This window comes from Saccopteryx leptura, chromosome 1 (assembly GCF_036850995.1).
Source record: "Saccopteryx leptura isolate mSacLep1 chromosome 1, mSacLep1_pri_phased_curated, whole genome shotgun sequence".
Lineage (NCBI taxonomy): Eukaryota > Metazoa > Chordata > Mammalia > Chiroptera > Emballonuridae > Saccopteryx > Saccopteryx leptura.
Genome location: NC_089503.1, coordinates 337107278 through 337179366, shown reverse-complemented (window position 1 = coordinate 337179366; position 72089 = coordinate 337107278). Strand labels below are relative to the sequence as shown.

Below are 72089 nucleotides of genomic sequence, written 5' to 3'. Positions count from 1 at the left end.
TTTACAGAGACAGAGAGAGAGTCAGAGAGAGGGATAGACAGGGACAGACAGGAACAGAGAGAGATGAGAAGCATCAATCATCAGTTTTTTGTTGCGACACCTTAGTTGTTCATTGATTGCTTTCTCATATGTGCCTTGACCACGGGCCTTCAGCAGACTGAGTAACCCCTTGCTCGAGCCAGTGACCTTGGGTCTAAGCTGATGAGCTTTGCTCAAACCAGATGAGCCCGCGCTCAAGCTGGTGACCTAGGGGTCTCGAACCTGGGTCCTCTGCATCCCAGTCCAATGCTCTATCCATTGCACCACCGCCTGGTCAGGCTTTTGGAACTTTTTGAGAAAAATAGGTACCATATCTTCTTTGATTGTTTTTTAGAATTCACTAGTGTAGCCACCTGGTCTTGGAATTTTGTTTTTTGGGGAGGTTTTTGATAGTTTTTTCTATTTCCTCCCTGCTTATATGTCTATTTAGGTTTTCTACTTCTTTGTGACTCAGTCTAGGAATATTGTATAGTTAAAGAAATTTAACCATTCTTTTCTAGTTTGTTGAATTTGGTGGCATATTGTCTTTCATAATATTCTACTATGGTCCTATCTATATCTATGATGTCTGTGGCAATTTCTATTCTTTCATTTCAAATTATATTTATATGAGTCTTTTCTCTTTTTTCCTCAGAGAGTTTAGCCAGTGGTTTGTCAATTTTATTGATCTTTTTAAAGAACCAGCTTTTTGTTGTATTAATTTTTTCTACAGTGTTTCAGTTCTATATTTCACTTAGACCAGCTCTAAATTTTACTATTTCCTTTCTTCTGCTGACTCTGGATTGTCTTTGTTCTTCTTTTTCTACTTCCTTAAGATGTGATGTTAGGTTATTTACTTGGGATCTCTCTTGTTTTTTGAAATATGCCTGTAATGATATAAACATCTTTCTTATTACGGCTTTTGCTGCATCCCAGAAATTTTGATATGTTGTGTTGTCATTTTCATTTGTTTGTACATATCTTTTGACCTCTGCTTTTATTTCTTCTTTGACCCAGTCATTTTTTAGAAACATGTTTAATTTCCTCATTTTTGTGAGTTTCTTCCCTTTTTTTTACAGTTGAATTCTAATTTCAAAGCCTTATGGTCAGAAAATATGCTTGGTACAATTTCAATCTTCCTGAATTTGTTGGTGCTAGTTTTGTGGCCCAACATATGGTCTATCTTTGAGAATGTTCTATACACACTGGAAAAGAATGTATAATCTGATGTTTTGGGATGAAATGTCCTATAAATGTCTATTTTATTCATTTGGTCCTTTTGTCATTTAAGGCTGATATTTCTTTATTGATTTTCTGTTTAGATGATCTATCTAAAGCCATCTATTGTGTGTTGAAATCTCCAAGTATGATTGTGTTTTTGTCTGCTACTATTTTTAGATCAATTAGTAGATGTCTTATATATTTTGGTGCTCCCTGGTTTGATGCATATATTTATATATAAATTTTATATTAAGAAGTGTTATATCTTCTTGCTACAATGTCCCCTTTATCATTATGAAATGTCCATCTTTGTCACTGATTATCTTTGTTTTTTGAAGTCCGCATTGTCAGATATGAGTATGGCTACACCTCCTTTTCTTTGTATATTTACTTGGAGAATCATTTTCCAACCTTTCACTTTGAGTCTACTTTTGTCCTTGCAGCTTAGATGTGTCTCTTGAAGGCAGCATATAATTGGGTTTCACTTTTTGAACCAATCTGCCACTCTGTGCCTCTTTATTAGTGAGTTCAGTCCATTTATATTTAGGATAATTATTGACACTTAAGAATTTTCTATAATATAAATAATTTTATGTTGTGTTTTCTGGTAGCTCTGTGTCTTGTTTGGTTTCTCTCTTTTTTCTTTCTGTCAGTTGTTTTTGTTTGGTGGTGTTCCACATTTCTTTCCCTTGTTTCTTCTTTTTTCATGCTGTGTATTTCAGTAGTGGCTTTCTTGCCACTAAGTTACCATTAAGTTATTAAGAGAAAAATGTACATACGTATAAGAGTCCTTTGTCTTATGAGTACTTCTACAGTCTATCCTCCTTTGCTACTGCAGATCTTTATCCTCTCCCCTTTTATGTTACTGTTGTCACAGATTATCCTTTTTTTTTTTTTTGATAGAGAAAGAGCGAGTCGGAGAGAGGGACATATAGGGACAGACAGGAAGGGAGAGAGATGAGAAGCAAAAGTTTTCGTTGCAGCTCCTTAGTTATTCATTGATTGCTTTCACATATGTGCCTTGACCAGGGGTCTACAGCAGAGCAAATGACACCTTGCTCAAGTCAGCTACCTTAGGCTCAAGCCAGCAACGTTTGGGCTCAAGCCAGCAGGCAAGGGGTCAAGTCTATGATCTCATGCTCAATCCAGCAACCCCACACTTAAGCTGGTGAGCCCTCACTCAAGCTGGTTATCTTGGGATTTTGAACCTGGGTCATTCGCATCCCAGTCCAACTTTCTATCTACTGTGTCACAGCCTGGTCAGGCTATCCTTGTTTTCATTGTGACCTTGTTAGAGATTTTACTTTTAGTTTTGATTTGTTTTGTTCTTTGTGTCTGGCCAAATAAGCCCCTTGAGTATTTCCTGCAGTGGGGGTTTTCTGGTGATAAATTCCCTTAGCTTCTATATGTCTGTAAAAGTTTTTTACTTCTCCTTCATAGTTAAAAGATAGCTTTGATGGATATAGTACTTTGGGCTGGTAATTCTGCTCTTTTAGTACTTTGAATGTTTGGGTCCACTCTCTTCTGGCTTGTAGAGTTTCTGCTGAGAAGTCCGATGATAACTTAGTGGGCTTTCCTCTATAAGCTATGTTCTTCTTTTCCTTAACTGCCTTGAGGATTTTTTCTCTGTCATTGATTTTTGACAATTTTATTATGATGTGGAGTAGCTCTGTTTTTGTTGAGGTAACTCGGTGTTCTATTTGCTTTTTGGATTTGAGGTTCTAACTCTTTTTATAGACATGGAAAGTTCTCATCAATTATTTTTTTGAACAGGCTTCCCATTCCCTTCTTCATCTTTTCTTCTTCTGATGTACCCATTATTCTTATATTGCTCTTTCTGATGGAGCCAGACAATTCTTGTAGAGCTCTCCCAGTTTTTTTGAATTTGTGAGTCTCTCTCCTCTTCTCTCTGTAGCATCTCTTATTGCCTGTCTTCAATGTCACTGATCTTTCCCCTCTATGGCTTGTTCCATTAGACAGACTTGCTATCTCAGTTTTCAATTCATTCATTGAGTTCTTCATCTCTGTTTTTAAAGTTTCAATCTCCTTGGTAAGGTGTTCGTTTTGTTTTCTGAGCTCATTATGTTTCCTATTGGTGTTTATTCACATCTCGTTGAGTATTTTCAGAACTTAAATTTTGAATTCTCTATCATTTAACTCCAAGGTCTCCATGTGATTGAGGTTTTTTATGGAGATCTTTTCTTTTTATTCTGAACTACATCTCTGTCTTGTGTAACCATGTTATTCAATTTTTTCTTCCTTGATGGCTTTTGAAAGTTGTGTTAAGAATCCTAACAAAAAAACAAGTAAAAATTAAAAATTAAAAATAAATATAATAAAAAATATAAAAATTTAAAAAGTATGCCAAGTAAAGAAGAACCACAGAAAAAAGACTGAAAACAAACCATCATAATATCAAAAACAAAACACTGAGAAAAAAATTAAAATGAAATATATAAATATTAAAGAAAATAAAATTCAAAAGAGAGAAATGGGAAAAAAAGAATAAGAAGGAAAAACAAAGGAAAAAATAAAGGAAAAAAATTATGGTTTTGAAATGTTTCTTCCCGTAGGTGTCACTATATTAGAAGTTTTAGCTCTGTGAAGTATCTGGGCTGTCCTCCCCTGGGACATTGCTGTCACAGTTATGTAGGTTGGACCATGGTCATGTTCGTGGTTGAAACATGTTTTAAGGGCTTTATGGCTTCGGCTTTACAGCTTTGGCTTTCTGCTCTAGGGCTCTAGCAATATTGACCTCAGCCTTCCAGGAGTGCCTGCCCAGTCTGTACAGATCTGTGGACCAGATGCAGAACACCTGTTTTTCAGGAGAGAGTGTGGCTCTGGAGAGCCAGCTGGGGGGGTTGTCTCTGTTACTCTTATATTGCCAAGTGAGGGAGGTAGGATCTGGGAGGCTGGAGGATGGCATGTTAGTGTTCTCTATCTCTGCTGAGTGCAGGCTACAGGCAGACCATGAGAACACTGGCTGTGACCCCACACTCTGGCTTCTTTGGTTTAGTTTCTTTCCTTCTACTCCTCTATCTCACCGCTTCTCCCAGCATGAGACCCAGTCACTCTAGGTTTCCCTTTCCACCCCCCTCAGACAAAACCCAAACAGCCTGAACTTTGCTCCTCCTCATAGTCCAGAAGAGAAAAAGAAAATCCAATCATTCCACGTTTGTCTCCTCTCCAAAGCCAATGGCGAATGCGTTTTATCTTCTGCTCTCCTTTTCATCCTGTCCCACCTTTAGTCTATTTGGTGCATGAATCTTTCAAGCATACCTGCAACCCAGTTGGGGTTCCTTCACTGTGTTATTATCATTGTTCAATTTATTGAAATTTCAAGGGAGAGATCAGGAGTTTCTTTCATACCACCATTACTCTGATGTCATCCCCCCCCTTTAAAAAGCCACAAAATTTCTTTGTGTAGATTTTGTGAATATATGTATGATGAGATCTTTACAAAAACTGAATATGCAATTAATTTGGAAAAGAATTAATGCCAGAATATTTAAAAACTTTACTCCCCTACCCACAGCATGGATAGATAAGATGCTCTGAGTTTTTTCCTTCCCTCTAAAAACTCAAACTCCTAATTGAAAATCAGTTTGTGTTTTTCAATATAAATGAAATAATTATACTTGGGTCAGATGTAGAGTTGGGTTTCTTTGGACAGTTTTAAAAAATCTCTTCCTTAGCCTTTATCTCTAGTTCCTTGAAGAATTTTGTATCTCTTCAGGCAAACCAGGCAGTAGTAGCAGCAATAATCTTATTTACAAAGAGGGCAGTTGAAGCCCCAAGGACTGGTGTTCAATACTGTCCCTGTCATCCTGAGATCAAAGGTTTTGTCCCAGCCTGGGTGAATAATGACCAGGAACACTTTGTGACTGATGGCTGCTCTGTTTAAGAAGCTAATTGAAATCCCTCAATTCCTAGTAAATAATTCTTTTTTTTAAACAGTGGCAGTAATGTCATCAGGAGGGAAAATATGTGGTCAGCTAATGAGGAAACAATAACCCCCACCCCTGGGTTCTCTCCTGGGCCAAGCAGGAAGTAATACTTTTACATATGTCTACAATGCTTTGTAAAAAATCTCTTTGAATTATCAAAACTCAGGAAAAGACTTTCTAAACTTTGACCTTTTTGGCTAATATTATGAATCTGCTGAGGCACCTGCAAATCATAGTGAAGTGGCCCAAGAACAATCTCCTTAGCATTTATGGCCCTTAGTGGTCTGGGTCCTTGCCTTCATCCTCATTACTCTCTTATAGGTACCACGTCCTAGCCACATGAGAGTTTGTGTCATTCTCTGGACACATCGTGCTGTCTTCAATCTATCCCCTATATCTCCATCCACCAAGTATTTCTCCCCCTATAAAACATTGTTTATCTCCATTCTTCCTCTTTTCTCTTTTTCTGGGTGGCTCCTACTTGGTCTTCAACACTCAGTTTAAAATCCCCTCTTCTTCCTAAGCTGTTTATTTGTGCCACTATTGGTTTCATCTATTTTAGCATTGATTGCATTGCATTGAGATGATCAGTTTAACTATTCACGTTGTTTCATTATCTTCAGTTGATGACTATGGTGGATGCTCAATAAATGTTGCTGGAATTGAATTTAAAAAAATGCATAGTACAGTTTGCTAATTGGGAGTTGGCTTGTGGCTGTCAACTCAGTAATGTAGTAGCTAACAGCAAATCCAAACCCTACCACTTACTAATTGTGTGACCTTGGGCAGGTTGCTGTCTATCAAATGACAATAATAATATTTCACCTGCTGGTTGAGAGGTTTAAGCGAGATGAAGAATCTCATAATATATGAAAGAGATTTTAACCATTATTATCACTGCCAAGTACAAGGTGGGTTCTCAGTAAATACTTGCTAAATTGTATTTTATGATTTTATGTATTTTTATGATTTATGTATTTTCTCATTGACTAGTATTGTTTCCTAGATGCTCTGTTCTACAGACAAGTTAAAAATAAAAAGCATTTTTAAGTTAAAAGAGTGGAAATAAAACCTTTGCTCTAGAAAGTGGCCAAAAAGCTGGAAAAACAGCTACTGTAGGTGGGATCAGGAATATATTTGTAACATCCAGCTCTAGGGAGAAAATAAACTTTTCCTCAGCCACTGTTTCAGCTATCCAAGGTGAGTGATGAGTCATACTCAGCAAGTAATAAAGAACATAAATTTAATTTATTTTGACATCCAGAATGGATTTGATAAAGTTTTCAAATTGCTGTCCTCTGGAGAATGAAGGAAGTAAAATGCAAGTATCTGGCCAGAGCCATGCACCTCATCATACCCTATGCTCCCTGGCCATGTGGGGTGATAAAAAGATCCAGAGTTCAGAGCCAAAGCACCTGTGTTTGAGCTCTAGAGATTCAATATACTACTAACTTTGTGTGTGAACTTGAGCTGGGTACTTGACTTCTTGGACCTACATATGTGGAAATGTACTGCAAAACACTAGAACTTTGGGCATTTTTACTAAGCATTCTGGTAAGTAAAGTTCTTCACTTTTGCATTTCTTAATACACAGGAGGCTTTCAATAAACATGTGGAATATATGACTTTAAATGAATAATGAGTGGATAACTAGAGGCACTGTGGTATAATAAAAATAATATGGGCTTTGGAACCAAGAAGGCCTGAATTCTAACCTTAGCTATGTGGTCCTTACCTCTCTGAGCTTTTGTCTCACCAATAATATCAAGTTAATAATATATATATACATCATAGGGCTGCACCAGGATTAAATAGAAAGTGCCAATTTAAAGTGCTATGTACCGGCCCTGGCCGGTTGGCTCAGTGGTAGAGCGTCAGCCTGGCGTGCAGGAGTCCTGGGTTCGATTCCCAGCCAGGGCACATAGGAGAGGCGCCCATCTGCTTCTCCACCTCTCCCCCTCTCCTTCCTCTCTGTCTCTCTCTTCCCCTCCCGCAGCCGAGGCTCCATAGGAGCAAAAGATGGCCTGGGCACTGGGGATGGCCCCTTGGCCTCTGCCCCAGGCGCTAGAGTGGCTCTGGTCGCAACAGAGCGGCACCCCGGATGGCAGAGCATCGCCCCCTGGTGGGCGTGCCGGGTGGATCCCGGTCGGGCGCATGCGGGAGTCTGTCTGACTGCCTCCCGGTTTCCAGCTTCAGAAAAATACAATAATAATAATAATAATAATAATAATAATAATAATAATAAAGTGCTATGTACCATGCCTGCCACTCAGCAGGCACAACAAAATGTGTCTTCTTTGTTCCTTATTATCAGCTAAAAAGGTGGTATAGACACTAACTGAATACTAAGATAAAAGGAATTATTTGAACATGAATTAATTCTAACTTACATTGGTATAGTCCTTAATAGTTTTCAGAGCTCTTCAAAACACTTTATTTCATCTGATGCTACTGATATTTTCACAGTTGGCATTTTTGCCAATGAGAAACCAAACCAGAGGTTGTATCTCGCCCAAAATCAAAGAGCCAGGAAGTGACTGATCCAGAACTCTATTCTGAACCCAGTCATTTCTTATCCAGTGTTTCTTCCAGCACAATAGCTGCATGTCCAGTCAAAGCTGGTGGGTATTTTTGACATTCATCATGATTCTGATGTTAGTCAAAAAGATTGTTTTCTAGATGGTTTGTTCTACAGACAAATTAAAAATGAAAAGCATTTTTATTTGGATAAAGAGCATTGCAACACTTTTAAATGGATCACACAAATCCAAAAATATTAGGAATTCTAGTATATTATTATTATTATTATAAATAACTGAAGTGCTGTATTAGACATCTATTTCTTAGCATAAGACAAAAATTAAGTTGCTCCTCAAATATTTTAGCGCCCATGTTCAAAGCAATAGACAACATGCTGTAATGAATACTGGGAGTCCCACAATCTTGTTTTTCTCTTTATCCAAGATTGCAACTGTATTTTTCTTTTTCTTTTTCTTTTTTTTTTTTTGCATTTTTCTGAAGCTGGAAACAGGGAGAGACAGACAGACTCCCGCATGTGCCCGACCGGGATCCACCCGGCACGCCCACCAGGGGGCGACGCTCTGTCCACCAGGGGGAGATGCTCTGCCCATCCTGGGCATCGCCATGTTGCGACCAGAGCCACTCTAGCGCCTGGGGCAGAGGCCAAGGAGCCATCCCCAGCGCCCAGGCCATCTTTGCTCCAATGGAGCCTTGGCTGCGGGAGGGGAAGAGAGAGACAGAGAGGAAGGAACCGCGGAGGGGTGGAGAAGCAAATGGGCGCTTCTCCTGTGTGCCCTGGCGGGGAATCGAACCCGGGTCCTCCGCACGCTAGGCCGACGCTCTACCGCTGAGCCAACCGGCCAGGGCCGCAACTGTATTTTTCAAATTGTTCATCCCATTTGCCATTCTTTCCTATTATTTTCTTTTCCTTTAGGTATGTCATATAATCCTATCTATTCACTACTTAACCTTACCTAGAAACTTCTGAAGTGGTTAACACAGTAGTAGCCCAATGACCTGTACTTCTGAGATGTTTAGAGATACGCCCATTTCATGTTTTATTACTCTTAAGCTAATCAGATACTTCAGGATTCCAGGGACAAGGAAGTTAGAACAATTTTGATGCGCATTTTTTTACATTCCATTATGGAGCCATGAATTTAACGTTATCACTTCCAATCCAGAAGAAACTTTGATCGTAGAATAGTCTAGAGATAGGGGTAAAATTTTTCTAGTTTGAACCATCCATAAGAAGACTGTGGAGTTCCTCACATACCTTAATGCTTTTCTTATTCTGCATCATTCTAAATGTATATTTCATTATAGATGAGAACACACATTATTGATTGGGGATCTGGTTTTGAGTTTTAAGATGTTATGTAAAGATACTGAAATAAGCATCTTATTCCCAGATAGTCTCAGTATAAAATTTAAGAACTAGGGACATGTCATCTGTTTTCTGTTAGACATATTCAACTTATTTGTTAACTATAGTGTTTACCTTAAAAGAGGGAAAATTATAAATTTAAATTATAGTTATTAAAAAATAAAAATAATCTATTTTTCAATATTTGCCAATTCATTACTTGAAAATTTAAAGCAGTCTTTCAAAACTGACTGCAAACATACTTTATTTCAAACAGTAATAATGTGTAAATCTAATTGTAGTGCTTTTGCACTTCGTTATAAAATTTTTAAACTATTTTCTCTTAAAAAAACAATTTTCTCTTATTGTTCAAATAAAAATTGTGTGAGTTTTTACAAGCTACATTGAAAAATCATCTCTTTCACATAGTTCAGAATATATGATGTTTGTAAATTCTTTTGATGAAATAATGCTTTAAAAAGCAAAGCAGGGGTTTTTTCCCCCCTTGTCATATAAATGATGCCTTTTGTATTGCTTTCCTATGGTAAAAATAAATACATTAATCCAATCTTTCCCATTACTCAAATAAAATTTACTTTTTGAGACCTGAAAATCAGTTATTTAACAATCTTTTAGAACTTAAATCCCAAATATTTTAACATCAGACTCTGAAATAAGGCAGAATTCCGAGATATTTTATGTTCTTCATGATAATCTAAAATTTTTATTTGATTCCAGGTAACTTTGGACAATCAACATGATGGGATGTTTTCTCTTTTGTAATTAACAATTTATAATGATTAATTTTGGAAGTAACAATTTAATTACATCATTGAAATCAAATATAGTTTGGGCTTAATACATTGTAAATACTACAGAAGTACTACTCTGCTATAGTAATTTAATGACTGAAGCTACAGTGAATAGCAATCTTACCTGTACTTGTGTACAAAATATTATACAGATCACTAACAAAGGAACTGCACGAGTTGCAAGGATGGTACCAGCTCAACAAACATCTAACAATACAATATTCTTCTAAATGGAAAAGTAATAATGTCAGATTTACAGACAATAAAGAATTGTTTTCCACTTGAAACATTGGAAATAAGAATTCAAATGATTTAGTATCTTCATTTATATTATCACAAGAAAAAGCTCCCTTTCTCGGGGCCTCCCATCCCCGGCAGGCCTAGTGCACTAAATGTGCGTGAAGAAGCTTTTAGGATACCACGACAATGTAAAGAAACTTTTTCTCTCTGAAAATTACTGATCTGTAGGCCACTGCGGAAACACCTGACTTGTTTAAAACCTATTTACATACATTCAGCCCAAATCAGTAGATAAAATGTTTTGTCTGTATTATAATAGGCATTGTTAACATTTCACCAGAAGGCCAGTGCAAGACAATTGTTACTAGCCATTGCCCAGCATTTAGAAGATTTAAAAATATACAAATATACACTTAGATTGTGAGAAATCTAATTTTGCACGTAATATTGGTAGTCTCTTTCACGGAAATGAAATGCAGAAATGAATCGTTAGGACAGTAACTAGAATGCTACTCATCCAGGGCCTAATTTTCATCTGGTGGTTAGGCCTATTTCCTTCAAGGTGAGTTTAAGCAGCCAAAATGCCTTGACTCTTAATGCCAGATTGACTTGACTCAGAGCAGTGGGGGAGGCTTGGGAATCAGCTCAAGTGGAAGCAGGTCTGCAGCTTCTCCCAGATCTGTGTTTCTTTCACATATGTTTTATGTGTAATGAAAAATTAGAAGAGAACCTCCTCTCTTGGAGAATCTCCTTGCCTTTAGCCTTCCTTGTCAAAATAAAACTGTTGCTGTAGGGCTGAAAGATCATCATTACTCTGAAGAAACTGAGCAGGTTGGAAATTTGGCCCTTTCTGATGGGATGATGTGATGGTGGCTACGTGGTCAGGACAAATATATTAACCTCAGAGGAAAATAGATAATTCTGAAGTTGGACCTTTTAAAACTTGTTGAAATCTAAATTATATTAAATTAATAGGTCTAATTTAGGAACTAATTAATGCATGATACTAATAAATGATAATTCTAATGGGTATACTCATGAGGAAAACATTTGAGTAATCCGAGTTAGGAAATGATATTAAAAGTGTCAAAGTGAATCAAACTAATTTAAATGTTGAATCAAACTAATTTAAGTGTTTTAAAATGAAGGTGGTATAACACGTACATGATGATATTTCACAGATATTTTTTAGAATATCAATAAGCACCAGTTTAGTGCCGTCAGCCCCATGGTCCCTTAATTTGATTATATATAATTTAGATCTTGAAAATCTTGAAAGCACAACACACTATAAAATCTACATTGCATACACACAAATACAGTTTCAAAAATCAATCCCAGAGGTTTTTCTTTAACCAGTAACTAGAATTTCATTTTCACCAGGTTTTCATAGCTGTGAGAAGAAAGTTGGAACTGCCTGCTGAGCTCTGAGATGTGGATTAGCTCAGGCTAATGCAGGACAAAGGGGTGACATTTCTTAAATGAAAACTAGACCCTGGTAAGTTTTTCCATAAAGATTGTTTTCTCCTTCTCCTAAAGAGTTTGTGTTAATCCTCTAGCAACCGGAGCCCTCATCGGCATATCCCAGAGAAGTAAAGTAAGGGAAACAGCAGGTAGATTTGAGCTATGTAGACAGATGATTAAAAGTATCTCAGCTTGGTCCACAGGCCACATTCAGCCTCAGACCAGACACTGCAAAGAAGACTCCACCTGGTTGCACAGGTCTCTAAATTCCTAAAAAGTCACCAAAAATATTAGCTCCCCACTTCACCTCATGCTTTGCAGGCCTCTGGATCCTGCAGGGGTCATGCTTTTCTTGTATAAGGAGATTGTAAGTAATGTTTGTCAGAGTCAAGTGGTTTCTTAAGCAATATCAATGCTTACTGGGAAAGGACCTAATTCTGAGCAGCCATGGCACCATTAGGAAAAACAGAAGAGGGCCTAAGAAGACAGAAAGCTGTGCTCATCTTTATGCTTTCAGATCCTGGCATTCAGGACCAGAGAAGAAGTCTATTCCTTAGCCTCAAACTATACAGACAAAGCTGGAGGCTGGCTTGTCCCCAAGGGCACCTGGGTGAAGCACAGAAGCAGCCATATGTCATCCAGGCCTCAACCACAAGGGTGTCAGCTCCTCACTGTCCTTTTCTATCTCAATTATTCACTGTATAATAGATAGGCCTCCTTATCCATGTGAGCTGGGCCTGGTCATCTAACTTTCATCAAACTGTGTATAGTGTAACTTAAATTGGGATCACACTGCTTACAAATACAAATGAAAATGTTCCCATTGAAGGTTTTCTAGAAACACTTCCCTTATAATGATTGACATCTCCATGGACTTGATCCATATTAGGTGCTCGGAAACCAAAACACTCTTATTTCCTGATATTAACATCGTAATATACAGACCTTCACTTGAATGCTTATTACTGATTATTCTTTTATTCTTTGCTAAACACTGGTCTTGTGGAATACTTAAAGGTCAGTTTAGTAATACCTGGCCCAACCTCTTAAAGGCAAAGGTGAGATGGGTTGGGGAGGGTTCTGAATGTTCTTTCTTTTTTCTTTTTTTTTTTTTTTTTTATCAACATGACTTCTGAATGAACTCAGTTTTAGAAATGAATTCATGTACAAGAGTTCAGCAAGTGGTGCAGTTTACACTTGGTCACAGTCTTCTCACTTTATGACATTACTAGAACAGTTAGAAGATAAAAACATACACATACACACATTTATATTCATACTCACACACAGTATAATTTCACTGACCCAGACAATACTTCTTTACAATTAAGAAAAAAATGAAGACTGTTGTTTGGCCAACCAGGCAAAAATCTACTTAAACCTGGAATATAAGAATACAATATTCTTCAAGTAAACAGCAATTGCACAGTGATAACAATATACATTAAGATTGACACATGCTGTCTTAATAAGTCCAATAATAGCTAAAGACTAAAGAAAGTCAGAGATGTCAGCCAAAAAAGTCAATATGCCTTCTCTCTCTTCCATTCTAATTGTAATCCATCACCCAAGAGACTAGCTTTACTTGAGAAGATAATAAATGTCTTCGTATGAAAATGCAGAGCTAATAAATTTTTAAGTGTCAGTGAATTCTGCTCAATGCTTTGGAGAGTCTTCAAATTCTTTTTGTTGGATTAACAGAATAAATAAATCTTTATGATGATTTTCAATGTCAAATTTAAATAGAGATGTTTGAAAAAATATTAAGGTTTCAAAGTTATATCATGGGCAATACTCTTTTTTAAAAAAGTGATCTCATTGGCATATATCCACAGCTTATATTCCATTGTTCTCAAAATTCTACTTTTCAGTTTTGTTGAACTAGACAAATATAAATAACACATAGTAAACACTGACACACACCTCACAGGACACAATACATTTCACAAAATAGCTCTACTTTAGTACTATAACTGTTGTAAAAATGGACAGCTCTGATACTAATAGACAAATACTTTTCACATTATAATGAAAATTGTGGTTACAAAGGCATTACTCGTTTGAGGGCATTTTTCTATTCGTACTCAGACTTCAAATTGTGTAGCAAAAGCTTTCCCTCCTATTTCATTGAGATTTTGAAGAAGTGTCCAGTCACTAAATCAACAGTCTTTCTTCATCGTATATCCCTGGAGAAATGAGTTTGAAAAACTACACTACCCAAACATTAGAGAACAGACAACTGATCATGGGTGAAAATCACTTTTTCAGTAAGCGATAAACTTAAAAAATATAACCGATGAGACATCTGACTCTTCTAGATTTTGAGCTGAAAGAAAAAGGAAAGAAAAAAGAAAATTTCTTTTCCTGTGCTGCCTGGGTGGTGTCAGGCTCACACAGCCTCAGCGGAAGTGTCTGTAGACACAGACATGGTCACCTTGGCAATCTTGACCGTGCTCTTGATGCAGCTCTCCGTGGCCCTGTGAACACTGGCCGTGTTGTTGGCGTGTCTATGCAGGCAGTCCGAGTCTCCCATGCTGTTATCAAGAGGCTGTGCGGTGCCTTCACATGAGGGGAACATACTCCGGAAAGCATGTCTCAGGTCCTTGCTCCTCAGAGCATAGATGATGGGGTTCACGGTGGAATTCAGCAGGCAGAGCATACTGCAGAAGGCAAACACCGTCTTAATGAGCTTGTTCATCTTCCCAAAGACATCATACACCATGATTGCTAGCAGAGGGCCCCAGCAGATGATTAAAACCACAAGGATCAGGACCAAGGTCTTGGCCAACCTAATGTCCATGCGGGCTTGGTCCGGCCGAGTCACCTGTACTTTGCCATCCTCTGACGTGTGGATGATGATGCTCTTCTGGGTGCCACGCTGAATCATGCGGACCGCGTGGCTATGAGCCTTCCAGAGAATGTACATGTATGCATACACGATAAACAGCAGCAGCACACTGGTGACCCCGATCCAGAACATCAGGTAGGTCTCGTCAATGAGCGGGAAAATGTCTGAGCAAACAGATTGCAGCTTCTTGCAGTTCCAGCCCAGAAGAGGCAGCACAGCGATCACGATGGCTATGGTCCACATCAGACAAAATGCCACCACAGCCTTGGGCCTGGTGACGATCCTCTTATAGGCCAGGGGCCTGTGAATAGATATATATCTGTCGATGGCTGTGAGGAACAGGCTGCCCACCGAGGCAGTGAAGGAGGCCGTCACGCCGCCCAGTTTGAACAGAAACACATTGGGGCTATCTTTGCGGTGGAACACGTGGAAATCAACGAAGCTGTAGACAAAAATGACACTCCCCAGAAGGTCTGCCACCGCCAGGCTGCCGATGAAGTGGTACGAGGGCCTGCAGCGGAGGCTGCGGGAGTGGAGGATGACGCAGAGCACCAGCAGGTTCTCCAGGACCGTGAAGGTGCCCAGCGTCAGGGACAGCACGGCGATGGCCAGCTGCTGGCTGGGGTTCAGGATCATGAAGCACTCCATGTCCATGAAGTTCTCCCCACACTGAATGTTCTCATTTTCCTTGTAAGACGAAAGAGACTTGTTGTAAAATTCAGTCATGTTCACCTGGTCTGCGGGGACCAACTGGGGGTTGTCTCCCGCAGTCATCTTTTCTTGGAAAGGACTTCCCCTAAAAGAAGTTAAGGGAAATTTCTGTGGGAAGTACCCTAATTTGGATGCCATGTCGCCTTTGATATCTTCGTACTGAATGTCATTCGAGCCCACGTAGAGGAGGTCTGTGGTGATGGTGCGGAAGGTGGTGTCTGCAAGGCCATCCAGGATGGACTTCATAACCCCTGTCTTCAGTTAGGCCACACTCACAGCGACTGAGGGAGATGCTCGCAGCAGAGAATCCTGACAGAGGGAGAACAGAGAAGCTGAATGGTGAGAAAACCAGGAGAATTAGAACAAAAAGCTTCAATAAAACCATTGTGCTATTTCATTCCTGTCTCCAAACACAGGTAAAATCCTTGCTAGATTCAGTCCACAAAATGAGTTAACAAAAAGCTTTCATTATTTAAGCTCTCAGGGTATAAGTCACTGTGTGAGTCCTGAATGGACTGCCAGGGTCTGACAGTCCAGTGAAGAAAATTGTGTCCTGGGCATGGTGTGCATCTCCCAGTCCTGTCAGAAAGAGTTTGCACCTGGCTTCACCGGTCACACGCAGCCTCCTACTGCCAGTGGGGGAAGCAACATGGCACACAATCTCTGCTCTTGGAGCCTTGAATCACCTCGTCACCCAGGTTAGACTGAATGTGCAAGACAACCCTGAACAAACAGTGTGGAATCAGAGATTGAGCGGTGTGGCCTGTGTGCTGAGCGTATAGGGGGAGGAAGAAACGGCTGAGACCCAAAGGAAACAGGTGGCCATGGCAAGAAAACCTGGGCTCCAGTCCTGTTTCTTCAGGCAAGTGTTTTCCCCAGAGGTCACATTTGGACTGAGCCATGACTGAGAATAACTTCCCAAATGTCGACACCAACTAAGAAAAAATGTCATGAAGGGAAAACTTGCACTGAGGCTCGTGAGAAGACCAAGATCTTTATTACTGAGGAGGAGTGATGATAGACAGTACTCCCTGGCAGTGTCCCCTTGATAGTGTGGTGACACAAGCATGCTGGCAAGAGAGGACAGGCCTCAACATTCCGGCTTCCCATGTGGCCAGAGCTGGAAATAAGGACGCCTGCGAGGACAGGCCAAATGGTAAGGGCTCTTGAATTCTAAGCTAAGCAATCTGGTTTTGTTTCAAAATAAACAACCAGAGAATTGCTTTTACCATTTATAAATGCTTTTTGAAAATGTGGCTATTAAGTTTGTTAGGTTATAAAAAAATTAGAAGTACTGAGTGATATTTATAATAATTAAAATAATCATAAAAATCAATATTTATTTACTGCTGTTGCTTCTGACAATATTACACAGTTACCGGAGAAAAAACAGATAGTTGTTATCTTGGAAAAAATTTAAAATTCTGAGTCTTGCTAAAATGCAGAAATCCTACCTGTTTGAATTAATAATTCATTTATTCACCCATTCCACAAATAAATATCCACTGTGTGTCAAGCACTGTGCTCACCACTAAGGACTCAAGAAAGAGTCCCTGATCACGTGGATTACTGTGTAACAGAGAAGACAGGCAACTGACCCCATAAGTATGAGAAGGTGTAGTGACAGGGACAACTGGGTATACACAGGACAGTGGGAGCAGCCAGTACATGAGCTTGAAGGAGGCTTCCCCAAGAAAAGGATGTTTACGACAATAGTACATAGGATTAGTGTGGGTGGAGACAAGACATCGTATCATTTAATCCTGAGTTATATAATTATTTTCATAACTAGAATGTGGAATGTTATCTTTTTTTCTTCTATAGTTCACCAGTCTGAATATGATAATAGATGAGAAAGAAAGGGCTAGGCACCCTTAGAAATGTTCAGACGAACCTAGCAGGTGACAGGTGAATTTTATTATCTGGTACATTAAAGCAGCAATTTAAAAATATTTACCTGCCTTTTCTTAAAATTAGAGGAGGAACATGAATGAATTTGATGTCTATCTGACCCAAACACCAAAGCTTGAGCCCATTTTAAAGCAGCTATGGGAGTCAGTCCATCCCAGAGATCACCTTCTCTCAAGTTAACTCTCTCTTCACACTTACTAATAAAGGATTTACTTATTTGAAATTCTATAGTATTACATTCAAAATTCAAAGACATGAAAGGATATAGCAGAGTCAGTCTCTTGTCACATGTCTCAGCCAACCAGCTTTCCTTCTCAGAGGCAAGAAGTTTCCTGTTACTCCTTCCAGAGATAGTCCATGCATATTCAAGCAATTGTGTATATTCATTTCTCTTTTACTTTCTTTGTAAAAAACTTTAATATACTATACATAGTATTGTGTTCTTTGCTTTTCTACTTACAAGAAGATAATTAGTGCACAAAACCTCCCTCTATTTAGCAGCTACCTTAAGTTATCCATGAGATAAATGTGACCAGCCTCCTATGAATGGAAGTTTAGGTTGACTATCATTTCTTGATAGTACAAATAGTACTGCAGTAAATTACCTTCACTCATGTCATTTTTCACATTTTTTGCAGTGTTGTGAATAATCTTTGTAGTGTCCAAGCTCACACCTCAGACTTACCCTGGATTCGTCCTCCTTCTTGGCCTCTCTAATCAGGTAAATCACTAAGTCTTGCTGATTTTCCCTTTCGAAACACTTACAGAAAGCTTATTATGTGCAGGTGGCATTCTAAGCCTCTTATGTGTAGGAAATTATTTATTTTCACAACGGTCCTGTGAGGTAAGTGCTGTTATTATCCCCATTTTATAAGTGAAAGGCACAGAGAGGGTAAGTAACTTGTGGTTTGCACAGCTAGTAGGTGGCAGAACCAGAAAGAACCCAGATGCTCTAGTTCTAGAGCAGTGCCATACAATAAAAACATAGTGCAAGCCACATGTACAGTGTTAGTTTCCAGTGTCTAGGTAAAAACACACATGTAAAGGGAAAATTCATTTTAGTAATGTATTTTACTTAATACAATATATCCAAAAATATTATCATTTTAACATGTGGAACTAGCCACATTTCAAGTGCTTAGTAGCCACATGTGTCTAGTGGCTACCATGTTGGACTAAGTACAGGTCTAAAGCTGCTTATAGCCTTTATGGACACCACCTCTCTAACCTAAGACAGGGGTGCTACTATCTCCCTTGTTTTCCCCACTGATTGCAAACCAGTCAAGGCACTACTAAAAGAACAATGAGTTAAGAGTTAGCAGACAAAAATAAAAAAAGAGTTAGCAGACCAAGATTAGTGTCAAACCCATGTCAGTTTTTCAAAACTTCAGTATTTCATCTATAAAATAGGAAGGAGGAGGTGGAACAGGAGGAGCAGGAGGAGGACAAGGAGGCCTAAATTGTAGAACTGTGCTGAAAATGAAATATTTAAAAAAGCACTTAACATAATGTGTGGCCCAAAATTTAACTCTTCAATATTAATTATAATTATTACTTAGAATGCTCTCAGCCATATATTATTAATTATATATCAATGTAATTCATTGCCTTAATTAGATCATAGGCTGCTTATTTAATTTTTATTATTGTCTCAGCACTTAAAGCACAAAGAAAATAGAAGATATGCACATGGGTAAAGGAAGAGGACTGTCTATTCATATATTCTAGGCATTTGCTAGACTGCATATATTCTTATCATTAAATGGTAATGACAACTCTATCAGATGCTTATTTATAATTCCCATTTTACAGACAAGAAGATGGAGGCCACTAGATGTTAAGTAAATTGTCTATATGAAAAGTTTGCAACTGAACCTATGTCTCTCAAATTCCAGAGTTTCTGCTTTTGTAGTTTTAACGATTAACAGTAACTAGGATAAAGCTATTTTGCATCTTAGATTCAAGTCTTCCAGCTTCTTAAGACAAAAATTGAGGCATTTTGTCAATGTGTAGTAATTAAGACTACCTCCTACTAAATCACTACTTCCTATGCCAGCCCATCTTGGTGGGTCAGCCTACTGGTATGGCCTCAAGGACTGAAGTTAGTATCTGGAAGCTATAAAGTGAAGAAAAAGGATCACAAACCTTATTTCCATAATGCAAAATGTGTGCGCCTATGATTTACTGTAGATTAAGATCACCACATATGTGATCACAATTTCCCATTTTAATGCAACCAAGCATTTCATCAATACAAACTAGCATGCTAAAATATGAGCTAGAGCATGGTGTGGTTATGAAATACAAGGTAATTTCTGTCCAATATAAGCCAACTTTAATTAAAGAATACAGTTGAAAAATACACATGAATTTTGTACAGTTCAAGGATTTCAGTAATGTCCAAACACCACTGTGCACAGGCTATTTTAATTTAATGGGATCATGGCAAGAAGACTGTTCTTTGCATTTCAGTAATTCTTACTTTTATTTCTACATTTGGATTATTACAGTAATTTCCACCTGCTTATTTTTTGCACTGAGAGTTTTCTTTGAGAGTTCATTAGTATTGTAATATAGCTCAGGCTTGGTGGGACACAGCTGCCATTAATTTTGTTTTTGTTTGCTACTGGGAAAATCATAATTGGAAATTTCTAGCAAGATGCATAGATGTACCTGTTAAAGAAGCAGTTGGTTTTTTATTATAGTTATAGTAAAAGAATGATTGAATGACATTTAAGGGGATTTTCCTTGAAAAAAATCAACATAGTCTAATAATTTATGGTATAAATCATGCCTTTATAACAATAATAAAAATATTTTAATGCATTGTCTTGCACCTATTATTTTTCTAAAACTTCAGTTTTTTAGACTACCATCACCTGTTCTTTTTATCTATCTCTGTATATACACACCTGCCTCTCCACCCCCTCCACACAAAATCATACATCAACTAGCAAGCTATAGTATTATCAAAAAAACTTCACAGGAATGGCAGCATTATGGAGTTTTTATAAAAAAAACTCTACCCAGGATCTATATATTTGTTTCTATACCCATTAAGAGTATAAGACATCCATGTTCTGATAGGGTGAGCATCATAAAAGTCCTCAAACCAGGACTTCAAATAGCATCTTTTGTGTATCAGTATAATTTAATACCAGGTTATTTTATTCTTCATTGCCCAGCTGGAGACTTCCTTTGTTTCAGAGAGACATCTCAATAATTTAGATATTTATCACTGTTGTATCTGGAGTCAAAATCCTGGCAGTTCTGGCCTGAGCAGCATCTCTGGGGGGACAGACACTACACAGTATTCACTTCCTGCAACTGTTCTGTCAAGGAAGGCAGAAAGCCCACTGGAAACATCAGGACTGGTGCTCCCAATATAGTTATAGTCTGTATCAGCCCACCAGACTCCTTCTCTAAAATCTAAGTTTATAGTTGCTTTCAGGAGACAATGCCAAGTTCACAGTATCTAAATTGACAGCAGTCCATGGTATCAAATGCAGGAGTCCCAGGCCCTGGCTTAACCCTGTTTATTCCCTGCATTTTTTGTTTGTTTGTTTGTTTATTCTGGCTGTTCTGCTTGGCTAGCCTCAGAGGAGAGCCTTGTGAAAAGAACCAAGAGAACGATGGTGCCAGTGGATATATTTGTTTGTTATTTTCCATTCACTCTGGAAACAAGTCTGTTTTCTACTAATTTGATCAAGAAAAATAACTTGCTAATGTATTCCTATAAAGTTAGTATGAAAAATTTTAGTTGACTCATAATTGCATTATGTCTAAGTCCTCAATATACATGGCAGATCTCACAGGCTAACATTGTAACTCAATATCTTCTGCAATTAAATGGGCAACTGAGTCTTTCCTAACTCTTACCTAACCATTAGCATTTTGGAATTATTAAAGTAGTTTGGTGATTTTTTTTGTATCATCTTCCATATAACAAAGAGAAATAAAAGATTGAATTAATTATCCTGATAATTCAGGCAAAAATATATAATCCTTCTTCTATTAATATCAGCTCCTTTCCCCATATATAAAAGAAAATTCCATTATACTTGTAATGCTCTGTTGGGTCTCAAAGCTTTAGCTTTTCTTTTCTTTTTTTTTGTAATTCAAGTTACTAATAAGCGTTATTTTCTTGTCTATTCTTACTAACAGATTTTTTCATAAAAATATATGAATTAATATAAGCTAAACAGACATTAAGACTCTTCTAAGGCTATATTTCTTTTTAAATTTAACCTAAGTATGCTTAATTATTTAACATTTAAAGATTTGTTAAAAGAATTTCAAGGTTCAAGAAATTAAACCACACTGAATCAGCACTTACTAGTCATTGATGATGCTCAAGAAGAGCCTATCACTCAGGCAAATTCATAATATAAATGAAATGATTTGATGACTTTTAATTTTTTTATTTATTCATTTTTAGAGAGGAGAGAGAGAGGGAGAGAGAGAAACAGAGAGAGAGAAGGGGGGAGGAGCTGGAAGCATCAACTCCCATATGTGCCTTGAACAGGCAAGCCCAGGGTTTCGAACTGGCGACCTCAGCATTTCCAGGTCGACGCTTTATCCACTGCGCCACCACAGGTCAGGCCTAATGACTTTTATAACATTCCATTTACCATTTACTTTTGCTCTGCTATTTTGATTTTCCCACTAATAAGTACCTTTTTTTTTTCAGAGAGATAACTTTTCTACATAATCTGTAAAGAAAGTAATCAAGCATAATGGAAGCAGCCTTTCCTTGGTATAGAGCAGTTTTTAATACAGAAGAAGCCTCATCCATTTATAATATACTCCATAAGACTGTCTTTTTTTTTCTTTTTTTTTTTTGTATTTTTCTGAAGTTGGAAACGGGGAGGCAGTCAGACAGACTCCTGCATGCGCCCAACCGGGATCCACCCGGCATGCACACCAGGGGGCGATGCTCTGCCCATCTGGGGCATCGCTCTGTTGTAACTAGAGCCATTCTAGCACCTGAGGCAGAGGTCACTGAGCCATCCCCAGTGCCCAGGCCAACTTTGCTCCAATGGAGCCTAGGCTGCGGGAAGGGAAGAGAGAGACAGAGAGGAAGGAGAGGGGTAGGGGTGGAGAAGCAGATGGGTGCTTCTCCTGTGTGCCCTGGCCGGGAATTGAACCTGGGACTCCCACACGCCAGGCCGATGCTCTACCACTAAGCCAACTGGCCAGGGCCTCCATAAAACTGTCTTTATCTTGCATATGAGGGTTGGTCATGAAAAGGCAAAAGCAATGTATATTTTTAATCTGTAATATATGTAGAACCCATTAGACAGGTTATCTTTAAATTATATTACCAAGGACAGCAATAGTTCCTCTTTTTAAAGATTTTATATATTCATTTTAGAAAGGAGGGAGCTTGGGGAGGGAGAGAGAGAAGCAGGGAGGAGCAGGAAGCATCAACTCCCATATGTGATTTGACCAGATAAACCCTGGGTTTCGAACCAGCAACCTCAGCATTCCTGGTCAACACTTTATCCACTGCATCACCACAGGTCAGGCTAGCAATAGTTTCAAGTGTGCCACATATTGTCCAATGGTGCAGCATGCTTTCCAGTTTCCTCATTTATTTTTCAATAAGAGTTATTTTCTCTTTGAATCCATGAACATACAAATTAAATCCAAGTAAAAACAAAGTCTTGACTCTCCAGGTGCCAATCTCAAAGAATTTGGGTGCTTTAAATGCACAATAGAGAAAATTCCAATTCCCAAATATTTCAATGAGAAACATTTAAATGTTTATTTGCCATGCACTGTGCTAAGCATATATATTACTTTTGTTTAATATTTATATGAAATAGGTGTATTGCAATCCCCATTCTACGTGAGAAACCTGAGAGGCAAAATGCTTTGTCCAGTCTTCAACTAGAGGGGAAGAGTTAAAACTTCAACCAGGTTCACATGACTCAAAGTCCCTGCTCTTAACTTTGAGGTTGAAGAATCATTTAATAAAACACTCTTCTTGGCCCTGGCCGGTTGGTTCAGCGGTAGAGCGTCGGCCTGGCGTGCGGGGGACCCGGGTTTGATTCCCAGCCAGGGCACATAGGAGAAGCGCCCATTTGCTTCTCCACCCCCCCCCTCCTTCCTCTCTGTCTCTCTCTTCCCCACCCGCAGCCAAGGCTCCATTGGAGCAAGGATGGCCCGGGCGCTGGGGATGGCTCCTTGGCCTCTGCCCCAGGCGCTAGAGTGGCTCTGGTCGCAGCAGAGCGATGCCCCGGAGGGGCAGAGCATCGCCCCCAGGTGGGCAGAGCGTCGCCCCTGGTGGGCGTGCCGGGTGGATCCTGGTCGGGCGCATGCGGGAGTCTGTCTGACTGTCTCTCCCCGTTTCCAGCTTCAGAAAAAAAAACAAACACTCTTCTTTCCATTTCTAAGGAAGGGGGAAGAGATGATTTTGGAAGAGGGAGGTTATAAGTAATATATGATAATTTTACACAGAGAGCAATTAAAATCTGGAGGAATGATGTGCTGACCACAAGAAAAGATGCCCATGGCACTTGAAAGTCATCCTGGATCCATGGTCTTCAGGGACAAAGTATTACAATGAACTATAAACTATAAATCTCAACCCTGATTTAGCACCTTATTTGCAGTGACTGTTGGCAAATAAATAAAATCTAGCTCACTATTGCCACTATTATTTTTAATTAGGTAGGTTTATGTTTTCTTCATTAGTCAATTATAAGGATTGTGGATGGTAATGACAGTTTCCCCAACACCAGTGAGAGTGAAGAGGGCTCCCTTCTTTAGGTCTCAATGAGACTGTTGTTAGTAAACAAGCTTTAAACATTCATTCTTTATATGGAGAAATTCAAACTCACTTGAAATTGCTCAACTTCCCACCTTGAGCAGTGTACTTTTCTAGACCCAGAGGGAAGAAGATTCTCGGTGGCCAGTTCCTAAGATCTTGGCTGGAATCAGGCAGAAGAAACTCTGTAAACCACAGCAAGGCTCCAACAAGAGAGTGCCTGTGGCAACTCTTGCTGCCCAAAGGGCACAGAGATGTTACTATAGCAATGTAGTAGTGCAGACATTATATACCCACGTATCATACAGGCAATGGATATGGGTTAAGAAAACAATGGAAATGACTGACCATTCAACTTCTTCCCATCAAACAAAGCCCATCTGCTCCCCACCTCCCACAGAGGACAGAACAGAATCAGATATGAATACACGTAACAGGTGCATGATACATCATTATCAATAGTATTGGGCTGTATAAATCCCCTTCCTATATCTGCTTTGAGGTTTTCTCCCAAGGAGAGAGGATGGGTACTGTTGACTCATCTTATAGCAGTCTTTTTTGTTTCTAAGTCCTTCAGACGATGAACCTTGAAGGTAGGGCCCTATCTTACATGGCCTTGCATGTCTTCTGCCTAGCACAAGGTGGATGCTCAATATCTGTTCACTAAATGAATATTGGTGTGGATTGGCAACATGGCAGACCTATCTTAGCAGAATGGCTTTTAACAAAGGGTAGTTTTCCTTGGAGTAAAGTCAGATGATCATTAGAGAATTAAACTTAAGTCTTGGTCTCATACAAACTTCCCAATGAAAAAAAAAGTGCCCACATGTATAAGTTACATAAAAAGCATGGGATAATTTAGCTCAGTACCAAATAGTAGTTATAATGGCAACAAGTATAGGTTATGGTCAAAGGTCTGATACTTACTTTGTTCTCATTCTTGTTAAGCTCAGGTATATATATATTATGAAATGTAATGTTTAGCCATATAACAATGATAAATAAATAAATCATGTGACATGCACAGCCACAAACAAAACCTAATTATACACTGTTGATATAGACCAGTGGTAGTCAACCTGGTCCCTACTGCCCACTAGTGGGCGTTCCAGCTTTCATGGTGGGCGGTAGTGGAGTAACCAAAGTATATATAAAAAGAAAGATTTAACTATAGTAAGTTGTTTTTTAAAGATTTATTCTGCCAAACTTAGTGAAAATCTGACATAAAGTACTTGGTAAGTAATTATTATTATATGCTTTAACTTGCTGTAACTCTGCTTTATAAACTTTATAAAGTAAAGTTACTTCCCTACTTTCTAAGTCAACATTACTGTGGAACCGGTGGGCGGTTAGAAAATTTTACTACTAACAGAGATACAAAAGTGGGCAGTAGGTATAAAAAGGTTGACTACTCCTGATATAGACCTTTAAAGACAATATATAAAATGATTTTGATGGACTTTTCCTTCTCGCAAATGCCTGCTATTAGGCGTTGCTCTTTCCCAAATGAGTTTCTCTTGTGCAAGTGTCTTTTCACAACTTAAGAGAAGTTATATGAAAATTCAACCACTAGATGGAGTGGCCTTTATAAGCCCTCAGGAATCAAGCTGTTATTCTATTCAGTCCATACTTCTTGCTTCTCTTGAGCAACTTCTCCTACTACAACATTTAATGCATTTTACAACTGAATTAATTAAAACATAAATAAGAAAACATGTTATAGAGGGTTAAAATGGGTTATTACCACTGCCTACAAAAATGAAATTTTAAATTACTCTTTTGAGGCAAAAAAGACATTGAGAAAATTTAATATATTAATGAAAATTAATTGTGAATATTTAGAATTTTGCCTCAAGAAAATAATTAAGAACGAGTAAAGGAAAGTAGTTTTACTGAAAACAAACGATATGTTTATGCCAAGATATGGTTAAAAGTAAGAAGGTAATGTCTCAGTAGCCCCAGATCAATTCTGATAACAAACTCAATTCATTTCTATTTTATGAAACATATAGCTTTTGAATTTTCAAATATGAAATCACCATCACAGTTCATAACTCTGGGATGAAAAAGAATGGAAAATTGTCTTCTATTATTATAGGGGCTAAATTAAAATATTTCACAAGAGAAGTGAATATTTGTTCAAGTACTCATACAAATTGAGGAGACAGTAGCTTTCTAAGCAATTCAATTTCCTTCCTATCATTTTCTCACTGGAATAATTTTAAATTTTTATTATTGTGTAAATTTGGGGTTCCATTCAGATATAATTTTAAAAACTAGAAATGTATGTATCACCTACTTAAGTTGAAATGTTAAATAAAAAATATTCAGTGTATACTAACAATGAAAGATATAAACAGAGAAATATACTTTCAAGATGCAAATAGTAATTATGTACAAAGAGAACCTGAAGAACTAGGTTTCAGTAAAGATGCAAAATGTGCTTTGGAAACATAGTTATGATTAAGAAGGATGTATGCTAATTGGATGCAAGAACAGAATTTGTATGCCACTGAAACCATGGAGTAGTTCAATTGTACTTTTTCAAGGTCAAATCCTTCCTCGGGTTTGTGTAATGCAATTACGCAATTCTGGATGAAGCTGAGTAACTGAAAGGATTCAGAAAAAAATAACGTGAAGATAAAGAAATATGAAATAAGATAGGTGAGAGCAGTCCCCCAGCTGTTCTCAGTACATACGGAGTTATTTTATGGTCAGTGACTCTCAAAGGGTCATCTCCAGCAGCTTTTAGCATCACTTGGAACTTGAGAGAAATGCAAATTTTCAGGATGCACCTCAGATCTACAGAAACAGAAACTCTAGGGCTGGGGTGCATCCATGTTTTACCAAGGCCTCCAGGAAATTCTAACACACTATAAAGTTTAGGAACCAATGTTAAAGATTATGGCCAGGAAAAAGACTAAGGAGGCAGGGAGGGAATAGAAATAATTGAGGTTAGATAGCAAGAAAGACAATTCTATAATATAGGTTTTCCAGATCATCGAAATGAATTGCTAAGGGAGCCAGCTCATGACAAAGTGGCTTCTCACAGATTTTTTTATTGAATTTATTGGGGTGACATTAGTTACTAAAATTATGTTTTAGGTGTACAATTCTATGGTACATCATCAGTACACTGTATTGTGTGTTCACCACCCCAAGTCTCCTTCCATCACCATCTCCCTGTACCCTCTTCTACTTCCCTTCACCCCCCTTTCCCTCTGGTAATCACTGTACTGTTGACTGTGTCTGTGAGTCTTTTTTTCACTGAATCCTTTCACTTTTCCACCCAGTCACCAACACCCCTCCCCTCTGACAGCTGTCAGGCTGTTCTCCATATCTATGAGTTTGTTTCTATTTTGTTTGTTAGTTTGCTTTGTTCATTAGATGCCACGTATAAGTGAAATCATATGGTACTTGTCTTTCTCTGACTGGCTTATTTCACTTAGCATATCACTCTCCAGTGAGATTTTCTTCTTTATTACAGCTGAATTGTATTCCATTGCATAACTATACCACTGATTTTTGGCTAACTCATCTACTGATGGGCACATGGGCTGCTTCCAAATTTGGCTACTATAAATAGCACAGCATCAACACAGGGGTGCATATATTCTTTCAAATCAGTGTCTCGGGTTTTTTTGCATATACAGTATTGCCAGAAGTGGAATCAGTGGGTCATAAGGCAGTTCCACTTCTCTAATTTTTTCTGGAAACTCAATCAGCATTCCTACCAATGGTGTATGAGGGTTCCCATTTCTTTATATCCTCGCTAGCACTTGTTGTTTACTGATTTATTGATGATAGTCATTCTGACAGATGTGAGGTGCTATCTCACTGTAGTGTTGATTTGCATTTCCCTATGATTAGTGATGTGGAGCATTTTTTCATATATATATATATTGGCTATCTGTATGTCCTCTTTGGAAAAGTGTCTATTCAGGTCCTTTGTTCATTTTTTAATTGGATTGTTGTTTTGGTGTTGAGTTTCATAAGTTCTTTATAAATTTTGGATATTAACCTCTTTATCAGATGTATCATTGGTGACTATGTTCTCCTATTCAGGGGGTCTTTTGATTTTGTTGATGGTTTCCTTTGCTGTGCAAAATCTTTTTAGTTTATATAGTCCCATTTGTTTATTTTTTCTTTTGTTTCCCTTGCCTGAGGAGATATATCAGAAAAAATATTGATAAATGTCTAAGATTTTATTTATATATGATAAATGTCTGAGATTTTACTACCTATGTTTTCTTCTAAGATTTTTATGGTTTTGAGTCTAACATTTAAGTCTTGAACCTATTTTGAGTTTATTTTTGTGTATAATGTAAGAAGGTGATCTAGTTTCTTTTTTTTTTTTTTTGCACGTATCTGTCCAATTTTTCTAACACTATTTAGAATAGGCTGTCTTCACCCTATTGTATGTTCTTGCTTTCTTTGTCAAATATTAATTGACCATAAAGATGTGGGTTTATTTCTGGGATCTCTGTTCTGTTCTATTGATTTCTGTCTGTTTTTATGCCAGTACCATACTGTTTTGATTACTGCGGCCTTGTAGTATAGGAACCACAAAAGATCCCCAAAAGCCATAACAATCTTGAGAAAGAAGAATAAAGTTGGAGGAATCATACTACCTGATATAAAATTATCCTACAAGGTCACAGTAATTTTCCAGAGCTTTAAAACCAAGGCTGTTCTATCTGATTGGAATAGAATAATGTAGTTTAGCCTGAAAATAAGCACAAGTAGAGAACCTCCCAGCTTACAATTCAGGGCTTCTTTGCACTGTTCAGGAAATTTATTATTTGTTTTATATCTTATCCAGCAAAGAAAAGTAACTTCAAGATAAAATATATAAATACCCACTATGCAGATATAAACTAAGAACTTTACACCACTTTCTCCTAATCCTACTGGCAAAGTCTATGTAAAATTACATAGTCTTGCTAGCCATTTCTTTCAACACCACTGTGAGAGAACCCATGGTTCCTGCACAAAGAAGAACAGAAAAAAAATGAAAGTAGTTAGCATTCCAGCTGGTTTTTTAAAGATGGAAATGTTTCTGTTTCTGTTCTTTCCCCAGAACCATAAAATAATGTAACACAGGAGATGAACCCAGAAAATGACAAACTAAAATGGAAATTTTGCAGTAGGCTTAAATAATGCAGATCCACTGCAAATTATCTTATAAAATTATCCTGGTAATTATGCAATTTACACTGTTTATGGATGGCAAGTTCTTCCAAATATACCTAAAGTTATAAATATATGGAAATGTATCCCAAAGTACTAAAATATATGACTCTGGGCAGACTGTTTTCTTTCTTATAATTTTATCAATAAGAAATGGATCATAGATTACTCATAATTAATTTCCTTAGCTAAGGACTAAATTCATTCAAAGATTTCTAGTTTTTTATTTGTAAGAACTTAGATATAATTTCCAAAAGTAGCTGTACATTTTCCAAAGTCAAATTCCCACATATGCAAAGATACATAATTCTCTGGATGATCTTTTGCTTACTTTGGTTATATGTTGTTTAGTTTTCCTTTCTCCACGTGCATGTTGTTTGCTCACCACAACCTATATAAAAGCTGGAGAAAACATTTACAAATTCTGGTAGCAACGCATTAAAATGAGTTGAAAATCTGGTCCATTTAACAACCCACACTAGAATAAACCAAGATACACAGATCATAGTTCCATTAAATCTCTCTTGTAAAGAATAAATCAAATTTATTTATTTTTAAATGTTGCTCATTTAAAAGCAAGCAAGAATGACATATTACCTATGGTGTTGGTTCACTTGCTATTAAAAAACATCATTTTTAGCCTCTTGACCAAGAGAAATCAATGTTATGAAATTTCCTAGTACAAATGTCCCTATATGGAAGCAGAAGTTTGTTTGTTTTTTTCAAGCATAATGGAATTTATCATCAGTTTAAATGGGAACCTCCTTAAAACAATTCATAGAACATATTAATTCTAATTTTCTTCTCTAAATATATGGTCTAAAAGAACAGATGAAGAAATGATGAACAAAAGAAGTGAACCCTCCCATTTAAACATAAACTTTGACAAACATTATTTCCCAATTGTATGTTATTTTAATTATATTTAAATATACTACTGACATACACAGTTTGTGAAAGCATTTGCCAGTATATTCAACTACCACAACAGATTGCCTGGCACATCTTTGAAAAATGCCTCTGCTTTTCTTTAAAAAGCAATAGCATAAAATTTGCTAGTAGTGATAAAAAAAATAGATATTACACTGTGAGATTTAAGTAATTATACTGTATTTTATCATCTGAAATTTTAAAAAACAACAATTTAAAATGCTATTTAGAGTTGATAATAATGGTAAGAAATCAAGCTAAATATATCAAATGTCTATTCAACAAATCCTAACTCTAAACTATTATGAATCTAAATTAAAGTACAAAATAAGACATTAGATAATAAAATATTGTACTCTTAGGGAAAAATGATTTGCCATCTGTGCTAGGAAAAAAGGGAACTTACATTTCTTGTTGCATTTAAAAAATACAAAATACACTTTAGAAATCTTATTCGAAAATACAGGATATTATGTACAGTGGGTTAAAGAAAAGAGTGAACTAAAAAGTATTGATTTGTACCTAACCAGTCTTAATTCACATATTCAAAAACAAGAGAACAAAAGAGACAAAGAGAAACTCTGAAAGTTTTCCTTAAATCAGGTGTGAAAATTTCACCAGCTGGGGTGAAAATAAACTTCATTGTATTCTGGGACAATTACTGTGACTCTGCCCAGGCCCATTTGCTCAGATTTGGTGAGTAACAATTCTTCCCTCAGAGACCTACACAAACACAACTATGAGCCTTAAGAATTCCATGATCATTAAGTTATGCAAAACAAAATAAACAAACAAAAGAACACCTATCCAAATGAAACTTAAATTAAAGGCTTTCCCAAAATTATACATTAATATATGGAAAATATCAATGAAAACTAGATTTAAAAAAAGGCTGTAATTGCAACTCATCCTAGAAAAACTATTATAGTGAAATGTAATACTTTATTTTTTAAGAGGTACCCTGTTTATTAAAGAAATATGACCCAGGAAAAATTTTGGCATATATTTCATGTTATGAACTAGAAGTTCACACTGATTACTTTATATAATCATAGTTTTGACCTATTTTTACTGATATGTTCTAACTTACCTATTAACCATGCAGGGCTGTTCGAGACAGAAGTTCATCTAACATCAATGTGTTTAAATAATACCAAGAGAGAGGCACTGGGAAACCACTAAACATACTCTTCCCTTTCTCAGACTTCACAAATTTCTTATAGCAGTAACTTACTTGTGATAGCATTAGAATTTGTTATACAGTATGTAACAAACATCACTATGTTAATATGCATTGTGTGAAGTAGTAATAACTTCATATATTTTCTTCCAACTTTCCTTCTACTTTCTTCCCCAAAGTAATATGCAATTAGCAAGATTGGTGAAAATTGTTAAAACTAGCAATTAGTGTTTATGATAAAACTATGATCAAATATGGTTATGCCCATCCTGGCATCTTTGCAAGATTCTTAGAACACAGAGGACAAAAACACTTGTTCTAGTATGATGAAAAATAAGAACAGCCTTGTTTTGATTCAAGGTGGGTACTTCTTTTTGCCTTGAGTCTTCAGTGTCCATCTGCACAGCTGTCCTAAATTTGGACATTTCCCCAAATCTACAGTGTTTATTTAAAACCTAAATTATATGTTCATATATGTAAAGGCAAAATGCCTCACTTTCTTTTGGTCATGATATATATCTATAAAAAATTTTTTTCATTCCTATGTATAGAAGTGTGTTTACACATCTAGTCATCTAAAATCATGCAGCATATAATTTGATATTGCATATATATTCTGGATGACATTTATTGTTTCTTTTAGTTCAGAATACATGTGAGGAAATCTAAGTTGATCTATAATATGTTATAATGTTAATCTGATCTAATTAAATGGTATTCAAAACATTTGATAGCAATTCAGTGGCAGTGCTGAATTCCCCCACCTTTCAAAGACTGCATTCATTCAGTTATAATATGAAGTTAACATAATTCAAGAACAGGGTTAGGAAAGAGCTGGAGATCTAAGGTAGGGAGAGAAATGAAGTTAAAATTTTGCCAATATAGAGTACATCAATCAGTTTTGATTTCCTCTTAACTCTTTACCTTCTCTAGCAATCTTCAGTCAAGAAAAGAAAGATCAGCAGAACTTGCGGTCCCTCAAAACATAGATACAGGACATAGAAACCTGATCCTAGCCCAGTTTTTCAAACACCACTGCACCCAGGTTGTTTCAGAGAAAAATCAAACAAAAAAACAACCAGAATTATAAATAATTTAAATCCAAATGCTGGTTTCATTTTAATTTGTTGGTTCAATTAGAAAATGATGAAGACAAAAATAGAGGAGCCAGACTTACACTGGTGGAGACACGACATCCTTTTTAGCAGGAATGAAAAGCTCTCATCTGTGTTCTTCATGCAACTGAGCTAACGTAATTACCCCCTAGAACAGGCAGCAACCTAAAGGACACGCTCCATGATACTGACCAAATTCAAGGCACTATAACCAAATCTCGTTTTATTCATCATGTGTTATTAGGGATTTCCAAATTCAATTTATTACTCTTTTTTGCAGCATTCCTGGAGAGCTAATTATGAGAAATAATCCTCTTCCTTATCAGCCCAACTGTTTTCTGGGAAGAAACATTTGGTAAGCGTGGTGAACTGTAAACTGCTGTTATAAGTTCCATTTCATAATAGTTTATTCTTATACAACAAAGTATTGCAATTCTAATTCTAAATACTAACACGCAAGACAAACAAGGAGCCTGTCTAAATTTCCTGGTGTTTAATATTAATTCTGTGTCAAAACAGAGAAGAATGTCATACAATTGTTTTGAATGAGTTTTTCAGGCTTTGCCTTAGTAATTAATAAGCTGACACTGCATACTAAACACTTATCAACACTAATCAATGGGGCTGCTTCTTTCTTGAGAAAATAGGTAAACCAATTGAAGGAGTTTTCTTTTCTTTTGGAATAGACTGAAATATGCCACAAATATATAGTAGTTCTTCTGGAGAATTTCATTCCCAGCAGTTTCATCTTGGTAACATTTAACAATTTCACTATTTTAACATTTTGAAATGCCAAAAAGAACACATTGATCCTGCAGCTCGGCTTATTAGAAAAGAACAATCTCATAGGCGAGACAGGGAGGCACTCAGTCCACTGGGAAAAGGGTAACAGAAAAAGACAGAAAACAGTGGATAGCAAACAAAGCCGAGCACTACTCCAATGTGAGAACACATTTTCACCAGAATGGAAAAACTTCACACACCAAATTAAATACTCTCACCTATGGTTTACTGGAGGGACTAGGCATAGCATTCTCTTTTGTATGCACATATACTGATGCTGTCTATTAAAAATGGGGGACATGCCTTCTTAACAATGTGTATGCAAGCATAGTCATTTATTTTTGAAAGGTCAGAACTGAACATTTCCCCTCTGTGGCATCATTTTTACCCCCATGGAGATAGCAACACAATGAGACCTCTCCCTGTCAGACACTTGATACATACCTCAGCCAAGACTGCTCCTTGAATGGACTGAAGACATCTTTGGAACAAAAAGAGTCCTTTTACAGTAAGTTCTTTTGATAACCTAAAGTGGATTCATTTTTAAAAACCATGTTCATCCTAAAACATCTTGCCCAACTGTGGCAACTACTGTTGTGCTGAGAGATAACTGCCTGAAGGTTACACAACGTTTGAAATTCTTGAGGTCTGTGGATCCTGTTCATGTATGGATACTATGAGAAAACTGTCTCGCTTCAGAAACTATACATGGCCTTTTACTTTGATAAAACTGCTTTAAACTGAGTTAGAAGAGTAGAAGAAGGGAAAAGAGTACCAAGGAAAAAGGGGACCAAGAAAAATCAATCCGTCTATCTTCCCTTGCAAACTGTCAGCAGGGTGGGATTAGAAGAGCAACACTTTAAATCAGATAAAGTCCTATGGGAATCTTAAAGGTTGGTTGCTCTGAGCTTCCCAGTATTCTGCTAAATTGATTGATAGCAGTGGTCACCCCACTGATACTTAATGTCCACTCAGTTTCCGCTAAGAAATTACATTTCCTTCATTGTTCAAAAGATATTAACTTAGTAATAAAAATGAGAAGTTCTGGGACCCACAGAACTATCTTTCAACACTTTTATAACCAATAAATCTATTCTGATCTCTTGCTGGATTAAATGCTAGAGGACGTTTAATATAATGTCAAGAAATCAACAACAAAAAGCAAGAATAACACTTTTTGGAAAAAAAAAGATATGAGAGACAAAATGATTAATAAGTGACTAATTTTTTTCTCTTCTGTTCAATTGAAAACTAAAATTAGAAACATGCATATTGCTTTTAAATTTTCAAATGACCAAATGACAGTTGCTCACGTCTATCACAGCAAACACACATTCAGGACGTGATCCATTTATGCTCCTGAGCATTAGCAAGAAACGTCTTTTAAAAACACATAAACTTCAGCTAATGGCCACTTCTAAGTTAAATGGTTCCATCAACATTCAAATTTAGATATTAGTTACATGCCCATTTATTTTTCCTCAGAGTGGTTCTTGTGGCTATATTTTTCTGTCAAAAGTTTATTATTTGACATACATTTCTTCATATGGTATTTAATAATTGAGACTGTTTCTAGGTTTGGTGCAGAGATAGATGTATTTCTGGGAAGACTTATTTACCGATATGGTTTATAGACATTAAGCACCAACTGAAGCGCCTGTTTTTCAAACATGCACAATTACACACTTTCCACAAACAGACATCAGTGCATACAGACAGCCAGGTATATACACATTCAATAACTCTTAAACGGTGGAAACCTCCAGAAGTAGCACAGACCACAGTTAAGAAGCTGGGGCTACACAGCTAAGTAAACACCCAGGCGCGAATCGCTCACACGGAATAAGAACTCCACGATGTACACTTGGGGACTACACTGGTCAGTACCCAAGGGAGATGAAGGAGAAAAAGTATTTCCAAACGCAAGTCTGCCAGGTCTTACCCTTCGCATCCCCTGGTTCTCGTATGGAAAGCTCCCTGGGCACCAATAGCCCAACGCAGGGGCTGCTTCTCGGCTAGAGCGGAACGTCCCCCTTGACTCCACCGAGAGCTCTGCAGGGAGCGGAGGTGCCCCGCCCGGGCCAGAGGAAAGGCGCTGGCGCCGCGGGAGCCTAGAAGAGGCGGAGGCGGAAAAGAAGTGGAGAAGGAAGGGGTGGCCGCGGAGTAGAGGGAGGGAGGCGGCGCCCGCGCTGGGATGCGACGGGATGGGGTGGAGCGGGTGCGCCTCAGTCCGTCGGTCAGTAAGTCAGTCGGTCCGCACTAACCGCGCGCCGGCGTCCCCTGCCTGCAGCGCCCGCCAGCGACAAAGATCAGCACTGGCTGTCCCTCCGCCCGTGAGCCTCGCCCCTTCCCCCGGCTCTTCACTGGGTCCTCCCGCTCGCCCCGCCAGGCCTGGCGTGGGTCTGCCCGTCTTTGCCAGTCCGGGTACCCGTCGCCTCTCGCGCGGTCCCTGCCTCTCCCTCCGCTCTCGCTCCGTCTCTGGCTCCCTCTCGCTCCAGTCCCATTTATGAGGCGCGGTCCCATCACGTGTTAATGAGCCTTTGTCCTGCCCCGGCAGCGACGGCGGCACGGACCCCGCCGAGGGAACTGCGCAGGAGGGACCCGCGCACCGTTCAGCGCCGCGCCAGTGGCTCCAAACTTTGCTGACGCGGGGCACTAGCCGTGTTGCCCACCCCGGGCCAGAGGGGACCAGCCTCTCCAACCCGCATTCCTGCTCCTCTTCCTCCTCCGCCGCCGCCACTGTCCCTGGGGCCCCACTGTCATGACCTAGCTTTCCTCCGGATACCCTCACACCCTGGCGGAGCCAAGGACAGGCTCGTGCCTGCGCCGCCCCCGACCTTGGGGCCATTAATCACGCGCGCCCCGACTGCGCGCAGCACCAACACCTTGCGCGGGGGTCACGTCTGGGGCAGCGGGCTGAGCCAGAAGGAAAACGGGAGCGCGAGCGGAGAGGCCGGGGAGCCGCAGACCCGGGAGGCTACCTCAAGCCCCACACCACCTTCGCCAGGCCGCCCCCGTTGCGGGTAGAAGCGAGCCGGGCCCCAGGGCCGGTGAAACCTTCGGACCGTGCCGCGCAGCTCCTGAGCCCTTGACTACCTGGTGGCGGCCGCGCGGCCACCTGTCCTTCGCCCTCGGGGAACCTCCTGGCTTTGCGCCGGGTGCTTTCCAGCCGCTGTCCCCGCCCGGCGCGGACCACGCGGGTGCGCCCCACCTGCCCGGCCCCGCTTGCAAACAGTTGGGCTCCATAAGCGGCTAGCTCCCCTTTTTCGGCGCGACCCTCCCCAGCCGCCCCGGGCCCCGCTCGTCGCACCTTCTCGCTGGAGGAGGACACCTCCTCCAGGGCCCGGTCGGGGCCGCCGCCGCAGGCGCCTGGGGATCCACGGGGCGCCCGGCAGCCGCGGCAGGAATTAGGGAACATGCTCGTTAATTGGTTCCGCTATCAGCCGCCGTCTGCCTCTCGTGTGCACGGATCAAACCTTAATTGGTCTTTACATTTATTGTGAACTGCGAACCTACCAACAAGCCCCAGCCACTGTTTCAGCAGAAAAGGCACCCCCTCCCCTCCCCCAGGCCTGGGCAAGGTCGTGGCGGCGGTGGTCGAGGTTATTTAGACATCTTTCTCTCTCACGAGTTGTGTCGGGAGCGGACTGCCTGTTTCCCACCTGATGGAGCCACGTCACTCTGGCCCCAACAGCCTCGCGTAAGGCACTTGGTTCGGTTCCTCTCCCTGGCCACCTCGGCGTTCATTTGGTGACATCGCGCCACGGATCTTGCAAGTACTATCTCAGTCCTCATTCTCCACCCCATCTAATTCCCACCTCCACTTTCCTCTGGCCCAAGCCCAGAGCCCAACAGCAATTGTAACAGATCTGATCCCCATATTGGAACTACATACTGAGAATCCGGAAAAGCGTACCTCTAAAAAAAAAAAAAAAAAAAATGAGGGGAAGAAAATTGGTGAGGAGGAAGCCCAAGGTTGGTGGGTAGAGAGCCTTGGAGAAGAGAAGGCTGTAAACGCGTTTTGGAAACATCAGGCCAACTCTAGAAAGGCTTCCTTCAGAGTGCTAGTCTGAAAATCCCCCTAGATTGCTTTAAATTAGAAAAAGTATTTCCCATTTCCCTATCAGGGAAATGGCTATTTGAGATAGAGTCAATTTCTACTAGGTAGGCAGATGGAATAGGTTATAAATAAAAATCTGATGGACCCATCAATAAATAGATGGAGAAATGATTGATATTTATTTAGGTGGGTAGATGTGGGATGAGTACAGGGCATTAAACCTGAAGCCTCATCCTCCCTCAGATTCACCCCCCCCCCCACTGCAAAGACAGCTGCTACGGAGATTTATAAGAGGGTAGGGGGCGAAGGAGAGACTTCAGCATCGGTTGCCTTTTTTTCTTTTAGAAGTCATGGTTAGATTTTACCTTCATTTCTCCCTAGGCAGGAGGAAATATTCACTAAGTTTTGCCCTCCTTGTGACTTTCCAGACTAACTTCCCAAGAGATATGGTGACTAGAAATAACTTCAAAGTCTCACCACTTCCTGGTAGCATGGATTCAAATGATTGCTAGCAATTGAAAGATAGGATCTAGACAGCTCTTCTGGCTCTGATGTCAGGACATCTTTTAGGCAACAGAAAATGCTGGAAAGCTGGGTTCCTGGAGGTCTTTCAAGCAGTAGGATTTTACATAGTGCTGCCACCATTGCCTGTAACCAGGTGATCTGTGCTCTTGGGGTGACCAGTGTGTTTAGCACCCTTCAGATGTACAACTCTGACTTCCTGGGGGTGCCCCTTATAGGGCATTCTCCCACTCATCAACTTACCCCTTGGTGGTCAACATTAAATCTAAAGATGGGAACTACTGTATTTACAACCTGGGAAGGAACTCCATAGAAATTTCCTGTCTCAACTCTGCTATACTAACATTGGCTATTTCATTAAGAGGAGCAATCTAATTACCTTAATTGAATCTAAGTCATCCCAAACCTCTTTTGATGGATGGTGGATATCTTCATTGAATTCTATGAAATTCCAAGCAGAAGCTTTAGGATCCAAATGGTTTGAAGCCTGTTTGTTGAGTGACTGGCTGAAGTGACCCTTAGACAGAACCAGTCATCAGGAATCTAATCAACTAGTGACTACAGCAGGTATAACTGGTTAGTCCAGTGGTCAACAAACAGTGGCTTGCGAGCCACATGCAGCTCTTTGGCCCCTTAAGTGTGGCTCTTCCACAAAATACCACATGTGGCCGCAAAGGCCAGCTTAGGAGTACCCTAATTAAGTTAATAACAATGTACCTATATAATTTAAGTTTAAAAAATTTGGTTCTCAGAAGAAATTTTAATTGTTGTACTGCTGATACTTGGCTCTGTTGACTAATGAGTTTGCACTAAGTTAGTCTGTTATTCTGTTGTTTCAAGGTTAGGGTAAAGCTGGAGCCCTACAGTTCATGAGTTGTACTGCTGTTACTTTTAGAACTCCAGGATAATGCCCAGTAATGGAGTCAAAATTTGACTTATGACCTGGCATTTTATTATCACAAGTGACTGCTTTGTGAAACTAATAGAGTTATTATGTTGTTTGGAAAACGTTTGCAGGTCTTTAAATTTTAAAGTCTGTCCTGGGCTCATCAGGATATTAAACTGCCAAAGAGCTACTATAATTTTTTTCTCAGAGGTGTGAGAAGGGCAGACAATAGACAGCTGAAAGCAAGATGTTCTTCAGTGACTCAGGTTTACATTTTATAAAGATCACCTTTATATGGCAGGGAATGGCTTAGTTTCCACATTTGGTTGGTCTTCCACTCTACTCCTAATAGAGTCAGCAAGAATGACAAATGCAAGCTGTCGACATCCTTATTAGGAACATCATGTTGAAGTCACACATACGTTTAACACAATACACTAAGTGGTCCTTAGTCACCACAAACCTGGGTTGAATTTGAACTCATGACCTTCTGGGGAAAGACTGTGGCAGCCCCTTAATGGACTTCATTGGTCCCTGAACCGCTACATGTGAGTCTGTCTGGTATTCTAGTTCTTTACCCTTTTAAAAGTAGAAAGGGCTATCTATGATGAGTCAATTTGCTGCCATTCCGTGTAATTTAGGTTTTTCACTCAGTGAAATGTAGAAAATGAGAGCAAAGTGAAAGCTGCATATTTCAACTTCAAAGAAACATCTCTATTCCTGCCGAAGTGTTAACATTACACTAGTCACAGACATTAGAGAAGCGTGCCCTGCCTCCCTGAGATAGCTGTTGATCCAAAAGGAGCTATACTTTAAGGTTTCTTTTTTTTTTTTTACTTATTATGGTTGGTCATGCCTCTCTGCTATTGCTCAAGGAGTGGTCTGTCGGGTATGATGAGTAATAATTTCCTGGTTTGGAAACTGGTGAACCAAAAACATCACTGAGTTTTGGGAGTTCTTTCTGAGTTTGGCTCTCGTGTTTTATCTGGTTTTTGAAATGTGATGTTCACACTACAGGACTGAAATGCTCGTTGATTAAAGACATTTTCAGAATGACATTAGGACTACACAATTTAATTCTAATTCAGATGCTTGCTTTAGAGTTTTGATGGCTATTATCGACTCTTGTGAGTCATTTAAAGCACTTGGTTTTCCAGTGACTTTCTATTGCTAGACTTCGTTCCCAGTCTGAAGGGTGTCAGCAAGCTCTCAGACAGGGAAAGGGCTCTGTCATCCTGAGCTTCAGATGTCAAACGCTCGCTCATGAGATGCTCTACCAGTGATGCAAGCAACCCAAAGAACCTCCCGCACCTCTTCCGCCTGTGCCTCAAGAGCCGTAAGCTAGTCATGGGAAATGACATTATTTTTCACTCCACCGTCAGAAATTAAACTTCATGAAATTTGTTCTAGGTGGAGAAGCTAGTTGCCAGGGTAGGAAAAGAATTGGTGAGGAAGGAAAGACAATGGGTTCTTTGACCCAGGGGGACATTGTGTTATGTTAGGCACAAAGAAAATCACAGCCGCTTCTCAGTGATCTTTCTGTTAAACTAAACACATGCTCATTAGGGGGCTTTTTTTTCACCTTCTCACCTTCTTTCATTAAATCCCACTCTTTAACGTCCCAGCTGAGCAGCAGCAAGGAAGGCTGAGAAATGACAGGGAGGCATTTTTCCTTTGTTCTTATGTTTTGTTTTGTTTCTCATCACCAAGCGGAGGATTGGTAATGAGGAGATGGATCATCCTTTCATTTCAAACCATATGAGGAGTATGTTCTCACTGATAATAAACAAGCACATAGTGCAAATAAGGAGAGGAAAAAAAAACAGGTTAATAAAGGTTTTGTTCCCTCTTGATTAAACACTTGCAAAATAGTCATCAAAACTCTATAATTAAAAAGGCTACACAATTTTATGTCTAAATATTTCATTTTTTTTTTAAAAAAATAGAACAGTATTATGTGAAAATATGACAAGTAATAGAAAAATAGCACTACAGCATGTGTACTTCTTCACCGGTCACTTGGCTGGCCCTTTGAGTAAACTTTCTTCCTTGCATACTTTATGGTTTTTTTTCAGCTTCAGGTAGGAACTTAAAAAAAAAAAAAAGAAATGACTATCTATCTTGGGTTATGAGAATGAAATAAAATAAAAGCACAAAATTTCCAGTCCGGTGCCTGGAACTTGGACTCTCTATAAATGAGAGTTGTTATTATTTCTCCCACCACTACTGCTATACTGTAGCTGCATTTGGACTCAGTGACTGGAGAGGACCACAGTATGGCTGGAGGCTTTTTAATTCTCAAGCCAGAGGGTGGGCAGCTAATTCATAAAGTGCTCACATTTTGATGGTTTCTTGGGGCTCAGCTGTGACTTCTTTGCTGTCGCTCCCATTCTAAACAGATGTCGTCGATTATCTGCTTTATACAGTGGTCTGGGTGTTCTGATTCCTTGAGAAGTCCCCATTATCTACTCCCTGCAGTTCACTAGCTTTTCCTTGAAATGCAGCTGCCAGTAAAAATGAGAATTGGCAAAAGCCAATGGGGTGCATGATTAGTCTGTGGGTTCCTTGTCTTGTCTGTTTTATCCAAAACACATTAAATAAACCAAGTATAGCTCACACTTTATTGTCTTCAACAGCATCAAAGAATTGAAAATACGTTGTTTTCTAATTTTTGTTTTAAGAACTGTTGATTTAGATAGGAATAGGTAAGATCTGGAAGGAGAACATCTGGGGATATAGATTATAGCTATATAATCCCCAGCTATGGCACTGATGAACCAGGTGATCACTGAGCATTCTAGACCTCATTTTTCTATTTTGCGAGATGGGAATAACACTAAGATTATTTTTTTTACACAGTCTTTAAGAATGTCTAATAAGATAGTAAAGGTAGAAACATTGAAGTTTCAATGAAAGATTTTATACCATTTATAATTTATCTGGTGAAATGGTCCACTGATTTCTCCGTTGTATCAAATTACGTAGGATATTTTCATTATTCTGCTAATTTCATGATCATGGTATCTCTCCTGCCAGGTAAGTATTATTCTGCTCATTTCAAAGGAAAGCAATAAACAAATTGTGCATCTGAGACTTTGAAGGCATTGATTTTGTACTCAAGGCCAGGGAAGGATGTAGTCTACTGATAACCAAGTTGAAGATTCTTAAGTAAGACAACTGGATGTATGTAATGTATCATTATGTATATTGAAAGGAATTTCATTTGGTGGAATGATGACCTGTCTCTTTAAGCTGGTAAATTGTCTGATCCACCTGTGGTTATTTCTATAAATCTACAAGTTGTTGCCCAGTAGGGGTTACTCTTTCAGCTCAAGGGGACATAGTTTCCTTATACATAAAAAATCAGGAAAATGTGTGATTAATTATTCCTTTAAACATATCATTTTTGTCTAAACTGGTTGCTGAGTGTCAAGGTTATATAATTCATGTTCATTCTTGAGTAGGTGTTGAATAAAATAAGGGTAACCTCTCAGTGTACTGTGTGCTTCTAGGATATCAGAAGAATACCTGTAAGAGTAGAAATCCCATACAAGAAGTTAATTTAGAAGCTGTTAATAATTTTCCAGATATTATCTTATGTATCAACTTGGTACCACAGTCTAGAAAAAGAAATAGTGACAATTTTATAGTATTAAAGTTACTGAAGAATATATGGGGAAAATAAAGCATCAGTAAATGTCATTAAAAAAACTTCAAATCTAAAGTTTTCTATAATGATCTATTATGAAGAGAATCCTACAACACCTCCAGTACTCTGAAATAGTCTCTCCTCTGTCACCTTCTAGAGCAGTGCTTTTTAATTGGTGTGCCACAAAAACCTTTAAAACATGCAATACCAGACTATTTAGTCAGTGGCACTGACCTCTTTTCCCTTAGATTGCTAAGTAAAAAAATAACAACAGCCAACACAACAATAGCCATCCGGTGTGAATGAATTAAAATTATATCTATTTTTTTTGTCAAATCGGTAATAATATATTTTTTGGTGTGCCACAGAATTTTAGTAATTAGTTTATGTGTGCCATGAAATAAAAAGGTTGAAAATGGATGGTCTAGATTGAAGAAGGCTTTCATACCCTTTCTCTAGTTCTTTCTCCCTTCAATAGTCATTTTTGTTAATAGGGAGCCTGTTGAGTGGGTGAGTGGGTGAGTGGGTGAATGGGTGGCAGATACCAGAAAAGAAAAAATGAACTGAAGGAAAAAAAGAAACAAGGGGAAAGTAAAAAATAAGAAATATTTCTCAAGAATATTTATATCCCTAAGAGTCTCTTAAGTACTAAAATTGAGAAACTTGAGATGGCACGTGAAATCTGTGGTCTGACACTTTGCCTAATATGAAATAATCACAGTGCTCAGCTTTCACAGATAGCTCCAAGGGTCTGACTTGGAAGAGTTCCTGGAGTCGTCTGCTAGGACAGCCCCTGACTAATTCATTTCTGCTCTAAAAGACCTCAAAGAAACAAACAGGTCTAAGAATAATGCTGAAAGTTAGAGCACACTGAGAAAAATAGTGAGCAGTTAATTTTATTTGATTAAACAACGATTCATTCTTTTTTTTTTTTTTTTAACAGAGACAGAAAGAATCAGAGAGAGGGATAGACAGGGACAGACAAACAGGAACGAAGAGATGAGAAGCATCAATCATTAGGGTTTTTTTTGTTTGTTTTTTGTATTTTTCTGAAGCTGGAAACGGGGAGAGACAGTCAGACAGACTCCCGCATGCGCCCGACCGGGATCCCAGCACGCCCACCAGGGGCGAAGCTCTGCCCACCAGGGGGCGATGCTCTGCCCCTCCGGGGCATCGCTCTGCCGTGACCAGAGCCACTCTAGTGCCTGGGGCAGAGGCCAAGGAGCCATCCCCAGCGCCCAGGCCATTTTTGCTCCAATGGAGCCTTGGCTGCGGGAGGGGAAGAGAGAGACAGAAAGGAAGGAGGGGGGGGGGTGGAGAAGCAAATGGGCACTTCTCCTATGTGCCCTGGCCAGGAATCGAACCCGGGTCCCCCGCACGCCAGGCCGACGCTCTACTGCTGAGCCAACCAGCCAGGGCCAATCACTAGTTTTTTGTTGTGCATTGCAACACCTTAATTGTTCATTGATTGCCTTCTCATATGTGCCTTGACCGCAGGCCTCCAGCAGACCGAGTAACCCCTTGCTCGAGCCAGCGACCTTGGGCTCAAGCTGGTGAGCTTTTGCTCAAACCAGATGAGCCCTCGCTCAAGCTGGCGACCTCGGAGTCTCGAACCTGGGTCCTCCGCATCCCATTCCGACGCTCTATCCACTGTGCCACTGCCCGGTCAAGTTGATTAAACAATGATTCAAAGAAAATACAATGTCAAAGATAAGACAAGATCTTTTACTGACATCACAGTGATATGTTGGGCTAATGTGCTCAGTTGATTCACTCAGTGAAGCAAACCATAGATAGGTTCAATATTGAAGTTGAGTGTTGCCGTCTCAGCCTTTATAATTCTTTTTAAGTAAGAATAGAATTTAAAAACTTTCAATAAAAGTTAAGCATGCTCATTATAATGAAAAACTATGTGTTAGGAAGTAAAAAGTCAAACCCCACTTCATACCCTCATCTCTAACTCTACCCAAAAGTATTTGCTGTTAAATGTGATATTATCCTGTAATACATTGTATAATTGGTTGAGTGAATTAAAGGAGAAATTCCTAGAAATGGAATTTTGGAGTAAAAGTTTTGTGTATTTTGAATGTTGAAAGAAAATGCCAGTTGCATTGTGAACCCTTTAACTGGACATGATCAACCACATAAACTACATGGCTCGAGTGAACTGAAAGCCTAATCTGGCCCCATCCTAAAATAGCGCTAGGCTAGCTTGAAGATAATAGACCAGCACTGCCCTCAGGTACTGTGGGACTTTGTAAGAATCGTAATCCATCATGACTGGGAGTGTAGACTAAACAACTGGGATGTTAGACAAGCTGCAATGCATGGAGGAGCAGTCTCACACAATTTAAAATTGACCTGGGTATGTTCCATACAATTTACAAATGTTTTGGTGAACATTCATGTTGGTGAAGAATCTTTATTTACTTATTTATTTATTTTAAAGCATTTTTTAAATTATTCATTGATTTATTCATTTGAGAGAGGAGAGAGAAAGAAATAGAGAGATAGAGAGAGAGAGAGAAAGGAGACACAAGGGGGGAGGAGCAAGAAGCATCAACTCCCATATGTACCTTGACCAGGCAAACCCAGGGTTTTGAACCGGTGACCTCAGTGTTCCAGGTCAAGGCTTTATCCACTGTGCCACCACAGGTTAGGCCAAGAATCTTTATTATTCTGAGTCCAAAACCTAAATATATTTTACATGTAAATCCATCCAAAGATTTGTGTTGTTTTTTCTTTGTCATGTTTTTAATATACATTGAATTTTCCAGAAATACAACCACCAAGTAGGTTGAGAGTTACGTACTCTGGAAAATTGCATCACTGTGGCATTTAAGTCCTAAACCAACATATCTTTATTGGTTTCTATTTATAACTAGTGCATGCACAGTGATTTTATGTTTAATTTAACTGTGCCATAACTATGCTCAAGCTTATATGTAATGGTATACGTATATGGATATTATATAAATTACTTTCTTTGGTTCTTTTGTAATTTACTTAGGCAAGATGTTGATATTTTTTTTGAAGCATGTGTGTAGTAACTTTTATCTCTGAATTTTATTTCACTTCAGTTAAGATTATATTGTAGCCACCCCTTATCCTGGTTTTGCTTTTTATGGTTTCAGTTACCTGAAGTCCCTACTGAAGTTTGAAAATAGGAAATGGACAATGCCAGAAATAAACAATTCATTAGTTTTAAGTTATACACTGTCCTGAGTAGCATGGTGAGATCTTGAGAGGCCTGCTCTGCTCCACCCAGGATGTGAATCATCCAGCATCCCCACACTGTACATACTCTCTGCACCCACCGCTATCAGTAGTCACTTAGCCAACTTGGTTATCAGTTGCACTATCCCAGTGCTTGTGTTCCAGGAATTCTTCTAGTAGCCTAACGCTAGGTCACAATGCCTGGGTCACTAACCTCACTTTATCTTGTCACACTGGCATCATCTCACCTCATCAGATTAAGGGTATGTACAGTACAAAAAGATACTTTTTGAGAAAGAGACCAAACCACATTCACATAATTTTTATTATGGTACAAGCATACCTCATTTTATTATTCTTTACTTTACTGTGCTACATAGATGTTACATTTTTACAAATGGGAGGCAAGACCTCCATTTTTGCTAGTGGAGGCAAGACCTTCCACTAGCAAAAAAATTAGGCCTCACTTCATTGTGATACTGGCTTTATTGCAGTGGTTGGAATGGAACCCACAGTATCTTCTAGGCAGTGGTGGAATTCAGCTGGTCTGTACTAGTTCGATAGAACTGATACCTAATTTTTTGTTGAGTTTGTCAAATCAGTTGTTAAAATGGCACTTGTAATCAGGGTTCTCCCTATGGTGGGCTCCTGAGCAGTTGCCCAATGTAGAAATCACAAATTTACATTCCTTAATCTTTTTTAACATTTCATCTGCACAACAGTGTATTCTAAGTACCAATAGTAATGTTCATTCCATACATAGGTGAAAAAAATTACAAGTGAGGACGCCAATCAAAAAGCAATATGGTCCTTGTCTGGTTGGCTCTGTAGTAGAGTGTCAGCCTAGCATATGAATGTCTTGGGTTTGATTCCCGGTCAGGGCACACAAGAGAAGCAACCACCTGCTTCTTTTCTCTCTATCTCATTCTTCTTCTCCCACAGCCATGGCTCCATTAGAGCAAGTTAGCCCCGAGCACTGAGGATGGCTCCATGGCTCTGTCTCATGTGCTAAAATAGCTCATTTGCTGAGCAACAAAGCAACATCCCTGGATGGGCAGAGCATCACCCTGTGGGGGTCGTGCCCGGTGGACCACCGTCAGGGCACATGTGGAAATTTGTCTCTCTGCCTCCCCGCTTCTCACTTAAGAAAAATTTAAAATAAAAAAGGAAAGAATATGGAAATGTCGGCCCTGGCCGGTTGGCTCAGTGGTAGAGTGTCGGCCTGGCGTGCGGGGGACCCGGGTTCGATTCCCGGTCAGGGCACATAGGAGAAGCGCCCATTTGCTTCTCCACCCCCACCCCCTCCTTCCTCTCTGTCTCTCTCTTCCCCTCCCGCAGCCAAGGCTCCATTGGAGCAAGGATGGCCCGGGCGCTGGGGATGGCTCCTTGGCCTCTGCCCCAGGCGCTAAAGTGGCTCTGGTCGCGACAGAGCAACGCCCCGGAGGGGCAGAGCATCGCCCCCTGGTGGGCAGAGCATCGCCCCTGGTGGGCATGCCGGGTGGATCCCGGTTGGGCGCATGCAGGAGTCTGTCTGACTGTCTCTCCCGTTTCCAGCTTCGGGAAAAAAAAAAAAAAAAAGAATATGGAAATATCTTAAATAACAGTTTTATTGTTTTTTGTCAGGTATTATTTAATATTTTTATTAATATTTTAAAACTCATAACATAATCTAGTTTTGTGTACCTCTTTTATTGTTCTTATTTAAGTATTAAATGCATGAAATAATAAAATACCTTTCAGTATATATTTTTTATACTTAACACAGTCACTAAAGCAGAAAAACGGTTGTTATTTGAATTCTACTACTTCTCCTAGGTATGCCTCTATATTTTTATAATTGTTCTATTTTATTATTAGTTATTGTTGTTAACCTCCTACTTGCCTAGTTTACAAATTAAACTTTATCATAGGTATATAGTATATGTATAGGAAAATACATCATCTATATAGGATTTAGTACCATCCACAATTTCAGGCATCCACTGAACATCTTGGAATGTATCCCCTGTGGATAAGGAGGATTACTGTACTACAAAATATTTGTTATAAGCAGAGGCCTAGTGTTTGACAAGGTTGAAACACACTGTTGTAGGGGATATTCATGTTCCTCAATTCAGACAGGAAGTGCTGATTTGTGTGGCTTCTAGTTTTTGAACTCATGGCTTGCTCAGGCTCTGGGCTCCTTTCTTTACCCTCCAGAATTCAGAACCCACAGGTAGGGTATAATTTTAGTCTTACAGAACCACTCCAGAAAACCAGCCCAGCTAGGATGATTTTTCCCAGTGCTTTCCAAAGGTACAGGCAATCTGTGAGCAGAAGAGCTTCTTTCTGTACATAGGAGAAAGCAAATTGATCAACCTAGTAACCATGAAACACAGTGAAGAGGACTAAAAACATAAAAATACTCACTGACTTTACTGAGGCCTACCAGATATCTAGAAAATGTGTTTCACTGATCATCCATGGCTAACAGGCTGCATAGATCAGTGAAAATCCTCACCACTAACTAGAAATAGGTCAGTAGTAAAATCTTCACATGTAAGCAGAGAACATTGTTGTTACTATTAGTATTATTTTCAATAGGAAATACTGCCATGGACTTTTCCTCATTGTATAAGTAATAAATGTTTACTGTAAAAATTTAGACATTATAAAAAAGTATGCATAATAAACTCAAAAGTAATTTATAATTCCATTACCCAGAAATGATCGATATTTGATATTTGTCTAAACTGGTTACTTTACCCATATACCCATATATATGTGTTAATTTTACAATATCATACAATCTGATTTCACTTTAAAGGAGATGGATCACCTAAATTACACCTGAACAGTTATATAATTATATGTGTTAATGTTATTAATCTACTACACTACTATGTTACTTTTTCCTTTATGGTTGTTTAAGGTCCATCTTAATCATACCATTCTTCAAAAATATTAAACCATTGTGTTCTTCTAATTACTCTAAGAGCACATTTTTCATGCAAACATCATTCCTCTTTATTTATTATACTCCACTAGAACATAAACTCTCACATGCTCCATAAGAGAAGGAGCTTTGCAGCCTCAAAGACTAGAATAAGAGCTTAAAAGTAAATGAGTTAAAATATGTATCCAGCTATTCCCCAAAATATATTACATATCTTACATAGGAACATAGGAAATATTTTTTTCTTTATCTCAAATAAGATTTTTTTTTTGCCATGAACAAGTTTACATTTTATGGAAAGGTCAGGATTCTATCTGAGAAAATTAAAAAATCATGATGTATAAGGAGACTGGGTAGTCAGATGGCAGGAACTTGATGGAGATTCCATGGGCTGTATCTATATATAGTCTGACCCTTGGCTCTGTGTGATGAGACACACCATCTTGTAATTAGATCCTTCATTGACTTAGATCCCCTAAGCAATGTTGTTTTAGGGTAATCAAACTCATAAGAGACTGATGTATATAAACTGAAATGACAGTCAATGGAGAGGACCGCACACTTGTGATTCTTCTGATCAGCATAGTCTCTGTCAGTGCACAGGAAGCTAAATTACTATCAGATGGTAGTAAGTAGGCATGAGAACAGAGGAAAAAAGGTTGATGACCTTACCAGAAGCTGTCATAAAACTAAGGAAACCTAACACACCCATCTTTTATTGCAAGAACCTACTGATGAAGTTGAATATCCCTGTCAGCTGCTCAGGGCACCTCTCTCTTGGACCACAGTCAGTGAATCAGTTCTTGTTCAGGCCTCTTGCATCTTCTCCATGTTTTGGTAACAGAAAAAGCATATATACTGATCCAGCAGTCCCTTTACTGGGTATCTACCCAGTGACAGAAAATGAGTTGACTTTGGCTGATGGGCAAACAGTGCAATCAACAGTTCAAATGCTATGGAGATATTCACTTGAAACCTGTGTATGCTTATTGATTAATGTCACCCCATTAAATTTAATTTTTTAAAAAAGAGTATATGTGATATAAGTTATGGAACATTAATAAAATACTGATGAGCATAACTATTCAACTTAAGAGCCAGTAAATTTTTACTTTTAAAATGCATATTTGTATTCCTCTTCTGTCTCTTATGCTGTCTCCATCAGAATAAGTGATATCCTGAAATTGGTATTATTGTGCCTTTTTTTCTTTTCAAATAAATTTTATCACATATTTATCACCAAAATTACTGTTTTCAATATTTATAAAAATTACATTGTACTGTAGCTGCTTATTTCATTCAGTATTATATAGATAACATTTATCTAGCTTGTTTATTTAATAGCTTTATTTATTTTCACTCCAGAATGGCATATCTTTGTGTGAATATACTGCAGTTAATTTAACTTTTTTCTTTTGAAGGTTGATTGTTGCTATAAACATTCTTGTTCAGGTGTCCAGATAAGAGACAAGAGTTTCTCAAGGATAAATATATTTAAGAATGGAAATGCTGGGTTATAGTGTATGGGTATATTCAACTCATGTTTGTAATGCCAATTTATTTTCCAAAAATGCCTGTATACTTTACTCTCCTGTCTTCAGTAGAGAATACTGCTGCTTGTTTCATATCGTCATCAAAACTTGGTTTTCTCTGACTTTATTTTCTACTTTAATGGGTATAAAGTTGTATCTTATTTCTACCTTTCTTGATTACCATTGAGGTTGAACATCTTTCATATGTTTTTTCACATTTCTATTCCCACTTCTATAAAATTTCTGTCCATGTTTTTCGCACATTTTATTGTATATATACAGTACAGTTTTTTTTCTTATTGATTTGTAGATGAGAGATAATCAGAGAAAGAGAGAAATTGATTCTGAATAATAATGTGTTGTTCATTATGTGTGCCGCAAGTATTTTCTCCCATTTTGTGGCTTTTTACTTTCTTTATAGTCATTCAAAAAACAGAAATTCTAATTTTCTCCTTCTATATGAGTATGTTGTCTATACTTCATTCTTTGCTTTTTGATATAAATTATAGAATCAGCTAGTCAATTTTCTCTATCCACCTTGTTGAGATCTTGAAGGAATTATACACAATCCATAGATAGGGGAGAATTAACATCTTGACTACATTCAGTCTTCCACTCTAACATGTGTATAGGTTTATTCAAGTCTTCTTTAATATATTTCAGTGTTTCATAAAAGCCACCATAAAGACCTTGCACATTTTTTATAGATTTCTTCCCGGTTTTATAGATATATTATCATCACCATAAAATTTCTTTTTCAAAAAAGTACTTTTTTCTATATATTTATAAGGATGCAATTAATTTTATATATTGTTTGCATATTCAGTCACTTTGCTAAACTATTTAGTAATTTGTCTGTAACTGCTTTTAGATTTTTTATGTAAACAGTCATGTGGGCAAATAGAATTGTTTTTTTATTATTATTTCCAGTCATTCTGCTTTTATTATTTTTTTTCCTGTTGCTATATTATCTAAGCTTTCCAATTCAGTGTTGAATACAAATGTTGAAAATGGGCATGTTTGCTTGTTCCTGATTTTACAGAGAATGTTTCTAACTTTTCACCATTAATAATGCTCTTTACTTTATTTTTGGTAGATACCTGTTATTTGTTAAATTTAATCAAATACCTTTTTCTCTATTAATTGAGAGGGTTTATGGTTTTTCTCTTTAATCCTATTATTTGAATTTCATTTAAATATTTTTTAGTGTTTGACTAACCTTGAATTTTTTACTCAGCTTGATCACAACATATTTTTCATACACTGCCAATATTATTTGGTAATATTTTTATTAGAATGTTTGCTGCTATATTTGTAAGTAAGATTGTCTTATAATTTTGCTTCCCTTGTACTATCTTTGTCTTGCTCTTATAATCAAGATTTAGCCTGACCTGTGGTGGCGCAGTGGATAAAGCGTCGACCTGGAAATGCTGAGGTCGCCGGTTCAAAACCCTGGGCTTGCCTGGTCAAGGCACATATGGGAGTTGATGCTTCCAGCTCCTCCCCCCCTTCTCTCTCTCCTCTCTCTCTCTCCCTCTCCTCTCTAAAATGAATTAAAAAAAAGACTTAAAAAAAAAGTAAAGATTTACTACCTTTATAAGATGAGTAAAGAACAATTTCTTTTTTTTTGAAAGACTTTATATAATATTGAAATAGTTTTATTTTAAGTTTCTTAAATAGTTTTTTATTTTTATTTTTTTAACTTGCCTGCAAAACTATCAGGACTTAGTGAAGGAAGATTTTAAACTACTGATTCAATTTCTTTAATGGTTATTTATTGCTGGCTTTTCATTTCTTCTTGAATTAGGTTGCTTATAGTTATATTCTTATAAGAATTTAATATCATATACATTTATAAATGTATTAGTATAAAGTTTCTATATGTTCTTTATCTTTTTAATCTCTAGTGTATTTGTATTAAATCAGCTCATTATTCCCTAGTGCTGTTTATTTATGCCTTATTTATTTTCTTGATCATTTCTGCAAGAAATTTGATTTCAGAGATATAAAGAGACCAAGAATTTTTAGAAATTCCACAAAAAGCAACAGTATGCCAAATCATTGACATTTGCTTTGGTGCAGTTATTTTAATCCACAAATTTTTAACTGGTCAACCAAACTATTATTGTACACGTGCTTATACTATGACTACAACAACCTGCTATTTTTTTGTGTTTTTTTTCTCCTATTTCTTTCTTTCTTCTTCTTCTTTTCTCTTCATGTTTTGATGGAAAGGTAATCTTTATTACAGATAAAATTACTTTGGGACTTTTTAATTATAAAAAAATACTGAACATAGAAAAAATTGGGGGGTATAAAATGAAAACTCAAAATAGAAAATTATTTCTTCTTATCCAATACCCAGTACCAATCTCTAGAAACAATCATCAGTTGTTGTCTCATGTCTATCCTTAAAGACATTTTATACATATGTATAGATGTATAATATTACTTCTTACACAATTTTGATCATATTATTTATGTTAATCTTCAGCATGTTTTTTATATTTAATAATAGATCATAGAGATTTTATCAACAATTTTAGCTTTATTTTATTCTTATGTCTATATATGCAATTTCTCTTTTGAGTACCATTAGCGTGTAAAATCTTTTTCCATCCCCTCACTTTCTACCTATGTTTGTTCTTAAATCTAAAGTGAGCCTCTTTTAGACAGAATACACTTGAAACTCTCTATTTTTAAAATTCATTCAACCACTCTACATTTTTTGAGTGGGGACTATAATCTATTTGTATTTAAAGTAATTATTGATAGGGGTCTTATGGTTATAATAGTCTACTTTAAGATAATAACTTTAATTGCATACAGAAACTCTACACTTACACTTCTCCCTCCACACTTTGTTATTAATGTCACAGTTTACACATATTTAAATTGTTTTGCTGTTCCAATATTTATTATGATATTTTTATATTTTTATCTTTAATAATAGATATATGCATAAAATTATCTGTATATAAATATATAAGTATCTATATAATTTTATAATAAAGTATTTTTAATATTTTTATGCTAATATTAAAGTAAAATACTGTATTAATTAATATAATAATAATTACATTAATGTAGTATTCTATATTTGTCTATATATTTACCTTTACCGATGAGTTTTTTTAATTGAATTTATTGGTGTACAGGTATCAGGTGTGCAACTCAATAAACCATCATCTGATCATCTGCACATGGCATCATGCACCCATCACCCTGAACAAAGTCTCTGTCTTAGGCTATTTGTTGCTGTTTAGCATCCTTTCATTTCAACTTGAAGAAATCTCTTTAGCATTTTTTATAATACAGGTCTAGTGATTATGAACTACTCCTTCAGCTTTTGTTTGTCTGGGGAAGTGTTTTTGTTTTTTTGTTTTATTTTATTTTATTGTTTTTTCATTTTTGAAGGACAGTTTTTCCAAGTATAGTGTTATTGGTTGTCAGGTTTTTCTTCAGCACTTTGAATATATCATCTCACAGTCTTCTGGCCTTCAAAAAACCTGCTCAGTCTTATGGAAATTCCTTTGTATGTGATAAGTAGCTTTTTTCTTGCTAGCTTTAAAATTCTTTCTTTGTCTTTGACTTTTGACAATTTTATTATAATGTATTTTGGTGGGGGTTTCTTTAAATCCTCTTATTTAATTTTCTTTACACTTCTTGGATCTGGGTGTCCATTTCTTTTCTCAGATTTAGAAAGTTTTAAGCCATTGTTTCTTACAATAGGCTTTTGCCAATTCAATTTTCTTTTAATTTTCCTTCTGAGATTCTCATAATGCATATATTGGTCTGCTTTGATATTTTTCTACCATTCCTTAAGCTTTCTTCATGCTTTTTCTTTCCTTTTGTCCTCCTCTGACTATATAAGTTCAATTAACCTGTCTTCTAGTTCACTGATTCGTTTTCTGCCTGTTTTAGTCTGATGTTAAACCCCTCAATTGAATTTTTTAAGGTCAAGTATATTCTTCACTTTTAGTGTTTCTGTTTGGTTCTTTTAAATTTTTTTCTCTTTTAGTTGGAATTCTTACTTTGTTTATGAATTGTATTCTTGAATTTTCTGAGCATTTTTATGATAGTTATTTTGAATTCTATGGTAATTCCTATATCTCCTTTTTAATAGGGTCAATTATGGAGTTTAGTCTTGTTCCTTTGTTTAAATCCTATTTCTTTGTTTCTTTACCTTCCTTAACATTTTATACTATTATCTGTCTATACATGAGAAAAAACTGCCATCTTTCTCATGTTTCATAGATTGGTCTCTTACTGAGGACTTTCACCAATCAATCCAGCCAGGTCTTCTGTGGGCTTTGCAAACCTTCATACTAGTCCAAGTCACCATCTTTGTTATTATCAACCCCCAGGTATCTAGAGTATATTGAGTTTTGCTAGTAGTTTGAGATAGGCAAGATGGAAACCAGTCCCTCAAGTAACTCCTAATAAATTTGGGGTGTGATTGTTTGGTTCAACTCTTTCCTCAGGGAAATTCTGGGAGCTCAAGCTTTCCTCTTAATCACATAATGTTGTGGTGGGGGTGGAGATTATGGTGAAAGGCTGTCTCTAATTTTCTTAGTTGTTTCAGTGGAGCTGGTTATACACTCAATTGGGGTGTAGGAGCCTCTCATTTAATTTCTGGATGTCTTAAAATAAAGAGAATTTATTAATGGTGTGTTCATGGGAAGGAGAGTCAAGGACTTCCTAGTCTGCCATCTTGCTAATGTCATTCCTGCTTCCTTTCAATTTTTGATTTATAAAATTCACAGTTATTTTATTAAGTGCATTTATGTTTCAATTTGCTCTATTTTCTTAGTGAATTAAATTATTCTATTAGCATTATATAGTGACAATATTTTTAGTAATGCTTATTATTTAATAATTTTTTGTCTTGACATGGTATAAATACCCTTTCTTTTGGTTAATATTTTGCTAGAATGCTTTTTTATATCTTTATATGACTGTGTTTTTTATAAAGAGCATGTAATTTTTCTTTTTAAAACATCTGGTCTGAAAATTTCTGTCTTAACTGGTAAGTGTTGTCCATTTACAATAATTGCAATACATTTTATGTCTAGATTTGTTTCTAAAATCATTGTGTTATCTATTTGTTTCTCCCCATAATCCCTCTCTTTTTATTTTTATTGTGTTCTTTATTTTATTTCAAAAGGTATTTAGTCTATATCTCTTCTAGTGGTAGGGCTGTCTACAAAATGCCTTGAGCTATTTAATATAATGCACTCCTTGTGGACAGGCAGATTAGAAAAGGGGGCTTTTTTTTTTTTACAGAGATAGAAAGAGAGTTAGAGAGAGGGATAGACAGGGACAGGCAGGAACAGAGAAATGAGAAGCATCAATCATTAGTTTTTCGTTGCGCATTGCGAAACCTTAGTTGTTCCTTGATTGCTTTCTCATATGTGCCTTGACCGTGGGCCTTCAGTAGACAGAGTAACCCCTTGCTTGAGCCAGCAACCTTGGGTGAAGCTAGTGAGCTTTTGCTCAAACCAGATGAGCTCATGCTCAAGCTGGCAACTTCAGGGTGTTGAACCTGGGTCCTCGGCATCGCAGTCTGATGCTCTATCCACTGCGCCACCGCCTGGTCAGGTGAAAAGGGGGTTTTTATTGTGTGTTTTACTTCATTGATTGATGAGTAAGGACATCTTTGTGAATGAAAAGACTCACCTTTTTCCTAATTAAGACAGGCTGTGGCAAGACATGATGTCAGATATCAGCTCTCAGTTACCACCTTGGTGTCATTTGTGTGCAGGAGACAGACTTCACAGTCATAAGCAACACCTTTTGTCAGAAATTATGCATACTATTTTAACATCTATCCTTAAATCAACAAAGCCTAAAGTTAATTAATGTCTTACTATCATCTTGACAGACCTTAGGACAGTTTAACTCTAATCCCTCTAAATTTCTATGCAATGTTGTTATATCATTTTTTAATCCCATAGATTATACAGCACATCATTATTAGTATTATCATTTTATACAGGCAATATTAATTTATATTTATCAATACACTTCCTGATTTCTTTGTCTATTATTTATTTTTGCATCTCAGACCTTTCTGGTAATATTTTCTTTTGTCCTGAAATGCACCTTCATTTAGACTGTACTTAGCCTGAATTCAAACCCTTGACCTGTTATTTACTAGATGTTTGACCTTGGCCCTAATCTCTCTATAAAATGTAGATAGTGATATGCCTAGGATTATTCTGAGAATCAATTAGCTAATAAATATAAGGAATCTGGCAGAGTGTGAATGCTATAATAAGTGGTAGGTATAATTTAAAAGTTTAAACGTTCCTTTACTGAAAATCTGCTAGTGATAACTTTCTCAGTTTTTGTTTGGAAATATATTTATTTCACTTTTATTTTTGAAAGACAGCTTTCTTGGGAGATAATTTAGTTGGATACAGAAGTCACTTTAAAGGTAAATCACACTGTCACTGGCTTTTATTCTTGCTGTTGAGAAACATGCTTTGACCAGTTGTCATTCTCTTTTAAATAATTTATCTGATTTATGTCTTCCTTTAGGTTACTTTTAAGACTTTATTTCTTTGCTGTTTCTATTAGTTCATATTCTCCAGAGAAACAGAACCAGTAGGATATATATATTGGCTCAGATAATTGTTATGAAGGTCCAAAAGTCCCATGATCTTCTGTCTGCAAGCTGGAGTACAAAGGCATGAGAACCAGGGGTTGGGGAGTGATGATGATGTAAATCTTGGTCCAAATATGAAAGCCCAAGAACCAAGAGCATCAATGTTTAAGGGCAGAAGTAGATAGATGTCCCAGCACTCAGAGAAGGATTTCCCCTACCCTCACCTTTTTGATATATTTAGGTCCTCAACAGATTGAATAATGCCCAGCCACACTGGGGAGGCCCATCTGCCTTAGTCATTTAAAGAATCCAACTAATAATCTCTTTAGGAAATATCTTCACAGACATACCTAGAAATAATGTTCTACCAAGTATCTGGGCATCCCTGTGTCCAGTTAAATTGACACATAAATTAACCATTACAATATTCTACATTTTCACTAAGGTGCTTCTAGGTATAGATTCATTTGTTCATTCATTCATTCACTCATTCATTCTGTTAAATCATGCCTTCTATTTTTGTGGGTTTGTGGCTTTCATCAAATCTGGAAGTTTCTCCAACATTATCACTTCAAATATTGTTAATCTGTTATGACTCTGTTCTCTTTCTCTTTAAGATTCTAATTAGTGAATGACAAGATAACCTGGACTTGTTATCTTTGAATATATGTATCCTGATTTATTGATGTCACCCCATTAAAAAAATAAAATTAGACACAAGTTAGACCTTATTTTATCTTACTGATTTTTTAACTTCTCTTTTGTATTTTCCAGCTCCTGTTTGTCAGTACTGCATTCTCGGTAATCTTCACAGGTCTATACTTACATTAACTCATTTTATTTTTAGCTGTGTCTAATTGAATGTTTGGCTCATTCACAATTGTGTTTTTAATTATAATTTTTTATTTATATATATTGTATTTAGTTCATCAAGTATACCTGGTTTTCTCATGTTATTTTCTCATTTTTTATTTTATTTCCATTATGTAAACATTATTACAGATATAATAATTATTTTACATCTGTTATCTATGATGTTAATGGTTGATCATCTTTTATGTGTTGGTTTTGTTCACTTTCACTTATTTTACTTTGTTTCCTATGGTTTCATGAGTTTTAATTGAAAGCTTATATTCTGTACAACTTAATCTAAGGAAATCTTGAGGACCTAAATTGACGGTGCTTTCTTTCACAGAGAATTTGCTTCTACTTTTGCTTTTCCTGGAAGCCAAGAAACACTACTGATTTAGAGCTACTTTAATTCTCTCCTAAGGTTCTTGTCTCATATAGAAATTTTGGATGCTGTCTTCTCACCTAGCAGGATGTCTGTCTTAGTCTTAGTCTTCAGATCTTGAGGTTAATGTCTTCATATATATGTATATGTCATGTGTGTTTTTGTGTGTATTTTCAGTCAATCTATGCTATTGTAACTGGTAGTTTTTGTAGTTTCAGGTATGGAAGGAGAGTGCAAAGACAGGAGATATACAGTTTACTATACAATATGCTAACCATAGCCCAGACTCCCATATTTTCAGAATGAGCTTAACTATTGGGTTGAATTACATAATTAAAATATTATTCTGTTGCATTTTAAATATTTTCAGTCTTTCTTATTCTCTTAAGCAGTGGTGGAATTTAAATAATTTTACAGGTTCTCTGTCCTAATGACTATTTTAAATATAAAAAAAAATCCACCTGACCTGTGGTGGCACAGTGGATCAAGCATTGACCTGGAACACTGAGGTCCCTAGTTCCAAACCCTGGGCTTGCCCAGTCAAGGCATATATGGGAGTTGATGCTTCCTGCTCCTCCTCCTTCTCTCTCTTTCTCTCTCTCTCTTTCTCTGTTTCCTCTAAAATGAATAAATAAATAAAAATTTTAAACAAAAAACTGAAATTTAATAAAAAGAAACAAAACAATATACCAGAATTAGTTTATTATTTCATACATTTAATACTTAAATAAAACCAAAAAAAGACGTACACAAAACTAGATTGTGTTATGAGTTTTAAAATATTAATAAAATATTAAATAACATCTGAAAGAAAACAATAAAACTGTTATTTAAGATATTTCTATATTTCTTCTTGATTGGCATGCTCACTTGCAATTATTTTTATCTATAGACAGAATGAACATTACTATGGGCACTTAGAATATGCTATTGCACAGATGAACATTAAAAAAGAGTAAGGAATGTAAATTTATGATTTCCACTTTGGGCAGCAGCCCAGCCACCCACCTTAGAGAGAACCCTGATTACAAGTGCCATTTTAAGAACCGGCTCACCAAACTCAACAAGAAATTAGGTGTCAATTCTGCCAAACTGGTGCAAACCAGTTGAATCCCACCACTGTTCCTAAAATGATTTATTATTGTTTAGTGGTGTGTGTGTGTGTGTGTGTGTGTGTGTGTGACAGAGAGAGAGATAGAGAGAGGGACAGATAGGGACAGACAGGAAGAGAGAGAGATGAGAAACATCAATTCTTCACTGCAGCTTTTTAGTCTCCTTAGTTGTTCATTGATTGCTTTCTCATATGTGCCTTGTTCAGGGGGCTACAGAAGAGTGAGTGACCCATTGCTCAAGCCAGCGACCCTGGGGTTCAAGCTAGTGACCTTTGGGCTCAAGCCAGCAACCATGGGGTCATGTCTATAATCCCACGCTCAAGCCAGCAATCCTGCACTCAAGCTGGTGAGCCCATGCTCAAGCTGGATGAGCCTGTGCTCAAGCTGGTGACCTCAGGGTTTTGAACCTGGGTCTTCTGCATCCTAGTCCAATGCTCTATCCACTGCACCACCACCTGGTCAGGGTGTTGACTGACTTTTATTTTTTGAAAGTGATGATTGTCCATAGTATTTCTACAAGATCCTGAAATTTAAAATAATTAAATCTGCAGTTGTCACTAAAATGTCAGCTCCATCCCATCCACCAGAATTCAAGTTTCATGAGTACAGGGTTCCCTATGTTTTGTTCATTCTTTTAGTTCCAATACCTGTAACAATGCATAACAGGTTCTTAATAACATTTATTGAATTAATTAGTTAATACCTTCTAACAAAGAATTTTTTTCTATTTTATGAGATTATAGAGAGATGCAACAGATATTACTCTTATTTCACCATATAATTATGCTTAAGTTTCAAAAGTCAGAAACTTCTTTGTACAAACTTGTTTCACCCAAGTCTACTTTTCTACTCTAATGGTCATGCAGAACCAGTACTATGCTAAATCACTTTTACACAAGAATATTTTACAGAGTTATGCATGTTTTTTTCCCAGTGAGTATAATCTAGGAATTATTAAATCCCTCTTAAGGCATTTCACTCTTAATTGGATTTATTTTTTTTTCGATCAGTCTTTCTATTGTAAATTGAGTCTGTTTCTCTTCTAAAGTAACATGGAAAACTGAATGTCACTTCTGCTTTTGACACTGATAAGGTGATATTGCAGTGTTTTGGGGGTTTGGTCCAAAAACTTTGTCACCTGAGTTTAAGATTGGTATGCCCTATAGTTTGTCAGGCAATTTTCCTTCTGCCTATGCTATAACTAGTACTTTCTGTAGTTTTATGAATGGAAAGAAAGTGCAAGAATCAGTAGACTGATGACTTAGCAATATTTCCAGCCTGCTATCCTTTCTCAAAGGTACATGTTTAAAAGGCTGGTTCTCTATCCCAACAGTAGGTAACATATCCAAGAGAACATCACTTACCAATCAAAAAGGGCCACAAAATCATATTGATTGATCCTAAAAGAAATAGAAAATAACGGGCAAATATGCCTATATTTCTTCATTTATTTATTCACTTTTGGGGGGTTGCTCACTGAAAGTTACATATTCTCTAAACCTTTTATTCAGTTATAATCTTGAAATAATTATCATTTTAGGAACTGATGTGTATGCAATAATAAATAAGATTGGTCCCTGGCCTTAGAGATTTTACAGTGCAGCAGGGGAGATTAATATGGATGCAGAAACATAGATGCAGAAACATACATGTAATAGAAGTCTTTGAGTTGGATATAGAGCACTATGAAAACATAGAAGAAAACATAACTAATTGTTCCTAGACTGAGAGTTGGAATAACGGAAGACAATTAAGAGGTCTCACTGGAATGAGATTTAGTCTTGGCCTAGAAGAATAAAAGGCAGTTCATCAGACATTCTAATCATAGAAAACTCCATGTATGTATTATTTTCAATGACCTTTTGGATGAGAGAAGCTCCCTGATCTTCTCAGTAAACTGTGCCAGTGTTCAATCATTCCAAAAGTCAAGGACTTTAGTACTTTCTCAAAGTTCTGCTTATTTTTTTAAACAAATGCTTAAAAATAATTTTCTTTTAAGAGCAAGAAGGACAGGAAGGGAGACAGATGAGAAGTATCAACCCATGGTTGTGTCACTTTAGTTATTTATTGATTGCTTCTTATCCATGCATTGACTCAGGGGCTCAGGCCCCATTGTAAGTCAGATGACTCATCTACATGTTTGTTCTCTCCAAACACAGAAGGAAAGAATTTTGATTTAGGACTTACGAAACAATGACATTTTAATAAAAATAACACTTAGGAATTTAAAACATTAAATTAATCTTTAAACTTTCAATTTTGTTGAGTGACAGTGTGTTGAAATAATCTAAAAATACAATCTAAAAATATGAGAAAAGATTGTGGAAATTCAACCGAGGAATACAGAATTTTCTAAGGACAGAACTGAATATGTGGACCAGAAACAAGGATCAAAGAGTTAATGAAAAATAAAAAATAGTTAATCCAGAAAAACTCAGCCTAAACACTTAAATATAAAAAGTGAGAATAGTATTCTGTGGCAAATGCCATAACAAAACAGTACTCAACAATACTTAATCATTTTCAGTTATTAAGAGTGTGTAAAAATCCTAGACATTTTCAGCAACCCCCCCCCAGACACACAAAATAAAACCAGCAACCACCCATTAAGTTATCTACTGTATCAGTTATGACACCTGCAGGAAATGAGAACCACTTCTGATGATTCAGTGAAGAGACTTTAATAAAAGCATTATTTACAGAGGGGGCTAGAGATGCAAACAAGAAAAATAAGGCACACAGATATTAGCAACAATAGGAAACTGTCCAAAACTTTTGGGCTAAGGAATGAGGGAAGAAATGGATTTAGCAGAGTTTAATGAGCTGAAATCCTGGAGGAGGAGCCTTGTGTTGGTTCTAAAGTTGCAAAGGGACACAGCTACTATTAGCAGCAACAGGGGTGGGGAATGGGAACATACTAAGTTTGACCACTCTTTGCCCTCTGATCTCCTGCTGGTACCTCCCATTGGCTTAACAAACTAGGAGAGAGCCAGCAAACATGCCAATGGAGGCAAAAACTGCTAGTAAGAGAAGGGCAGGAAAACAGAATGGATATCAAGGGAGGGATGGGATGTGAATAAGGAGAATAATTGGCATATCCAGCAAGGATCAAACAACTAGATCAATTGAGAAATATCCAGTTAGCTTAAGGTGGTGGTGGGTGGGGAGACAGGATTGTAGTACATGGATTCTATATCCAATTACTTAAGTGTTCATGTGTGAATGAAATGAAAAAAATACTCAAGCGTAAGCATGGGCTTAAGGAACCTCTTGGGGGATTCAGTAAATTCAAGAAAGACAGTCTCTGCTTTCAGTGAGCTATGGTCATGTTAACTCAGTTTGTAATAAACAGTGCCATGTGTTGTGAAGAAAATCTTTTCTACCAACTTAGGTCAAACTGGTCAGAGGCCTGCAAATTAATCGACAATAGAAAGATTAAAACAAGGGAAGATGTTATTATGCATGCAGGAGTACGCTGTATAAATAGTAACTCCTAGAATGCCTACAGCTAAATATTTATATACTAATTGAACAAAAGTTGGAGTTGGTGGGGTGGGGCTAATTTAAGGGCTTTAAACAATGGAAGGTTCTGTAATGCAGAACAAGAACCTACAACCAAGACTACTTTATCCAGCAAGGCTATCATTTAAAATCGAAGGAGAAATAAAAAGCTTCCCAGACAAAAAACAACTCAAGGAATTCATCACAACCAAACCAATGCTGCAGGAAATGTTAAGGGGCCTGGTGTAAACAGATCAAAGTGAGAAAAGAATATAGCAAAAGAGGAATACAGCTTTAAAGAATAAAATGGCAATAAACAACTACATATCAATAATAACCTTAAATGTAAATGGATTAAATGATCCAAACAAAAGACATAGGATAGCTGCATGGATAAGAAAACAGGACCCGGCCCTGGCCGGTTGGCTGAGCAATAGAGCGTCGGCCTGGCGTGCGGGGGACCCGGGTTCGATTCCCGGCCAGGGCACATAGGAGAAGCGCCCATTTGCTTCTCCACCCCTCCCTCCTTCCTCTCTGTCTCTCTCTTCCCCTCCCGCAGCCAAGGCTCCATTGGAGCAAAGATGGCCCGGGCGCTGGGGATGGCTCCTTGGCCTCTGCCCCAGGCGCTAGAGTGGCTCTGGTTGCGGCACAGCGATGCCCCGGAGGGGTAGAGCGTCGCCCCTGGTGGACGTGCCGGGTGGATCCCGGTCAGATGCATGCAGGAGTCTGTCTGACTGTCTCTCCCTGTTTCCAGCTTCAGAAAAATACAAAAAAAAAAAAAAAAAGAGAGGAAAGTTCTGAGCCTGGTTCTTCCTCTATAAAAAAAAAAAAAGAAAAAAAAGAAAACAGGACCCGTACATATGCTATCTATAAGAGACATACCTTAAAACAAAAGATGCACATAGATTGAAGGTAAAAAAATAGAAAAAAACATTTCATGCAAATGGAAATGAAAAAAAAACTGGGGAAGTGATACTTATATCAGACAAAATGGACTTTAAAACAAAGAACATAGTAAGAGATAAAGAAGGCCACTACATAATGATAAAGGGAGTAATCCAACAGGAAGATATAACTATTATAAATATCTATGCACCTAATATAGGAGCACCTAAATATATAAAGCAGACTTTGATGGATTTAAAGGGCGAGATCAACAGCAATACTATAATAGTAGGGGATTTCAATACCCCACTAACATCACTAGATAGATCCTCAAGAAAGAAAATTAACAAAGAAACATCAGACTTAAAGGACACACTAGATCAACTCAATTTAATAGATATCTTCAGAACCTTTCACCCTAAAGCAGCAGAATATACATTCTTTTCAAGTGCTCATGGTACATTCCCTAGGATAGACCACATGTTAGGGCACAAAAGTGGTCTCTACAAATTTAAGAAGATTGAAATCATATCAAGCACTTTCTCTGATCACAATGGCATGAAACTAGAAATGAATCACAACAGAAAAGCTCAAAAATTCTCAAACACATGGAAACTAAATAGCAGGTTGTTAAATAACGAATGGATTAAGAATGAGATCAAAGAAGAAATAAAAAAATTCCTAGAAACAAATGACAATGAAATTACATCAACTCAAAATTTATGGGACACAGCAAAAGCAGTATTGAGAGGGAAGTTCATAGCACTACAGGCACACCTTAAGAAACTAGAAAAAACTCAAATAAACAACTTATCCCTGCATCTAAAAGAACTAGAAAAAGACCAGCAAGTAAAACCCAGAGCTAGTAGAAGGAAGAAAATAATAAAGACCCAGAGCAGAAATAAATGACATAGAGGCTAAAGAAACAATACAGAGGATCAATGAAACTAGGAGCTGGTTCTTTGAAAAGGTAAACAAGATCGATGAACCTTTAACTAAACTCACCAAGAAAAAGAGAGAGAGGACTCAAATAAATAAAATTAGAAATGAGAGTGGAGAAATAACAACTGGCACAATAGAAATACACAATATTGTAAGAAAATACTATGAAGAACTGTACGCCAAAAAACTAGACAACCTAGATGAAATGGACAAATTCCTTGAAACATACAATCTTCCAAAAATCAATATGGAAGAACCAGAAAACCTAAACAGACCGATTATACCAAGTGAGATCGAAACAGTTATCAAAAAACTCCCAACAAAGAAAAGTCCGGGGCCTGATGGCTTCACATGTGAATTCTACCAAATATTCAAAGAAAAACTAACTCCTATCCTTCTCAAACTATTTCAAAAAATTCAAGAGTAAGGAAGACTTCCAAGCTCCTTTTATGAGGCAAGCATAATCCTGATTCCAAAACCAGGCAAAGACAACACAAAGAAAGAAAATTACAGGCCAATATCTCTGATGAATATAGATGCTAAAATCCTCAACAAAATATTAGCAAACCAGATCCAACAATATATGGAAAAATCATACACCATGATCAAGTGGAATTTATTCTGGGGAGGCAAGGCTGGTACAATATTTGAAAATCAATCAATGTGATTCATCACATAAAAAAAAAAGGAGAAAAACCACATGATAATTTCAATAGATGCAAAAAAAGCATTTGATAAAATCCAGCACCCTTTCATGATCAAAACTCTCAGCAAAATGGGAATACAGGGAACATACCTCAACCTGATAAAAGCCATCTATGACAAACCCACAGCCAACATCATACTCAATGGGCAAAAATTAAAAACAATAGCCTTAAGATCAGGAACAAGGCAGGGGTGCCCCCTTTCACCACTCTTATTCAACATAGTCCTGGAAGTCCTAGCAACAGAAATCAGACAACAAGAAGAAATAAAAGGCATTCAGGTTATAAAAGAAAAAGTAAAACTATCATTATTTGCAGATGATATGATATTGTATATAGAAAACCCCAAAGTCTCAGTCAAAAAGCTACTGGACCTGATAATTGAATTCAGCAAGGTGGCAGGATATAAAATTAATACTCAGAAATCAGAGGCATTTTTATACACCAACAATGAACAGTCAGAAAGAGAAATTAAGGAAACAATCCCTTTCACTATTACAAACAAAAAATAAAGTACCTAGGAGTAAATTTAACCAAGGAGACTAAAAACTTGTACTCAGAAAATTATAAAGTATTGATAAAAGAAATCTAGAAAGATACAAACAAGTGGAAGCACATACCCTGCTTGCTCATAGTTAGGAAGAATAAATATCATTAAAATGTTTATATTACCCAAAGCAATCTATAAATTCAATGCAATACCAATTAAAATACCAATGACATATTTCAAAGATATAGGTCATATATTCCAAAAATTTATATGGAACCCAAAAAGAACACGAATAGCCTCAGCAATCTTAAAAAAGAAGAATAAAGTGAGAGGTATCACACTTGCTAATATCAAGTTATACTACAAGGCCATTGTACTCAAAACAGCCTGATACTGGCATAAGAACAGGCATATAAGGCCCTGGTCGGTTGGCTCAGTGGTAGAGCGTCGGCCTGGCGTGCAGAAGTCCCGGGTTCGATTCCCGGCCAGGGCACACAGGAGAAGCGCCCATCTGCTTCTCCACCCCTCCCCCTCTCCTTCCTCTCTGTCTCTCTCTTCCCCTCCTGCAGCCGAGGCTCCATTGGAGCAAAGATGTCCCGGGCGCTGGGGATGGCTCCTTGGCCTCTGCCCCAGGCGCTGGAGTGGCTCTGGTCGCAACAGAGTGACGCCCCGGAGGGGCAGAGCATCGCCCCCTGGTGGGCAGAGCATTGCCCCTGGTGGGCGTGCCGGGTGGATCCCGGTCGGGCGCATGCAGGAGTCTGTCTGACTGTCTCTCCCCGTTTCTAGCTTCAGAAAAAAAAAAAAAAAAGAACAGGCATATAGATCAATGGAACAGACAGAGAACCCAGAAATAAACCCACAGCTCTATGGACAACTGATATTTGACAAAAGAGGTAAGGAAATACAAATGAGTAAAGACAGCCTCTTTAACAAATGGTGTTGGGAAAATTGGACAGCTACCTGCAAAAAAAAAATGAAACTAGACCACCAGCTTACACCATTCACAAAAATAAACTCAAAATGAATAAAAGACTTAAATGTAAGCCGTGAAACCATAAGCATCTTAGAAGAAAACATAGGCAGTAAGCTCTCCGACATCTCTCGGAGCAATATATTTGCTGATTTATCTCTACGGGGAAGTGAAATAAAAGACAGGATAAACAAGTGGGACTATATCAAACTAAAAAACTTTTGCACAGCTAAAGACAATAAGAACAGAATAAAAAGACAAACCACACAATGGGAGAACATATCTGACAATACGTCTGATAAAGGTTTAATAACCAAAATTTATAAGGAACTTGTAAATCTCAACACCAGGAAGACAAACAATCCAATCAAAAAATGGGAAAAAGAAATGAATAGACACTTCTCCAAAGAGGACATACAGATAGCCAATAGGCATATGAAAAAATGCTCAACATCACTAATCATTAGAGAAATGCAAATTAAAACCACAATGAGATATCACCTCACACCAGCCAGAATGGTGCTCATCAACAAAACAACACAGAATAAGTGCTGGCAAGGATGTGGAGAAAAGGGAACCCTCCTGCACTGCTGGTGGGAATGCAGACTGGTGCAGCCACTGTGGAAAACAGTATGGAGATTCCTCAAAAATTTGAAAATCAAACTGCCTTTTGACCCAGCTATCCCACTTTTAGGAATATACCCCAAGAATACCATAGAACTGTTCCAAAAGGAGAAATGCACCCCCATGTTTGTGGCAGCATTGTTCACAATAGCGAAGATCTGGAAACAGCCTAAGTGTCCTTCAGAGGACGAGTGAATTAAAAAGCTTTGGTACATATATACTATGGAACACTACTCAGCTATAAGAAATGATGACATCGAATCATTTACAATAACATGGATGGACTTAGATAACATTATATGGAGTGAAATAAGTAAATCAGAAAAAACTAAGAACTATATGAATCCATACATAGATGGGACATAAAAATGAGACTCAGAGACATGAACAAGAATGTGATGGTAATGGGGGTGGGGGGGTGGGACGAGGAAGGAGAGAAGGAGTGGGGGGAGGGGAGGGGCACAAAGAAAACCAGATAGAAGGTTACGGAAGACAATTTGACTTTAAGTGAGGGGTATACAGCATAATCAAATGTCAAAATAATCTGGAGATGTTTTCTCTCAACATATGTACCCTGATTTATCAATGTCACTGCATTAAATTTAATTTAAAAATGATAAAAAAAGAATGGAAGGTTCTGCTGAGGCTTGTTTACACAATTTAAACTCTCTCTCTCTCTCTCTATATATATATATATATAATATATATATAATATATATATTATATATATATATATATATATGCTGGGTCAAAAGGCAGTTTGGTTTTCAATTTTTTGAGGAATCTCCATACTGTTTTCCACAGTGGCTGCACCAGTCTGCATTCCCACCAGCAGTGCAGAAGGGTTCCCTTTTCTCCACATCCTTTGCCAGCACTTATTCTGTGTTGTTTTGTTGATGAGCGCCATTCTGGCTGATTGATTGTGCCAACTGACTATTGTAAAGATCTGTTCTAGTCAGATAAGGAAAGTTCAGGTAACATTCTTTCTATAGTTTCTGTAGCTCAGATGTTTTCACTTTGAAGTAATCTCAATACAAGTTTGGTAGGTTTTGGTCTTTTCACTTAGTGATGGAAGCAGCAGAAGCACAGGAAACTGTAGAAAAACCTTGAATGGGAACCTACTCCAGGGTGATCAGGAAGAGACTCCTGATCTTAGTTGAAACTGAAAGATCAGTAGGTGTTAGTAAGGCAAAGCAGCCCAGAAGAAATCCAGGCAAAGGAATTATACTTACAATGAAGTTGGCACTCAACATGTATTGAGCAACCATGATAGAAGGGTTAATTAAAATAGCCTAACTGAAAGTCCTAAGAAAATTTTCATAGAGAACTTTCTTAGTCTATATTTACTTCTATAACAAAATACCAGAGACTGTGTGGCTTGTGAACAACAAACATTTTTTTTCTCATAGTTCTGGAGTCTGGGAAGTCCAAGGTCAGGGGTTAGCAGATTTGGTATCTGAGAGCCCACTTCCTAGTTAGCCATCTGTTTGTTCTACCCTCACCTGGCAGAAGGAGTGAGCTAGCTTTTTGGTGTCTCTTTTTATAAAGACACTAATTTACTGACCAAAGGCCCCACTACTTAACACCATCACATTGGACATTAGGTTTTAACATGAATTTTGGGGGGGTTACATTCAGATCATCGCAGGAACTGATGTCATATCTACATTTAAGATGTATTTACTGATCACCTGTTAAGAAGCTGACACTTATGACACAAAAACAAGTAAAATATATTCGATTACAAGTTTTTGAACAGTCACAGGTGGAAGTAGGTAAATGGAGAATTAGAGCAGTTTTTATTTCCAGTTATATTGAAAAGGGGAGGGGCACAAAGAAAACTAGATAGAGGGTGATGGAGGACAATCTGACTTTGGGTGATGGGTATGCATCATAATTGAATGACAAGATAACCTGGACATGTTTTCTTTGAATATATGTACCTTGATTTATTGAAGTCACCCCATTAACATTAATAAAATTTTATTTATAAAAAAAAGAAAAATAATTGGCAAACATCACTGTATAAGTTTAAGGTATGCAACAAGATGGTTTGATTTACATATATATATATTCTGAAATGATTACCACAAAAGGTTTAGTTAACATTCATCATTTCATATAGATACAATAAAAAAAGAAAATAATTTTTCCTCTTGATGAGAACTCTTAGGATCTACTCACACAACTTTCTTATATATTATACAGCAGTATTAACTCTAATGATTTTGTACATTGCATCCCTTATTTATCTTATAACTGGAAGCTTATAATTTTGACCACTTTTCTCTAATTCCTCTTCTGCCCATTTCTTACCTCTAGTAATAAAAAATCTGATCTTTTTTCTTTGAGTTTTTCTTTTCTTTAACTAGATTTTACATATAAATGCAATCATACAGTATTTGTCTTTCTTTGTCTGACTTATTTCACTTAGCATAATGCCTTCAAGTTCCATACATGTTGTTGCAAGTGATGAGATTTCCTCATTTTTATGGTTGAATAAAATTTGTGTGTATGTATGTGTAGATACATTTTTATCCATTCATCCATCAATGGACATCATAGGTTGTTTTCATGTTTTGGCTATTATAAATAATATAAAGCAGTTTTGGATGGCAGCTGTGTGTTCAAAACACTATGAGAGAGTGCAAAAGCTGAGAGGTACCCCATCTTCTCTGTGCCAGAAAGAGGTTTGATATGATATGCTGTACTTAGACCACAGATCATCCTGTCCTTAGAGTTTCGGTGTTACATTTAGAGGGACTCTAAATAAAGTACCAGTAGTAAATTTCATGTTAATATTATCTTTGCCAATGAAAATAATATACTGAAAGACATGTCAACATGTTGGCAATACTTATGTAGTATCTCTATTTCTTTCATCTTTTTCCACTGCTAAACTTTATCACAATAAGAGAAATAATATAGCTAACATTATTAAGTTTCCCAAAAATTTGAATAAGTTCAAATAATCCCTCATAAAAAGTATATCTTGTATTGGTGTATGTTTTATGAGACATTATTTCTGGCAATTCTTTAAGGGATATACAAAGAAAAACACAAGGAAAGCAAATAAAAAAATTATTTGTTGCCTGACCAGGCAGTGGCACAGTGGATAGAGCATCGGACTGAGATGCGGAGGACCCAGGTTCAAGACCCCGAGGTCACCAGCTTGAGCGTGGGCTCATCTAGTTTGAGCAAAGCTCACCAGCTTGGACCCAAGGTTGCTGGCTTGAGCAAGGGGTTACTCAGTCTGCTGTAGCCCCCCGGTCAAGGCACATATGAGAAAGCAATCAATGAACAACTAAAGTGCCACAATGAAAAACTAATGATTGATGCTTCTCATCTCTCTCCATTCCTGTCTGTCTGTCTGTCCCTATCTATCCCTCTCTCTGACTCTCGCTCTGTCTCTGTAAAAAAAATAAATTAAGTATTTAAAAATATTAAAAAAAAGAAAAAAAAATATTTGTTAATAAACAATATATAGCCTGAAATTCAGATCAGATATTAATTAGAACTGTTCATAATTACTTTACCCCTGGAAAAAACAAGCCTTTTATTATATTTATAATTTAGTTTGCAATTAAGTACTCTGCATGTCATGTATAATGGTATGTTTATACAATGTAATTTTATACTATTTCTCAGTAAAATAAGAAAAACGCAAGAGGGTTTTGATGTTTAAGATACAGAATTTTAACTCATATGCTGTCCTTTTGTGGGAAAAACAGAACTGGTCAGATAAGAAATATGCTGATTTGGCTTATTTTTAGTTGTGAAAATAGTGTGTGTTTTCTTTTTTTTCTGGTAGCTCTGAAAAAAGAGTAATCTCTAATGAAATATATGCATAAAGGGAGCCATTAAGACATATTTTATCTCCTTTATCTAGGCTCGTGATAAAGCATTCCTTACTGGTTAAAAAAATGCTGTGAATTGAAGAGCTGAGCTCTCTATAAAGGGACTAATGGTTATTGCATTAAAATGTAAATAGAGTGTTCTTGAGTGCTTTAAGATTTGTGAGAAAAAACTGTGGAATTGTCATTATCCATGTCATTATTGTGGTTTCCCACAGAAGCAATTGTAAAGGTGAGAGGTGGGGGTGGGAGGGTGAACTAAGCCTCTAAATGCCAGATGTTTCTGGCAACATCACCAAGCATTCCAGGATTTAGGGATGTTACAATTGGAAGAAAGAGTAGGGAGCACATTTTAGAAAGTTATATTAGAGAGAAAGAGCTAGACTAGGTACAGAGGTCCATGGACACTGGCTGTGTGGGTGAGGAAAGAATTGAAAAGATTCATTTTTTTAGGGGCTGGAAGAAGCCAAACTGGATCAATCTAGGGCTAGGCTCAATTCTGGAAGGACTTTATTTTCCCAAAAGCAGAAAGGAACTCAAAAGCAATAAATTGTCATTGGCCTGGCAAATAAAAATGGGACGAAATAGAATAGAGGTCTTAGGGCCCTCTGAAATTATTTGTAAAAATGTGTCTTTGTATTTTTTTTCCTGGGGAGATCAGATCCTTAGCAGGCATCAGATTCCCAAAGGGATCAATGATTCCTCTCAGCCTTCAGCCCCCCCCCCTCCACTCTTTACAAAAAAAAAAAGTGCCACTGACCTTTAAAGAGTTCTTTTTTTTCCATCTTGGAAGAAAACATAGGTAGTAAACTCTCCGGCATCTCTTGCAGCAATATTTTTGCTGATTTATCTCCACAGGCAAGTGAAATAAAGGACAGGATGAACAAATGGGACTATATCAAACTAAAAAGCTTTTTGCACAGCAAAAGATTCCATGAACAAAATAAAAATACAACCCACACAATGAGAAAATATATTCAACAATACGTCTGATAAGGGGTTAGTAACCAACATTTATAAAGAATTTCTAAAATTCAACACCAGGAAGATAAACAATCCAATCAAAAAATGGGCAAAAAAAAAATGAATAGATACTTCTCCAAAGAGGACATACAAATGGCCTATAGTCATATGAAAAAATGTTCAACTTCACCAATCATTAGAGAAATGCAAATTAAAACCACAATGAGATACCACCTCACACCAGTCAGAATGACACTCATTAACAAAACAACACATAATAAGTGCTGGTGAGCGTGTGGAGAAAAGTGAATCCTCCTGCACTGCTGGTGGGAATGCAGACTGGTGCAACCACTGTGGAAAACTCTATGGCGT

The 72089-nt window shown here is 37.5% G+C and overlaps 1 protein-coding gene across 2 annotated transcripts; it reads right to left on the bottom strand.

Moving 5' to 3' along the window:
- Positions 1-12306: 12306 nt before the first annotated feature.
- Positions 12307-35659, bottom strand: CNR1 (cannabinoid receptor 1). 2 transcript variants are annotated; one of them, XM_066358900.1, is made up of 2 exons: positions 34971-35659; positions 12307-15456 (listed from the first exon to the last, which is right to left on the bottom strand). In XM_066358900.1, exon 2 carries the CDS (start codon positions 15391-15393, stop codon positions 13978-13980), a length of 1416 nt encoding a protein of 471 aa, XP_066214997.1. In that variant the 5' UTR covers positions 15394-15456; positions 34971-35659; the 3' UTR covers positions 12307-13977. The 2 variants fall into 2 exon arrangements, with proteins under 2 accessions (XP_066214997.1, XP_066214998.1); XM_066358901.1 differs by lacking the exon at positions 34971-35659 and adding an exon at positions 29352-29377.
- Positions 35660-72089: the final 36430 nt, after the last annotated feature.

Coding starts and splice junctions, on each gene's coding strand:
- CNR1 (XM_066358900.1), bottom strand. CDS start 15,393: ATGAAGTCCATCCTGGATGGCCTTGCAGACACCACCTTCCGCACCATC.